The sequence below is a fragment of the Mytilus californianus genome, unplaced genomic scaffold (assembly GCF_021869535.1).
Source record: "Mytilus californianus isolate M0D057914Y unplaced genomic scaffold, xbMytCali1.0.p SCAF_14, whole genome shotgun sequence".
Lineage (NCBI taxonomy): Eukaryota > Metazoa > Mollusca > Bivalvia > Mytilida > Mytilidae > Mytilus > Mytilus californianus.
The window spans coordinates 265,525-337,613 of record NW_026262626.1 but is presented as its reverse complement, the minus strand read 5'-3'; the positions used below and the strand labels follow the sequence as shown (position 1 = coordinate 337,613).

At 32.8% G+C, this 72,089-nt stretch overlaps 2 long non-coding RNA genes across 3 annotated transcripts; both read right to left on the bottom strand.

The window, feature by feature from the left end:
• Positions 1 to 1,120: 1,120 nt before the first annotated feature.
• On the bottom strand, positions 1,121 to 12,097 carry LOC127723974 (uncharacterized). The gene is made up of 5 exons (XR_007992290.1): positions 11,973 to 12,097; positions 8,346 to 8,480; positions 6,833 to 7,067; positions 5,030 to 5,173; positions 1,121 to 2,889 (listed from the first exon to the last, which is right to left on the bottom strand). It is a non-coding gene; the product is annotated as an uncharacterized LOC127723974 (long non-coding RNA).
• Positions 12,098 to 28,296: 16,199 nt separating this feature from the next.
• Positions 28,297 to 50,202, bottom strand: LOC127723972 (uncharacterized). Of its 2 annotated transcripts, XR_007992288.1 has the most exons (5): positions 50,060 to 50,202; positions 45,962 to 46,055; positions 36,815 to 37,031; positions 30,710 to 30,853; positions 28,297 to 28,738 (listed from the first exon to the last, which is right to left on the bottom strand). It is a non-coding gene; the product is annotated as an uncharacterized LOC127723972 (long non-coding RNA). The 2 variants fall into 2 exon arrangements; XR_007992287.1 differs by lacking the exon at positions 45,962 to 46,055 and having other exon boundaries at positions 50,060 to 50,199.
• Between the last annotated feature and the right edge of the window lie 21,887 nt (positions 50,203 to 72,089).

Below are 72,089 nucleotides of genomic sequence, written 5' to 3'. Positions count from 1 at the left end.
ACAAGAATAGAATTCACGACAAAAATTTCTTTTCTGCTGATCTTGTATTGCTGATCATTTTGTTCATTTAGTTTCTCTCTATCTTCTTTAGCTTTTGCTAAAATCACAAAAGAGGGTAAAAAAAATTCTCATTTAAGGGCAACCACTCCTATGAAGAATGACAGTCTACAAACTATATCAGCAAATTTTGACGTGTTTGTGGGTCTTGCCTTGATGATTATTTTTGTTATTTAAAGTTTCTATCTATCTATTATGGTTTTTAAGATACAAGACGAAAACGCAAAAAAATGGTAAAGATCTTCATCAAAGGGCACTAACTCTAATTAAAAGTCAACTGACGTTTTCGACCATGCATCCCTATTCATAGATCTTGTCTTGCTGATCAATCTTGCAACTTATTCTCTATCTATTATAGTTTTCAAGATAAAAAGTAAAAATGAAAAAAATGGTAAAATTTGTCATTTAAGAGCAATTACTCCTATAAGAGTTCGCCTGACAGTTTTGACGTCAATGAACAATTAGTAGAGAGCAACATTCTGAACATTTTCACCCTGTCAGATTTTCTCTATTTATATCGGTTTTCAAATTATTAGACAAAACTTGCATTTTATCCCTATGTTCGATTTTTAGCATATCTGTCATCTTGGTTGGTAGGCGGGGTCATCGGACACATTTTTGAAACTAGACATCCAAATAATGATTGTGCCCAAATTTGGTTAATTTGGTCCAGTAGTTTCAGAGGAGAAGATTTTTGTGAAAGTTAACGGACGAGGACGAAGTTTGTGCAATATCAAAGATGATAGCATTAAGTTAAAGTATGCAATTTCCAGTCCCCAATGGTCTTGCTGAGTTTTAAGAGTTACTCATTGTTAGTGTTCTTCATTAATTCTCATCAGCACTTATGCTACAGCTACATAACAGTATGTTTTTATTATGACAAATTACCTTTATCACTTTTTTTATTCATATATTCAACTTCAAGGTTTCATTTTATATTTATTGAAATGTACATTGCTGTTTTATATCAAATCAATATATTGTAACGTGTTCTCCAACCGATGAGAACCTTTCTTCCCAACTAGATCAACCACAAAACTAGACAAACACAAACAGGAACCAATCACTGACCAAAATAATTTAATAGGAAAACCAAACGCTCATAATAATTACAAATACATTAAACATAAACTTTCAACAACACTTGGCACACAGAGCCTACTATTAATATAAGTCTCGTTTCTCTGTTGACGCAAAGTCTCCTTTTTGTGTAGTAAGACAGGTTACTTGTATTTTTATATATTATTCAATAAAGCATCATATTCTGTACTTATGGCGATGTTCTGAATTTAAACACAAAACTCAATCAAAATTAAACAGCTTTTTTTTACGATACTGGCATTATAACAAGTGCAACATGAGTTAACAGTTGTGAGAAGTATAGGTTCTAAAATTTCCGTCTATAATAAACGAAGTATCAATAATACTTAGATCGACAAAAAAGCGACACACAGGTCCATCGGCAACTTTCCATAATACATGTATTAAATTAAGTAATATGTAAATGAATAAATCACAATCCTTTATAATCCTCTTTCTAGATTATTAAAATAGGTTAAAGGTAACCCAACAATACAAACGGACACTTATGCAGTCTTTACGCACATTTACCCTATTCAACGTTAAAATTTATATTACTACTACAATGAAAACATGGATTTTAAAGAAAAAAGAAAACTAATAGAAATTTTGACTCCTTTGAAAACTGAAAACTAGAACAAATATATTCCTTCAGAAGAACTGCTATCAATAACTAAACTGCGTTTATAACGGAATATTCAGGAACTTCAACCTCCTAAACTGTAACTTAAAATAAAATCATATAAAAAAATATTTATTAGCTGAGAACTGGAGATCGGGACAAGCTGGAACTAAAGAAAATACTATTTGTTTTACGCTTTTGTTTACATCGCGCGCATTAAATTCCTAAAAAGATTAAAATGTATGACCAAATACGGAAACTTCCTTATAATGCAAATATATTTGACGTTAATGTGAAAGTAAATGACGTAATTCTAACCCCATTACCGCAAAAAGTTGCGATACGTCGGTGCAAAAATAGTTTATATGAAGCAATTTCTCTGATATAAATCAAACTCTATTCTACATACATTTTGTATACAACAATTTAAATCTATTACTATTCTTGAAAACATACACAAATATAATTTTAATGCAGTCTAAAATTTCTACGATTTCTTTCACATGTTTCAAAACAATACCCTAAACGTCCGGTAAAAGTACAGGTGAAAGTAGCCCTTGTTCCAATGCTGCCGCTAAGAAAAACCACATTTCCTCTAATACTGGATTATACAATATTAAACTGATTACTTATATAATAGGTAACTATATAATAATATACACACATTTAATACTATAATACATAGTCCAATTGGCAAAAATAGAGATGAATATTGTCAATACACTTCAATAAACATACGAAGTCTTCATTATACATAAATTATTCACAATGTTACATAAATATTTGTCCCCAAAAAATAAACAATACTAACAAAGTTTTTGGCACTACTATCATTCAATATCGCCACAATATTTATGACACATGTGTAGAAAAACAACTTAATTACTCAATCGGCCAATTTGCATTCGTATTTCAGAAATTAATATTGTTAATTGAATTGGCATCAACACGATTTCGAGTATTCTTTTTTGGCTTTATGAGTTCAATAACTAGGAGGATGTCGACCAAAGCAGCAAGACACATTCCTGATATGCATAATGCAAATGAATACCCATAAAAAAATTCTCCCCCTGTTGTGATGTCATCTACATTCTTCACAAATAAGACAGTTCCTATGAGAATAAACACCACTGAAAGAGACAAATAATTCATATTAAATTTCTTCGCCATTTTTTTTCCCAAATTAATCTGTTTTTTCTTAATAGAAAATGAAAGGATATGGAGTAAATGTACATGGGACAAAATCACACACAATATAGAAAACATAGAAAAATATCAATGAACAGGGCTTTTACTCCTGTTCTTCATCTTCACAGTTGATGTAGGGTCTTAACTCTACATCAAATTACTCAAAACATTTTCAAAATTATTTAAATTCCATAAAGATATTAGATGCGTTTAACTACTCTAAAATGAGTAGCATATATTTTATGGTGCATATTCTTATTTGAGCAATATATTGTATACATTTTTCATCGAATTCTTTTCGTATCTTTCTTGACATGTATATCTGAACATAAAATTTCCCTGACATTATCATATACTGAGAGTTTGCGACATAACAATGGGCGAAAAAAAAAGCAGGCGTGTCATTTAGGAAAATAAAACGCCTTGAAATTGAAAATGTCTCTTAAATGTACATTTCAAACTTGATAACAAATATACTTGTATAAACGTGTGTGTTAGGTTTTTATTGTAAAATTTTCAAATGCAAAACACAAAATTTTAATACAATTTTTTCATATAATTTATATATATATATTCGCCTAAAAAGTGTACAAAATCATACCAATATAAAAAAAGACATATATTTACTTATTGTTTCTTAAAAGAGTTTGTATAGTCGTTGACAATGCTATCAAATTGAGGAAATATATAAACATATAGGCGAGTTATCACAATTCAAGAGATTTCTTTAGAACCTAAAGCAAAACGACATTTCGAGATAGAAATGTAATGAACATAATATAAACAGATAGTCGGTATTCCAATGGATATTATATGTAAAACCCTACTATATAAAAGGAGATGTAGTATGCAACAATCCACGAAAGATCAAATAAGTGGATGTAAGCAATTATAGGCAACCGTACGGCCTTCGATAGTGAAAACAACCCCTCCCGTATAGTCGACTAAAAAAGGTCTGATTGTTATCATACTCAGAGAAAGCAGCTTCATACAAAAACCTTCTCAAAAACAAAACAAAAATGCATTATGCAAAGTTCTTTTTATTTTAATTTCAGAAATATTGACGATATCCAGTCACTCAATAACCCACATTTAAGTGAGTGCTGCATCTCATTCGTTTCAGTGACCTTTAGGTTAGGCATACTATCGATTCCCCGATATTTACAAAGATAGGCAATTTCAAACGTATTCAATTCATCTTTCCAATTGTCAAATTCCCGTTTCTCAGCAGTATAATAACCACTGCTTCATCGTATGGTGTTAGAATATCTTGATTTGTACGTTACGCTCGTGACGTTCACATTAAACGAACTTCATTAACATTAACATTGGTCCTTACATCGACTGAAATCGACACTCCAAAATTATTGAGTTCACCTTCATGAATTGGTTGACTGATACGATGTGTCTGTGTCTCAACTCACTAGTAACACGTTTTCGAGTTCTTAGACTTTTTTAAATCAGAATAGTTGTCTGATCGGTCATTGTACCGATTTTATTTTAATGTCAATTGTAACATTTCTACACAATGTGGATTCTCGATCAGTTCAAGGAAAAATTTCTTCTCAAGACTGGTATTTCACAAAAAAGCCCATCCGAAAATGAAATTTATGTTTAATTGCTCCGAAAATGAAATTTATGTTTAATTGCTCCGAATATCAATCGATATGATTAATATTTTTTTAAAAAATGCTATGATTGCCGACAGGGTAAATTTCCATTTTCAAATCCAGTATTCTGTCGATATCAAGACATAAGCAAAAAACAGTTCCATTTGATAGAGAGCGAAATAGATCACGTTTCTCCGTGAGGGGTTAACATGCCTGTACGTTTTGCAAAATACATCAACATAGAGCGTAACAATTAAATGTATTTAGTACATGTACCCTCGCGATGGTGTAATACGAACTTATTCCGTCTGTTAAAAGAAAATACATAATATAAAAATACACTATTTATCAACCAATCAAAATCCCCGTTGCTCAGATAACAAAAACTTTGAACTTCAGTTTGTATTGGTGTATGCTCTGTAAGCATTTACATTTAATACATGAGTGTTTTCAAAACACAACTAAAACTTACCAGCAGAGAAAGTAACTAAGATAGCAGTAATTCGTAAAACTTTGTTTTCAGGGAACTTGAACAATCTCAACCCAACACAAGCTATCGATGCTAGGAGAGCAATGAATCCAAATGCACTCATGGCTAGACATATTCTATACCAATCTGAAAGGATAAGCATGAAATAAAAATAAAAATGAGAAATTTCTTAATAGGAATATAGTTATGAAATAGTAATTACTTGTTTATCAATTGATATAATAGTACAGGCTTATACATTCAATGGTAAATTAATGCAACATTCATTTTTCAGTGTTCAAATCTCGTAAATCGATTCAGAAGTTAAGTTCTTTGTAAAAATATGCTTATTGTTTTGGGCGAGTAAGAACTATAACTCTAGGAAGGTTAATCTAAATATCACCAAAATCAAAAGGTATCTTGTTTTGTTAGGAAGTAGTGAAATAATACTGTAGTTATTATGAAGTATAAACCTTTACGACAAACTGGATGATTTCAGCTTCCAAATTGTAAACTTTCAATATTTATGTATCAACAATTCAGCAGCGCCTGCTCATGGAGTACATAGTTCAGTACATACGATATTCAAGAACTTGCATTTTCCTATCATGAGTTTCTTGATAGAGGCCGTCAAGGTCGTTAAACCCACCCATCATTATCGCAGACTGAAATTTATCTTTTATTTTCACAGGATCCATGTTCATTTATTGCAAGAATTCTTTTACGTGCGTACAGCACGATAATTCCTTAACACAATCGTAACCACGCTTCAATTTTCGTTTGATATCTGCTGCTTTTCCACAAGTAACGCACGTTTTGCACCAGTGACCAGTATTACAATTTTACACAGTTTTAAAAGTTCATTGAGCTGTTACTTTATTTACAATTTTTAGCAAGACTAAACTGTTTACTAAATGAAATCAACAAATGTCAACATTATCTATATCAATTTTATTATTTAACCAAAAAATGTTTTTAATTACAAACTATTTTAAATGTCGGTATAATTGTAAATTTTTTTTTATCGAAAATATAAGATGCATCGATTTAAATTATGTAAACAATGAATAATTTCTGTTCCTTCTACGTCCGTGTCTATATTTAAATAATGAGTACAATATAGGGAAACAGAAAAAAGAGAAAAGGTAAATAAACAGGAACACATTGATTCTACGCATATAATGATGACAAATTTAAACAGAAACTTAAGTGATCATTTCAACTCACAAATTTGTTTCAATATATTCATTTTCTATTGATTTGTTTTTTAAAAACATCTTTTACTTCTAGGCTCGCGCCAATGAGCGCAATTACGACCTTCTCATTCTCTTTCCCGTTTTTAATTTTTCGCTAGTATTTGTTAAAGAACACACGTTACTTACATTCCACGAGTTTTCATATCATTCGTCTCTTTTTATACTACTATAAGTCTTTCGGCACATGTGTATATTTAGGTAACATATTGATATATGATATACAGTCATTGATTAATAATTATAATTTTGTTCCAAATGGATAGGATATTTTTCTGTTAAGCGTACTTAATCGACTGTGGCTTAATTCTTAATTATGAAGTTTGTATTGAAAATATGATTATAACTATGTAATTGTTATGGTACAGGGGATATTTCATCTGTTTCCCTTGGCAAGAGTGGTGATTTTAAACAGACTTCCTTAATAATTATGATCTCCTGATCTGTAAAGGTACATTCTAATAGATAGGTGAAAGATACTTCGCACGAAAAATTGGAAATACTAATATTGATGTTGTTAACAAAGGGAAGTTGTATTAGAGTTACATATTACCATGTTCTGCATACGATTCTGTGTTGTAACAATCTTTATAATAAGTGTTAGATTCACAGCGTGTCCATAACCCGCTGTTGATTTTCCGATCAGAATACTCAATCTTGAAATAGAACGTAGTTGCATTTCCAAAAATGTGTAACAGAAAGGCTATGGTTATCATCAAAAGAGCTGGTGGTAATCCCCCATCTAATTCATTCTCCATCTCTAGTGAAGAAACTTCTAAGATATAAACCTAAGACATAAAACCGTAATTGTTTTAATTAATTGTAGTTATTTTTTCTGGGAATACTTATATATTATAATTTTTATTTAATATGTTTCTATCTTAAAATTATATAAATGTAAGGATGTGGTATGATTGACAAAGAGACAAATAGACCAAAATGACAAGGATGGGAACATTTTTAAAAAGAACATCGTACGGCCTTCAATAATTAGCCAAAAAATCCATGCTTTATAGCTAGCTAAAAAGTGCCAAACTTTGACACAACTTTTGACAGCGTCAAACGCCCTGATTTATACTATGACAATGGACGAAAAATAAATATGGCATACAGCTAACAACCACAAAGACTGAACTACAGTATACCGACATGGGTTAATGTACATATAGAATATGGCGGGTTTTGATCCGCCTCTCAGCATGTAACAATGAGTTGCTAAATAACAAATATATATAAAAAAACACACACAAAATACCGATCTTAAAGTATTCGCTATTTCTGAAAACTAGTTCAAACCCCAATTTCAACTTCAGAAATCAAATCCTGCGACGGATTTAGTGTTAAAACGTCAAAGTTGTTTTATAAAATCATGATCATTTGCAATGCCAAACAATTAGTATCGACAGGATGTAGGATCATAACTTATAATATATGGTAAACAATGCATGTTGAGTTATTTATTAAACTATCATCGTTGAACTAAATTGTTAGTACATATAAAGACAATTTTTTAAGATCTTTCGACAATGCTAAATTGATATCTTTACAGAATAAGTTTATTAAAAGTACAAATAAGTGTATAAGGATCGTATTTTGAATTATGAGCTCTATTAACAATATCATAGTAAAAATAAGAATGTGCTATCCAATTTGTTATAAGAGGTCTACAGCAAAATGTTCAAAGAAAATATTTGTATTTATGAAATAATTCAGTAATCATTTGTGAAATTCCTGACTTAATAATCTTAATTTTTTCACTGCTGCTTTTTCTTTCATGGCCTGCACGTTATATAAATGCATCTGGTCGTTTTGAAAATGTTGAATATCACAATAAATACTACTCAAATAACGAGGTCCAATTTGTTAGCCGGCATGACGTAAAAACGACGAATCAAAGAATTCAGCTTTATATATAACTCTTATGAGACAATGATGTTCTTTAAAAATTACATCCTTCCATGATCTTTTGTTTCCACAAAATTAATATTACCAATAATTAACAGTTCCGGGTCTAATCCGATACCTATACCAAAAGTATATGTCACATGAAGTTTCCGGTATATTACCTTCTGTAAATCCCTCTTCTATCAGGAGAACCAGGAATTCTTCCCAGTGGTTGCTTTATGTCAATGTTACACTATAGTACACTATTTAACCAATCTGCTTTCTTCCACATCAATGCCACTATTAATTTTTTTTAACTAGTAAAAAAAATAGTTTATAGTAAGTTTATTGTAGTAAGAAAAACAGGACGGGTTCAAATAGAAAGATTTTGAAAGCAGAGAGAACTGTGCACCTTACAATCAGCATGACCTTATCAGATGACAGTACGAATACTAAAATTCCAGATTAAAAATAAGGTAAAGTAAAGAGGGATACTTTTATTTGGTCATGGATCCTCGATCTCGCGGTTGTGTTCTAGTACAGTTTAAATTAAAACCATCATAATTTTTTTAACATGTCATATAAAGGCTAGAACTTTTCATTGATCAGATATTTATCGAGATTATTGTTTTGATATTTTGACAAACAGCCAGTATTCAATTGGGTCCCATTAGTCGACTTGTGTGTTTTTATGAAGAATAATTCAACCAAACCTTTTCAAAGACAAAGTGTAAAGTGACTTGCCAAATTCTTTACTTTAATTAATTGATGGATTGGTGTTAAATGTCACTTTCAGTAATATTGGCCATTTCGTGGCGGTCAGTATTTATTGATAGAGGAAGACAGAGTGCCAGGAGAGAACCACCGACATTCGGCAGGAAAACTTAGAATCCTAGAATCCTAGTGAATTACGATTGGAGTCGAATGCACTTGCCACGTGCGGGATTCAAACTCACAACCTCAGTGTTAACAGGCTACTGATACAGTGGTTGGACAACTTATACCAATCGGCCACCGAGACCCCTCTTTACTTTAACTTTAAGATACAAAATCATAACTATGTTTCACAATTTTGATTTGTTCTCAATGCCCTCTCAACTTTTCTTATTAAAGCGTCACTGGTGAGTCTTGTGTAGATGAAACGCGCGTCTGGCGTACTAAATTATAGCCTTATTTAATTTTTTATGTTGTGTTTTGTAAACTGCTGTATTTCTCTTGTTCGTTTTTTGTTTTTTGTCATTGCATTTTCAGTTCGATTTCGATTTTGAGTTTCACTTTCACTTTTGTAGTTTCTGTCTCTCTTGCATTTACTATATCCCAGTGAAGCTGAAATTGAGGATACTGCCAAAACTTTATGTTCTCTTTCTTAAAATTGATAACGACGGACAAAAATGGTCGACTTCAAACGAGGTTTTATGACAAACGTGACGATTTCAGTTTTTCGATTGTCGACCTTTATTTTCAAGACGTTATTTGCCCCTATTGATTGACGTTTTTTCTATCTCATGTTGATACGTTATTCACGTGCAAGTTCACAAAATACGAAGTTCATTAATAGGAGTGCGCAACTAAGACAAAAAACACCCTATGCAGAGTTTGAGGAATAATGTCTCAACTCAACACAAGACTACAAGTTTTACAGTTACCGTCACGACTGATAAAACGGAAAAACATATTTTTGTGGTCTTAGATATTAAAATACTAGAATGGTCGTCTTGTCTGCAATATTTACCGATTGTGTCTTTGCACTATATGAGAGTTTTGACAGAGTTTGGATTCACGTATCTGTCGAAGCACTCGATCTTGTCTTAGTTGGAACTTGTGCGATTCTCTTAGTGTTTATCTTGATTTGTATATTATCAATAGAACTATGATTTGTTTACATCGATTATCTACTGTTCCCTTTTATTAAAATATATCTTATTTGTTGGTTTTAGTTTTCTGGTAGATTTATTAAGTTATTGTTTTCAATTTCACTTCTTTAATGTCGAATTCTTTAGCCATTGAAAATAATTATTACTGCAGATAATTATGTGTACTATCTCATTATACCAGAACTATCAACATAAATATTAACCCGAATAATTCAGTCCCTCCCCGTGATCGACTCTCCCACTCGCGAGGGCCTGAACTCTTTATACGATAAAAACGCGTCACGGATCCAGGATTTTGATTGGTGCTCTCTGTGAGAGAGAGCCAATCAGCTAATAGCTAAATGTTATCGAGATTGGTAAATCCCGAGCTAATTCCGAATAATTTTTTGACGATTTTTCATTGACTAGGCCTTCAGGCGTTAATGTAGCCATCGTAGAGCAGTGGAATATAACGACTGAATTATTCGGGTAACATAAATATGGTATAATTCATGAATATGAGCAAAGGAAACTGATCACGCCTGAAGATTTACTTTAAGTATTTCACTAGTAACCCAATTTTAATCTGACACGATCATTTTGATTTTAACAAATCTGAACAATAATTATGTAGTCATGTACGGTCTTTCTCAGTTAATTTTCAAACATACCCATTGCGGAAATTCAGTTCTGTTTAGATAATTCGCTTGCAGTCAATTCAGTACTGGTCAGTAGCTTTTAAAACAATTTAGCAGGATGCTGCTGTGAATATTGAACAGGCAAAACAACTACAGAAAAGTCTGAACATAGACCGCACAGATCTTAATTGACTACAAGCGAACTTTAAGAACTGTACTGAATTTACCGCAGTGGATAGATCTAAAAATAGAGTGGAAATGACTAAATAATTATTGTCCAGTCTTTAGGAGCTGTTCAGATCAAAATGACCGTTTCAGATATAAAACAAATAGTATTTGCTTTCTAACTCACATGAATCCAATCTAATTAAAAGTATATTTCCGTTCTCGCTCATTTCTTTGTTTGGTCACTGCTCTGAAGCCTGTATTTCAATGATTGTCGTTGGTTCATGTCTGTTATATTTTTTTTTTTGAAATTATATTGTCATGAATTATGCCGTTAGTTTTCTCGATTGAATTGTTTCAGATTCTTGATGTCCGGGACTTTTATAGCTGTAAGCTTGTTTCCATTGAATGTATTATTTATAATGATTTAAAGATACCAGGATTGATTGTACGCAAAACGCGCGTTTTGTCTAGAAAAAAAACTAATCAGTGACGCTCGAGTTTAAAAGGCAAAATAAAGAAAGAAGTTGAAGAGCGTGGAGGACCTAAATTAATCTTAGGGTAGAAAACCCTAAGTAATTTTAAATAACGACGGAATGGTCAACCGGAAATTATTTTTACTCCAAGATGTTTTTTCTGGTAATGAAAATTGAAATTACAAAGACTTGGTACATATAAGACTGTGAAATTTTATTATGGAAATCGCAGATGTCACATTTTGAGTCAAATCTTCGCATTTAATAGTTATAGAATAACTCATCAGATAATTCAAATACAGAAAAATATTCAACGAGTGACCGAGCAACACAATTCACGAATGCGCGAAGAACATGAGTTAATATCAGTGTTGAATGGTCACGAGTTAAATATTTTTTGATGTTTTAATTCTTGGATTAGTTAATCTTCTTATTACATTGACCATGGACTTTTAAATAGAAATAAAGGAAAAAAATGAAGGAACTATATCTGTTTCTACGTATTTTCAATTGTAATGATGCAACGTCATCGACAACGTCTTCACAATACCCATTGTTGTATGAATTTATCAGATTTATTTCACATTTGAAATTGTCGGGGTTTTTTTTACTAGGAAATCACGAGAACTCATTGCAGCCACTGTAATAATAAATATCAAAATTGTCAAATTGCTTACCTTAGGATTGCACTTTCCAACTTTGTTAATAAAGATATTCCGAAAGGTTTAAAAACCTCACATTTCCCTATGTGTGTCCATTTATCATAATTATAAATAAATAAAATAGAAAAATAAAAGTCAACGTTAATTTCCCTTTCAATAATTTCTTTGTTTATGATTATTTGTTCGAAGTAATTTAATATCTAGTATTTATGAACACACAATTCGATCACAAAAGCTTATTATTAAAACATTTGAACTGAAGATTAAAACTATGGTAACATTATACCGTGCTTTTATTTTAAAGAAAATGTTGTATAGGACAACACCAACGACATAATTTAAAGATGTACGTGAGCACCAATGGACATCACAAGGTTCCTACGATATTGTGGCTTCTTAAACTAAACATAAAAACTTATAAATTTCAATATATTTCATGCATAAAATGCATACAGTACAAGTTCAAGTTTAGATATTTCTGTTCTACTACAATGTCATTATAAATAAAAGATATGGGTAATGATCAACGATACAGTAACCTAACGGCAAAATATTCAAAATAGACCTAGAGGGCAACATACAGTCTTCATTGATAAACAGGTGTTTACACAATATGTTAAACACAATACATCCCCGAGTTTATATAAGAATTGTGAATGAATTAAACAGAAACATATCTCCAATTATGAACAAGATCCTTAAGATATACAATAAGAGAACCACATTCAAGACTCTAGGCTTTTGAAAGGGACATGCATATGAAGCGGCGTTTCACTAGTTTTGATTTAGATCTCAACCCCGCATTCCATCTCCCCTTTCAATTTCAATGATTGGAATAACACAACGTACATGATAGACTTCTGTATGTGCCTGTCGCAAATCAGGAGCCTGTAATTCAGTGGTTGCTGTGAAACATATTTGTTTTTCGTTCATTATTTTGTACATAAATTAGGCCGTTAGTTTTCTCGGTTGAATTGTTTTACATTTGTCATTTCGGGGCCTTTTATAGCTGACTATGCGGTATGGGCTTTGAAGGCTGTATGGTGACCTATAGTTGTTAATTTCTGTGTCATTTGGTCTCTTGTGGAGAGTTGTCTCATTGGCAATCATACCACATCTTCTTTTTTATATTCATATATTTCTGTAACTGTGTACAGACTGTATGTATTCCTATATGTACCAATTGCGTCCCTTTAATTAATAGCAGACTTGTACCTGTATTGCTTTGAATCATTATTATTGCTTCAAGAAATCAATACAATAACTTCTCTTATTATACTAACGACATTTACATAGGGGGACTGATTTTAAATAAATATTATTATAACATCATTTTGCAGTATTACAGGGCGCTTCTATATAAAAGTTATAGATAAAAGAGACGATATTTTCGTTTCCGGTTGGTAGTTGTCCCTTTTTAAAGGTGATGCACCTTTAGTCCCTTCTTTTACTGTGTGTATTTCCCAACGCATTCTCTATACCTGTGTCTGTATTGAGGTTTCAAATTTCGATGAACGTAGTCTATGTTTAACTGATAAGTTATTACAACAGGGATCTTGTTTCCACAGATTACTCAAAATTTTATTTAATTATTTCACAGATACAATGATTTTGCTGTACCTGTAGAATTATTGTTCCATAAGGGATATCATATCAAAATGTTAAGATGATATTGTTTATAGGACACGTTAACTAATCGGTCCTTTAGATAACAAAATTAAGAATGGAAATGGGGAATGTGTCAAAGAGATAACAACCTGACCAAAGAGCAGATAACCGCACAAGGCCACAAATAGGTCTTCAACACAGCGAGAAAATCCCGCACCCGGAGGCGGGCTTCAGCTGGCCCCTAAACAAAAATGTGTACTATTTCAGTGAAAACGGACGTCACACTAACCTCCGAAAGATATAAATGAACTAAAATTTTTAAAAAACAAGACTAACAAGGCAATTTATTTTTAAAGGTAACCAATTTAATATGTAGTTAGATCTTTGATTTTTGTTTTAGCGGTAATAACATTGATTTTGTTTTGATAAATAAAAACATAACTAAACATGAGAGTAATGAAAACCTTATTGTTCTATATCCTATCGATACAAAGGACTAATGTGTCGGCATTGCACAAATGATGCTTTTCGCACACAGTTTATGCCGTAAATAATTTAATGATCTTCTGATTAAACTTATTCTGAAAGGTTATAAATTCAACACTGCAATAAGATCTTTGATTTGTGTCTTTATCGGTAGTAACATTTAGTTTGTTATTAGTAAATTAAAGCATAAACAAATATTTTTTGTATACAGATATGAGCACTTACGATCCTACATCCTATCGATACTTATATGTTGTCATTCCACAACATCATTTTTTCAGGCTGTTTATGACGTCTTTACACTAAATGTTTCGAATGATAACTGATTGATAATTTAGTCTGGGAGAATAGATTTCGTTGTAATCGGCTTTGAATATAAGCTTTCAATACTTGTAAATACTCTTATATCGGAACGTTGTGTATTTTGGTTTTATACTATTTTTTTTTTTTTTTGGTGCTTCGTTCCAATCTGATGATTCAAGCTATTTCAAACTAATCTTTAAATTTTTTTTCTTATGTTGAACTGTTTCATCACAGTCCAAGTTTAGGGAAAGGGTTGAGCGTCAACAAACATTTTAATCCGGCCACATATTGTGTGTACTTTTCCCAAGTCAGGTCCCTGTTATCTAGTTGTCGTTGGTTGCTGACTATTATGATTTATATCGTTAATTTGCTCATTTATTTTATCGCTGGGCAATTCTTTAGATAGGAAAACATCTATTTGTTAGGAAGTGAAATATTCAGAGTCGAAGATTTATAACTATCAACTGAATTGAAAGGACCATAAAAAGCCCCTAATTTCTCTTAAACGTGCTGAGTTTTTTAGAAGTAAGGGAACTAGTAAAAATGATATGACGATTAGTAGAGGAACGCCTACTTGAAGCGGAGATGAAAAGAATTTTGACGGGATTTTTGTTTAGTTAAGGTATATAATATACATATATATCATGTATACATTTTACTATAACTACGTTGTACAGCAGATACATGTCGCATGTCAACATTCTCAAACATCATGTTCCTTGGATACTTTCTCACGTATTTTATCAAAGTAGCAGTCACCTCGAGACCACACAACTATAGGAACAGAATATAAACAAACAAAGTCATAAACTATACGACTTGTACATGTTGTGATTAAAAGTTATAGAGTTAAAACACAGCTGCATCATACATTATTTTAACGGTCATTCAGACAGTCTGTGAGTGTTCATGAAAACAATTAAGATAGAATTATTTAAAAACCCTGATCATAGCAAATTAAAACACAGCTGCATCATACATTATTTTAACGGTCATTCACACAGTCTGCGAGTGTTCATGAAAAGATAGAATTGTTTAACAACCCTGCCCATAGCAAATTAAAACACACCTGCATCATACTTTAATTTTTACGGTCAATCAGACAGTCTGTTAGGGTTCATGCAAACAATTAAGATAGAATTATTTAACAACCCTGACCAAAGAAAATTATTGTTGACAATTTATTGATAACAGAACTGAGATAAGAAATAATTAGCAAAGATCTTCTTTTATTAAAAAAAGAATAAAAATTGATTACATTATGGTATTTATATAGATTTGTTGTGCTTGAGTACATATTATATTTAGGATGGGTGCATGTGGCACTTAGAGGAATTTATGATGCTCTAGTACAAATGGTGCTTTGATCAGCAGTGCATGGTGCATATGACATTTAGATGAATTTATGATGCTCTAGTACAAATAATAATTTGATGAGCAGTGCATGGTGCATATGGCACTAAGTTGAATTTGTGATGCTCTAGTACAAATGGTGCTTTGATTAGCAGTGCATGGTGCATAGTGTTGTGCAGTGCAAACACAGAAGTTAAATCTCTGATTTTACTGTCACTTTTCTCTGGTTGTTTTGATCGCTTTTTTGGCATGCAGATTACTTATTTCATGATGTGGATCAATAAATCAACTGTGGTGCTATTACATGTAGTCTAATTAACTTGTGTATGTATGTTTAACAGTTATAATTCATGTACAATAGGTGCATTTCCCCATATTATTCTCCTGACATCGTTTTATTTCTTTACTTTGCGCCATTTTCCTCCTGCTAAAACTAGGGGGCGTTGCAGTCGTTGCTATATAAACAACATCTGGTGCAGAATCTGGGCCTTCTTTCGCCATAACCTTGGAGTGGAGCATACGTCTCCTCTGATATTAGAGAGCACCAAATGACTCAGAGACAAGTAATGAACCAAACAGAGTTGGTATGGAACTTGTAATTTATTAAGCAACACATTTCACCCAAAATTCGGGGAACATACATTTAATTTAATATAATTCACGACTTGCAAGCGCAAGCGGTCTTTTACCAGATTTCTCAAAATCTCGGAAGTAGCACCAAAAATAGATGGTGCAATAATTTATTCATAGTTGTAATTTGATTTGAGTTTCCTTAAATCATTAAACTCAAATCAAAGAAAGAGTATTCTAATATTGGAATTACATTTCCTTTGGAAGCTTTTTATAGGGACCAAATATTAGGGAAGTTCACCAAATCTCCATCACCAAATCACCAAAATACCAAATTAGGATATTCACCAAATAATATTTATATAAAATTGAGAATGGAAATGGGGAATGTGTCAAAGAGACAACAACCCGACCATAGAACAGACAACAGCAGAAGGTCACCAACAGGTCTTCAATGCAGCGAGAAATTCCCGCACCCGAAGGCGTCCTTTAGCTGGCCCCTAAACAAATATATATACTAGTTCAGTGATAATGAACGCCATACTAAACTCCAAATTGTACACAAGAAACTAAAATTAAAAATAATACAAGACTGACAAAGGCTAGAGGCTCCTGACTTGGGACAGGCGCAAAAATGCGGCGGGGTTAAACATGTTTATGAGATCTCAACCCCCCCCCCCCCCCTATACCTCTAGCCAATGTAGAAAAGTAAATGCATAACAATACGCACATTAAAATTCAGTTCAAGAGAAGTCCGAGTCTGATGTCAGAAGATGTAACCAAAGAAAATAAACAAAATGACAATAATACATAAATAACAACAGACTACTAGCAGTTAACTGACATGCCAGCTCCAGACTTCAATTAAACTGATTGAAAGATTATGTCTTCATCATATGAATATCAGGCACAATCCTTCCCGTTAGGGGTTTAGTATCATACCATCATAACATATATGAGAAGAACATAACCCGTGTCATGCCAACAACTGGTTTTTAAATAAATGTGTTTAGTGCCGATGCAAAGACCCTATAAGTGAATCAATATTAACGCCAAAATATGCAATCTTTAATGACCTGACAACAGTATCGTAACTATATCCCTTCTTAATAAGTCTATTTAAAGGTTTTGTTAGCTTCAGAGGTGAATACTGACATTTTTGTGCTTTATAAAGAATATTTCCATAAAAAATTGGATGTGAAATACCTGAACGTATAAGAAGTCTGCATGTTGAGCTATATTTACGAATGATGTCCTTATACCGATGATAAAATTTAGTAAATGTTTTGACTAGTTTGTGATATCGAAAACCCTGGTGTAATAATTTTACAGTAATACATAAATTTCTCTCGTTAAAATCTAAAACATTGTTACATACACGAGCGAATCGTACAAGTTGAGATATATAAACACCGTAAGATGGTGACAAGGGAACGTCACCATCTAAAAATGGATAATTAACGATAGGAAATGAAAAATCATCTCTTTTATCATATATTTTAGTATTAAGCTTTCCGTTAATGATATAGATATCAAGATCGAGGAAAGGGCAGTGGTCATTGTTAGTATTAGCTTTATTTAAAGTAAGTTCAACAGGATAAATTTCTTTAGTATACATACTGAAGTCGTCATTATTGAGAGCCAAAATATCATCCAAATATCTAAAAGTATTATTAAATTTGTGTATCAGATGTTGTTTCGATGGGTCTTTGCTGATTTTTGTCATAAATTGTAACTCATAGCAATACAAAAAAAGGTCCGCAATAAGTGGTGCACAGTTAGTCCCCATTGGAATTCCGATAACCTGACGATATACGGAATCCCCAAAGCGAACAAAAATGTTATCTAGTAAAAATTCAAGGGCATACATAGTATCAAAGCATGTCCAATTGACATAGTTTTTTTGTTTATTGCTACTAAAAAATGACCTAAAAGAGTTTGAACATATATATTCACATTCTGACTTTTTAAATGCCCATTTAATTAGGTGTGTGAATTTTTTCTTAATGAGAATGTGAGGCAATGTGGTATATAGGGTAGAAAAATCAAAACTTTGAACAGATTCAAAATCACCAATATATGCATGCAATTTATCAAGTACTTCCAACGAGTTCTTGACACTCCAAAAGTAATTAATTCCACTATTTTCGAAGGCCTTATTTGAACAATTTATTATCAGGTTTTTGATTGTACCAAGTGTACTGGTAAGAAGAATAGACAATTTAGTAGTGGAACAATAGCTTGAAGACGAAATGAATCTATATTTGTAAGGTGTTTTGTGTAGCTTATTGTTATTGTTATAATATGATATTCATTTCATTGGAATAATTTATTCTATTGTTGATATTTATTGCCTGACTGTATTTATTAAAATTTATTTATTTGAGAATCATCTCCATTGTGTTTTAGCCTTTGCCCACATTCTAAATTGTATCGAGCGCCCAACCAGGTTCGCTACACTGGTGTCAGAAGTGGGATTTAAAATAAATACTGTAAATCAGAAGAGAAATATGGGAATGAGAATTTGTCATTAGAAAATGAAAGTAAAAATACGTCTGACAATTTAAAATATAATGTGAATGATACAGTTGTAAATACTGTTACTAGGTCTGGAAAAACAACTGATAAACCTCTGCCCAAATTAAGCAGCCAAACTCAGGGTGATTGCTCCAAAGATAGTGATTTTCAAATTGAGAGTTTAAGGGAAAAACAATTGTCAGATATAAATTTAAAAGTTTTGATAGATTGGAAAGAAAAGGGAGGAGATAAACCAGTCTGGGAACAAGTTTCACCTAACAGTGAATCAGTCAAGTTTTTTATGACTCACTGGGACTCGTTGTTTATTAGAGATGGGATTTTATACAGAAAATGGGAGTCAAATAAAACTCCAGGTTTTGAATGGTTGATTGTCTTGCATAAAGAAATCACATATTTTGTAATGGAACAATTACATAATAGTGTAACATGGGGACATCTTATGTTTAAGAAAACCTTATCAAAGTTTAGGGAGAGATTTACTTGGTATAATCAGAGAAAGGATGTAGAGCAATGGTGTAAATGCTGCAATATGTGCATCAAGGAAGCCACTAAGTAAGAAACCAAAAGCTCCTCTCCAGCAATATAACGTTGGAGCACCTTTTTTAAAGAATTGGAATTGATATATTGGGCCCTTTACCAAAGTCAACAAGAGAAAATAAATTTTTATTGGTAATAGGGGATTATTTTACAAAGTGGATGGAAGCAATACCCATCCAAGATATGGAAGCTACTACGGTAGAAAATAAATTAATAGGAAGAATTGTTACTATTTTCGGAGTACCAATGGAAATACACTCTGATAGAGGTTTAAATTTCGAATCTAATGTGTTCGCAGAAATGTGTAAGATTCTTGGTATAAATAAAACAAGATCTACACCACTTCGACCCCCAAGTAATGGGATGGTTGAAAGAGGGAACAGAACTATTGAAAATATGCTTTCTGCTTTTGTGTCCAAAAATCAAAAAGATTGGGACGATTATATATTATTATTAATGATGGCTTATAGGTCATCTGAACATCAGACAACTGAAATATCACCATATGAAATGGTATTTGGTAGACAAATAACCCTACCTGTTGATAGGGCAATGGGGGTTCCAAGTTCAAATTATGAACTTCCCACTTATAAAACAGATTATGCTTATAAACTGTCTGGTAGAATTAACAAAATACATGAATTTGCTCGAGATCGGATAAAAATGTCTAGTGACAATATGAAAAGAACCTATGACAGAAGTTCTCAATTAAAAATTTATAAAGAGAATGATCTGGTTTGGTTGTACAACCCAGTACGGAAAAAGGGTACCAGCCCTAAATTAAAATGTGCTTGGACTGGTCCTTTTAACATCATAAAGAAAATAAATGACGTAATTTACAAAATTCAGAAAAACAAAAAGGTTAAACCAAAAGTAGTACATTATGACAAGCTCAAACCTTATATATCCAAAAGGATATTATAAATCCTTATATAAAAAAAAATCGATGAAGTTGTCGATTATCTGTATTATATATATAAAAAAAAAATTAAAAAAATAAATAAATAATTGGTACTTGTACTAATAGTTAAATTTTAAAATTACAGATGAATTTATACAAGTGTGGGTTCTGCCATAACTTCAAATACAACACAATCTTTATGTTGGAAAGGCACATGCTGGACCAGCATAGTGGGTTTGGATTTCAATGCCAAGAATGTAACAAAGTATTCATGAGGAGAGATTACCAACACCGGGAGTGTAAGAACGGTGAAGCAGGGGGTAAAAAGTTAAAACTAGTTGACCGACAAACTCATTCATTTGGAGAGAAGGAGGAAACTAAATATAAACAGTTCAAGACAGAGATGAGACAAATGATCGTACAAATTTAAGAGAGAAAACCAACTCCTACTGATGGAAATCATGATTTTCATAGATTTAATAAATCAAAACCAGAGTACAATAAAAGAGGAAATGAGTATGTAAATGGAAACTACACCATTCCAAAGAAAGCTAGACAATAGTTGCAAACAAAGAAAATATTTCCTTGCCTATTGGGAACATTATTTCTCCAATTAGGAGCTTAAGCTCAACTGAGAAACAAGAGAGAAGGAAAATTTTGGCTCCAAAAGAATTGATTGTGCCACCAAATCCAGCTTTATACCCCCTGTATTAATACCACCACCACAATCAGTATCAACATCAGTATTTAATGAGACAACCATTACAAATGAGAATGTAGTAATTAATGATAACTTCAGTGAAGAAAATACTGAAATAATTTAAATAGTCGTGTTATCAGATTTTGCCCCAGACAAGAGTAGTACAATTTACAACTTACAGAGACAGAAGAATATATTATAGAACTTCCAAACATTCCAAATGAAATGCCACCACCTAGTTATAGTCCTACCCCTACCCATATTTTACTTTTAAGAGGACTGAATGAAGCCTAGGGTAAAAGAATCATTTTAAATATGGGTGGAACAAAATTTGAATCCTGTGTACAAACCCTTCAAAATGATCCGTCATCCTTACTATCAAGAATGTTGGCACCCGATTCACCATATCAACCTTACATACAAGAACCACACCCGTCATATTTTTTTAGACAGAGACCCTCGACATTTTGTCCATATATTAAATTACTGGAGGTTCAACTGCTCCTCTGAGCTTTCCACATTTCCTCGAAACATTATTCATTTAATAGAGCTGCAGAAAGAAGCTACATTTTACAAATTGGAACACTTATGTACATTACTTGAAAACAGATGCCTAGAAATTCTCCAGGGAACAGTAGATAGAGATATTATATAGTTGTGTTGTACATGTATTTATATTGAATACAAATGTTTGCGTATGGATGTAATATGAACATTTTTGATGAACTATATTGGATGAATGATGAACTTTACTTATTTGACCGTATATGGATGTGATATGAACATTTTAGATGAACAATATTGGATGAATTATGAACTTTACTTATTTGACCGCATATGGATGTGATATGAACATTTTAAATAAACAATATCGGATGAATGATGAACTTTCCTTATTTGACCGTATCTGGATGTGATATGAACATTTTAGATGAACAATATTGGATGAATGATGAACTTTACTTATTTGACCGTATATGGATGTGATATGAACATTTTTGATGAACAATATTAGATGAATGATGAACTTTACTTATTTGACCGTATATGGATGTGATATGAACATTTTAGATGAACAATATTGGATGAATGATGAACTTTACTTATTTGACTGTATATGGATGTGATACGAACATTGTGGATTGAAATTCTGAACACAACTGACATTCAACATATTTGCTATGAACACTTTATTTTTTGTGAATGAACATTGTTATTTAAGTGTTTAAGACTAATTGTGATATTCCATATTGTTATTAATGTTAATAATTGTGTTTTTTTTCCTTTAGGACAACAATACAGGTATACATGTATCTTCATGCCAAATGGAACATTGTATTTCAAGACAAATATTTTTTAGTGGGGAGGGTGCAGTGTTGTCCCGTGCAAGCACTTTTCTCTGGTTGTTTTGATCGCTATTTTTGGAATGCAGATTACTTATTTCATGATGTTGATCAATAAATCAACTGTGGTGCTATTACATGTAGTCTAATTAACTTGTTTATGTATGTTTAACAGTTATAATTCATGTACAATAGGTGCATTTCCCCATATTATTCTCCTGATAACGTATTATTTCTTTACTTTGCGCCATTTTCCTCGTGCTTAATCTAGGGGGCGTTGCAATCGTTGCTATTACACAACATCTGGTGCAGAATCTGGGCCTCCTTTCACCATAACCTTGGAGTGGCGTATACGTCTCCTCTGATATTTGAGAGCACCAAATGACTCAGAGACAAGTATTGAACCAAACAGAGTTGGTATGGAACTTGTAATTTATCAAGCAACACATTTCACCCAAAATTCGGGGAACATACATTTAATTTAATATAATTCTCGACTTGCGCAAGCGGTCTTTTACTAGATTTCTCCAAATCGCGGAAGTAGCACCAAAAATAGATGGTGCAATAATTTATTCATAGTTGTAATTTGATTTGAGTTTCCTTAAATCATTAAACTCAAATCGAAGAAAGAGTATTTCAATATTGGAACTACATTTCCTTAGGAAGCTTTTTATAGGGACCAAATATTTGGGAAGTTCACCAAATCTCCATCATCATATCACCAAAATACCAAATTAGGATATTCACCAAATAATAATTATATTTATTGTTATTGTTATAATATGATATTCATCTCATTGGAATAATTTACTCAATGTTGATATTTATTGCCTGACTGTATTTATTAAAAGTTATTTATTTGAGAATCATCTCCATTGTGTTTTAGCCTTAACCCAAATTCTAAATTGTATCGAGCGCCCAACCAGGTTCGTTACAATATGGCACTTAGATGAATTTATGATGCTCTAGTACAAATGGTGTTTTGATGAGCAGTGCATGGTGCATATGGCACTTAAATGAATTGATGATGTTCTAGTACAAATGGTGTTTTGATGAGCAGTACATGGTGCATATGGTACTTAGATGAATTTATGATGCTCTAGTATAAATGGTGTTTTGATGAGCAGTGTATGGCGCTTATGTCATTTAGATAAATTCATGATGCTCTAGTACAAATGGTGCTTTGATGAGCAGTGCATGGTGCACATGACATTTAGGTTAATTTATGATGCTCTAGTACAAATGGTGCTTTGATGAGCAGTGCATGGTGCATATGACATTTAGATGAATTTATGATGCTCTAGTACAAATGGTGCTTTGATGAGCAGTGCATGATGCATATGGCACTTAGATGAATTGATGATGCTCTAGTACAAATATTGCTTTGATGAGCAGCGCATGGTGCATATGGCACTTAGGTGAATTTATGATGCTCTAGTATAAATGGTGCTTTGAGGAGCAGTGCATGGTGCATATAGCATTTAGATAAATTTATGATGATCTAGTGTAAATGGTAATTTGATGAGCAGTGCATGGTGCACATGGCACTTAGATGAATTTATGATGCTCTAGTGCAAATGGTGCTTTGATGAGCAGTGCATGGTGCATATGACATTAAGATGAATGTATGCTGCTCTAGTACACATGGTGCTTTGATGAGCAGTGCATGGTGCATATGGCACTTAGATGAATTTATGATGCTCTAGTACAAATGATGCTTTGAGGAGCAGTGCATGGTGCATATGGCATTTAGATAAATTTATGATGATCTAGTCTAAATGGTGTTTTGATGAGCAGTGAATGGTGCATATGGCACTTAGATAAATTTATGATGCTCTAGTGCAAATGGTGCTTTGATGAGCAGTGCATGGTGCATATGACATTAAGATGAATTTATGCTGCTCTAGTACAAATGGTGCTTTAATGAGCAGTGCATGGTGCATATGGCACTTAGATGAATTGATAATGCTCTAGTGCAAATGGTACTTTGATGAGCAGTGCGTGGTGTATATGGCACTTCGTCGAATTTATGATGCTCTAGTGCAAATAGTGCTTTAATGAGCAGTGCATGGTGCATATGACATTAAGATTAATTGATGATGCTCTAGTGCAAATGGTGCTTTGATGAGCAGTGCATGGCTCATATGACATTTAGATGAATTTATGATGCTCTAGTACAAATGGTAATTTGATGAGAAGTGCATTGTGCATATAGCACTTAAATGAATTTATGATGCTCTAGTACAAATGGTGCTTTGATGAGCAAAGCATGGTGCTTATGTCATTTAGATGAATTTATGATGCTCTAGGTCAAATGATGCTTTGATGAGCAGTGTTTATGGTACTTATTTAGATTTGTTGTGCTTGAGTACATATTGTATTTATGATAAGTGCACATTTTATGTTCTCTTTAAGCATTAACCTCATCAGATGACTTTGCAATTACCTAAAAGAAGTACTCGCAAAAGAAAAAGGACTCGGAGGCTGGGTTAGATAATGGGAACATAGGCAATACTGATCTTGGATGGATGTACCTTACATTGACATTCCTTTACCAAACTCAAAACACTGATTCTTCAAATTTAAATGTTCCAAATACTGATAGTGAAAGTAATGATGATCAATGAGGATATAAACTGTTGTAACACCAATCATCACACAAACTGTTGTTACAATTCTCAGAAGTACTGGTGTAATTTAAGGCAAGGATGTAAATACATCAGATCTAACTTTAATACCAGCACTGACAAACCGGTCGCAGAGTGGTAATTCAATGTTGCCACCAACGCAAAGTAACACTTCATTTGATGCAACAGATATGACGGCACCATCTCAGTCACACACTTCAAATATGAACAGAGGCTATCAACAGTGTTCGGCGCCAATTGAAGGAATTCCAAATTAAGTGGTTAACCATTTACTTCAGAATAATTCAAACACAGATTCATTTTCAACAGATTTAGGTCAAGGTTTATCTCGTCCACTGGCTTTAGGTGTAGACCATAACTTAAAGCTGGTATTTCGTCAAATAAATTTACTTAAATCCAAATCTAGAGTGGTCAAATATGTTCCAGTAGAGAAGAGTGATTTTTTAACATTTATTAATAAGGCAAAAATTGAGACCTTGGCACAGTGGAAAGGGGCCTTTTAAATTAATGGGGAAATTTATTTTGAAAAGTATTCTAATGAATCACCGAAGCTTATGAAATATACGGTTACCATTGTAAATTCAAATTTTTTTGTCTGATGTTTTCCGCAAATGTATTATATTGTATTAATTAGTAAATGCATATTTTTGTATGTGGTGTATTATAGATACATGTATGTAGAAAAGGAATATTTTTGATGTCATTGTATTTGACTTTATCTTTTAGACATGGGGTCATGTGCTTCTGTCTGTGGATCAAGGCTAATGGTACATTGTACAAGGTTGTTTGAGGAAATCCAAAAACATTTATGTATCGTATCAATTTTATAAAGAAGTAATTTGGATTAAAGTACGATGAATATGTGAAAGTATAATTTTGTAGATGACTAAAAATGAAATGGGGACATAGACCTCTTTCATTCAATCTTTGATACATGGATAATTGAATATTGTAATATTTTGTAGTTTATATGGTTGTTGTTAGGGCTGGTTGCCAATGGGACATAGGTCTCTTTCAACCATAATGAGAGAGGGTATATACATGTAGATATAAGTGTCATAAGGTGTTGGTTGCCATGGGGACATGGGCCTCTGACAATCCTTAGACGTTTATATAAGCAACCATAATCCGAGAGGATATATATATGTATATATAAATGTCACCAACTAAGGTTGTAATGGTGCAGTGGAATAAGCGTTTTTATTTTGTTCTTTGTAACTAAGTTGAAATATAAACAAGATATACAATCATTTTCTATCACAATTTCAAAACATTATTTTCGAGGATAACTTAACTTATAATAAAAACGAAGTATTTACGTTTGAATTTTTACACTTATTAAACCCGATTCTCAGAGAGATTATAAAACCAACAGTATTGAATCATTCCCATATGTCATTACAAACAATTAGGGTTTGAACTCTATACTGTCATCAAATTTTGGAATCCCATTAAGTTTAATGATTAACTTTACGCACTGTAATAAACTATGTAAGAAATACTAATATCTTTCACGAAATTAAGCAGACGAAACTGAAACGTATCAACATAGTTATATTGACATAAAAAGAATAAAAACGATTATTAAAAAAAAAATAACAAAAAAAATAACATATATTTATATAAAATTGGTAAATATAGGTATATTATGTATTTTTGGCGTTAGTTGCCATGGAGACATAGCCTTCTGGCAGCCATGTTAAAATCTGTAAATACATGTACATGTTATAATCATAGAATCCAGAATGAAAGCTCTTAGATATATGTAGATAATTTAGATTGGTGAATTTCTTTTTGGTAGTTGGGCCTAAGCGTTTTCTGGAAATTTTTGTCACTGGCTTGGATGGGGAATATTGTTACAAGGAAGGTTTTGTGTAACAATATGGTGGCGAATGTAACCCCATCTTTGATGGAATGGGTCAATAAGGTTTTATCATTATAAACATATATGTTGTTTATTAATATGATTCATTGATTTAATTATACCATGTTTATCATTTTGTTGATTCTTCGTCATTTTAATAATAGATGACAGTTTTCAATTCATACATATTGTTCGTTTGTCATTCCTTCATCCCATCAAACAGAGCAAGCCAGTGTTGACAAAAATATTTTTTTTAATTTGTTTTATTATAAACTAGGGCGGTAGTTTTCTCGTTGGAATTATTTCACATTTTTCATGTCGGGCCTTTTATGGCAGACTATGCGGTATGGGTTTTTCATATTGTTGAAACCGTACGGTTGTCTATAATTGCTTATAGCCACTTCGTTTTAACTATGATGGATAGTTGTATCGTTGCCAATCATACCACATCTCCTCATCTTTATATAAGCTTACATTCATCTTATATGAATATGTTTAGGTAACCATAACCAGTTTGTTCGGCATATTTGGATGGTTATACACGTGTATCAACTAAGAGTTAATATCAAAGGAAAGAATTGTGTTTAAGGGTTGATTGTTTTCATTTTTGTCAGGACAAATGTGTATTCGTCTGGTTTATTCACAATTCTATATTATAATGTTATAATACAGTGACAACTTAAGATTTAAAGAATAAAATAACATTCTGTTTTGACGTCGTTTTTAAAGTCAGATGAAATGAATTTCTTATAATTTTAATGTGATCAGAATTATTGAACCAATGCATGCATATATATATTAAACTAAGTCCCGTATGAATGTCTTTTTTATATTTATTACGAATCTATAACGTATTATCGACAAATAATATTTCATTCAGTGATTGTTGATCGCAAGCTGATTAACTTTCGAGTTTGTTGCCGAAGCTTACCGGATCGTCACGTTGATAAACAATCAACACAGAGCAAGTGGGGCAAGTGACAAATAAATGGATGATAGAGCCATCCTATATTTTTATTTTCAATGCGTTCCCATTTGTTAATTAAACTTTTCTTTAACAGTTGTTAAATGATTTGTTGTATTAAAATTGTGCTTTAAAAATCAGTTATTACTATTCACTTTCCAGTGCACGTTTGTTAATAATCATTCATCACGGATTTCCCCTCTCACTTGCGCTGTGCGGTGGCCGCAGTTCTAACTAGAGGTTTCGTATTCGTAGTTGAGGTCAATGCATACAGGAAAATATTGTTGAATGAGTGTACGGGAAGACAATAATTCATTAGCAGTACATGAAGATTTTGATTATATAAAGGATTTTCTTTTACAAGAAAGTTCACGTTTACTTGTTTTATAGTAAAAGTTAGCCATTCAAGTATATAAAACATATGTAACTTTTTTTTAATTTGAAGTTTCATATGACTTTAAGTCAGTATTTGTATTCGAACATAGATATATTTCCATGGTTGACACAAATGTAAACGAACAAAGTTAATATGAAAAATTCTTTATAAGTTATCTCATTACTTTCATTGGTGCTAGTTTTTTCTCAAACGAAAACTATACAGATACAAAGATAGAAATTTGAAGTTACCAGTGTATAAATTATACGTTTTTTATGTGAGATCTGTATTCGCTAAAAAGAAGCATTAAAGCATTAAAGAAGCACTGTCAATTTCACAATTCTCTTGCTAAGTCTAAATATTTTCTAATAGTCTTCTGTTCTTATCTTATTTTTTCTCAACACCAACGCGACTTTGAATGTTCTTTTTTGTCATTACGAGGTCAAAAATCAGGATGATGCCTACCAAAGCAGCAAAACACATCCCAAGTATGCATAATGCAAATGAGAAACCATAATCGAACAATTCTCCATCTGTAATGTCATCTTTATTTTTTACATATAGAACCAGTCCTGTTAGAATAAACGCCACTGAAAGAGACAAATGAATCAGATAAGATTTTACAGTCTTTTGATAGAGAAAAAAGTCATCACTTGTGCTTATTTTTGGTTTGTTTTTTAATTGTTACGTCTTTCAACGTCAAATGTAATAAATATCTGTGAATATTAAATTAACAATTTATTTTGCCTTTTCGGTAATTTGTTCACATATTTTACAAATGTTAAACTACATTTTACTACAGATGGTGACGTTTTTTATAAAACATATGTTAAAGTATTCATCGTACGTTTGTAGGTAGCTAATATTTCCACCTAGACTATCCGACAAAATGATTGGAGCAAGAATAATGTTAAGACTTTCAATAAGGAAAATAACTAAAGTATTAAAGTAAACTATCCTAATTTGAGAATTGCCAAAGTGACAACTTCAATATAACATATCTCAACTGCTTTCCTTTTGAAAGTGAAATCCTTGTGTAGTCATTGGCTCAGCAAGGTATGCAACTGAAGAAAAATATACATGTGTTGGAGTTGTTAGGGTTAAAAGCAAATAAAAACCAAACTGTATGACAAGCAAAATAGTCATCACGGACGATATTTTCAAATCCAATGAGCTGCACATATATACCATCATGCATGCAAACCATTACACAGCTTCATTGTTGATACAATCCTTGAGAAAAAGGACATAAGAAAAACATCATCAGGAAAAAAATAGTTTCGACTAATTTTATGCGCTGGATACATTGCACGTATAAAAATTAAAAGTATAATCTGCTCCTAAAAAAATTGATTTTGGTCGCGATTGTGGACTATCATATTGTAGCCAAATACTTAGTAGTAATTCAGCACATTGTAATTCTGTACTTAATGATATAAAGGTCATACTGCATTGTATGTAGAAATCTCAATATTGAACCATAGAGATAAAGTCAAAATATCATGAACAATGTAAGACGTACAACTCACAAGGATTCCAAAGACAACATCATATAGAAAACATTTAATTCATTGTTACTTCAAACAACTTACCTTAGTACGGAAATATTACATTGTTTATTACTGGTGTGATTTAATTGATACTTATTGATATATTTTGTTCAGTCTAAATTATGTATCTCCCATGCATCAGTATAAAAACCAAGGTTGAATTTCGGTCAGATTAAGTGTAGTTTAGATTGGTTGTAGCAATTTTTTGTAGCTTTCATACTTTCAAACGTTATATTTATTGTTTTTTTTTACTGATGAACGCTATTTTACTACCACGTGTTGTACCATGAGGAAAAGTTACGGACGTCTTTACTACTACTACCACTTATCTTGTACTTCCAGCATTTCACTGAACATGGGAATGTGATATTGTAAGTTGGGCATGGCGTCCAGATTGGCTCACTTTCCTATTTATCTATAAAATGATACACTTTAAATCTATTGTAACAAATCATTGAGGCCTTTGAACTTTTGAGAAGAACAGTTAATGGTTTTTTTTACCATCCTCCTCGAAAAGGAAAAAGAACCAAACTATTTTTCCAAAACAATTGTTCTAGTCTTTATCCGTTTACATGATTACAGAATTATGCGTTGTGTCCTTGACATCGCTATCATACTTCCCATTGATACCACACAATATGTACTGATATTGATGAACTTTTATTTTGTTCGAGGGTACCATCAAACCATTACCAATGTATACATGCTTGTTTGACACCTTTTAATTGTATAAATATGCATTTGTACTATAATAATGTCATTGCACTAAATCTAAGTTCTCTTTTGACAGTTTTGACTGTTGACTGTTCTGCTTTGGTTTTGTTGACCCGAACGGTGTGCTTTTTTTGTTTATTAGAATTTTTATTTTCTAGTGGATAAGAAGTTTGTCTTCTAAAATTCGGCATTTTCAGAGGATCTTGGATGCAATTTAGGGTCTTAAATTCACTTAAAAATTGATGGGAAGTGTTCGGCAATCAAGTATAGTGGATTCAAAACATAGCTCATACTTACCAGTCGAAAAAGTAGCCACGATAGAACAAATTCGTAATATTTTATTTTCAGGTAGCTTAAACAATCTCAATGCAACACAAACTGTCGATGATAAGATAGAAATAAATCCAAGTATTATCATACCTCTACAAATTTTAAACCAATCTGAAAGTACAAGTTTTAAGCAAAAAATACATAAATTTGTGTTCATTTTTTTTTAGACCAGTAAGCTTCATTTACAAAATTACAAAAACAACTGGTGCAAACTGTAAAACGTATTAATCCTTTAAATCGTGCCTCCCGTTTCTTTACTGACATTTTCATAATAAATACAGAGCCTTTTTCATAATCAATTGTTTTCTTTTAATTACTTTGTCATAAATCAGGCCGTTAGTTTTTACGTTTAACAGGTCCATGATGGAAAATCATCCTTTAATTAGGATGTTAAATCCATCCACAAGAAACATTTCACATTTTGTTCAACAGTGTTTTGTCCACACAACACAGATAAATTCTTTTTCGGATATTTTACAGAGTTTTCCGTCATTGTTTCGGAATTACGCTACGACTTGTTTTGATCACGTGACTTTTGTACAGCAACAACAAATATGGCGTTATGGTCGCATGATGCTACGATGATAGATGGTTTGTATATTCGACTAATTTCATTGAAATAATAAATCCAGATAGATTCCAAGCCATTTAAATGCTCCTTTATAGACATATTTTGTGTAGATATTAATTTAATACCGAAGACAATTAATTGAACACTGTGATCGGCCCCGATCGGCAGCCCATTTTGTGTTTTTTTCCCCCAGTCTCCAATCAGTGGATGGTAATTCCGTCCATTTCATTCGTTATCTAATGGATGGAAAACCTTCCATTGCACCATTTCTATCATAGACGGTAAATCCATCTACACGAAGATAATATGATGCAGGTGTCAGATTTACTTAAGGTTTCATACAGAATAAACAGATAAAATGATAGACTAACAATAACATGTCTAGCATGTCTAGGGGAGGCATCAATCTTTTGTTTGTACATTGGGGTTTATTTAGGGGTATTTTGAGGGGGCTTAAGAAGGGAGGGGTTTACTATAGAACCATATGGGATTTTATTTTTTTAAATATTCAAATGACTGATAACTTGAAAACAGTAAGTGATATGATTTGGTAATAGACACACATGCACACTGTCTTCAGGACAATAAAACAAATCAAATAAAAGAGAGTATGAGTCCCTGGGGGTCATCACCACCCCCCTTTACAATTTGATATTGTGCCTTTTCAACGGCTAAGATCCCCACCCCTAAAATATATTCTTGTATGGGACAAAAAAACAAATCAAATCAAATAAAGGCCAAGTTCCTGGGGATCACCCCCCTTTTTTGCTCACCTGGCCCATAGGGCCAAGTGAGCTTTTCTCATCACTTGGCGTCTGTCGTCGTCCGTAGTCGTTAACTTTTACAAAGTCTTCTCCTCTGAAACTACTGGGCCAAATTTAACCAAACTTGGCCACAAACATCATTGGGGTATCTAGTTTAAAAAATTAGTCCGGTGACCCGGCCAACCAACAAAGATGGCCACCGTGGCTAAAAATAGAACATAAGGGTAAAATGTAGATTTTGGCTTATTTCTCTGAAACCAAAGCATTAAGAGCAAATCTGACATGGGGTTTAATTGTTTATCAGGTCAAGATCTATCTGCCCTGAAATTTTGAGATGAATCTGACAACCCGTTGTTGGGTTGCTGCCCCTGAATTAGGAATTTTTTAGGAAATTTTGCCGTTTTTTTTTTTTTGGTTACTATCTTGAATATTATTACAGATAAAGATAAACTGTAAACAGCAATACTGTTCAGCAAAGTAAGATCTACAAATAGGTCAACATGACCAAAATGGTCAGTTGACCCCTCTAGCAGGGTTTAAGCTAGGATTTTGAGGGCTTTAGTCACTTTTGGGCAGGATGAAAATCAACCTTATTTGGGTAGCAGCAAGGGACCTAAGATGTATATTACTATCTATACATCTTTGTCAGACTTTGAAGGACTTATAGGCATACTAGGCAGTTACTGCATGATTTGACTGATGTGGCACTTTAATACGAAGATTAGGATATACAATCTAGAAATCTAGTTCACAATTTCACTTCAGTTAGTTTCAGGGTACATTCCTAATCAGCAAAAGATGGGATCCATTTTTTTAAACCAGGAATCACAGCATAAATGAACTTGTAACTGCATTATTCATACTCATTATCCTTGTTATCCTTAAAAACATTTTAAAGCGATATTTAGAATTAATTCTATAAAGTTGGAACCAAGGATTTGTACAACTCCTTATTGGAACAATGCTAATTACTTTAAATTGTAAATTTATCATGAATAGATCACGTTTACTTTCAATTTCCAAATTAAATGAAAACGGGAAGTGACAAGTGGATAATCAATTCAGAATGAATCCGGACTCATCTACGGATTGGTTCGTGTTTAAAAAAGGCAGGAAATTATAATTTTTTTAATTAAATTTGCTAAATAAGAACTATATTCATGATATTTGTCTCTCTCGTTTAGTTTGATACTTAATTATTTCGTATTTTACGTTTTAGTGTCTTTAAATTCATTAGAAAACTTTTTGCGCATGCGCAGTTCATCGTAAAGGAAGCACCTGTTTCTCGTGAAAACATTTCTATGAATAAAGTTCTATCTTTTTAATCGAAATTGTCGAAAGTTTTTGATTAAAAGTTATATCAAATATGACGAAAATACGTTCATTTAACGAAACTACGACAAGCGGACTGCAAATTGTGATCGTTTGAGAAATATTGAAATAAAATTCGAACTGTCCGAGGGAAAACTCAAAACTACGAAACTATGACAAACGAACAGCAAATTGTGCTCATTTGATAAATATTGAAATTGAAATGCCTTCTAGGAGTTATTGCCATTTATAGTCAATTTTTAACAATTTTTCATAAATTTTTGCAATCTTTTACAAAAATCTTCTCCTCTGAAACTACTGAGACAAATTTAACCAAACTTGTCCACAATCATCATTAGGGTATCTACAAAAAATGTTGTTTCAAAAATGTGTCCGATGACCCCGCCTGCAAACCAAGATGGCCGACATGGCTAAATATAGTACATAGGGTAAAATACAGTTTTTGGCTCATAGCTCTGAAACCAAAGCATTTAGAACAAATCTGACAAAGATAAAATTGTTCACTAGGTCAAAATCTATCCACCTTGAAATTTTCAGACCAATCAGGCAACCCGTTGTTGGGTTGCTGCCCCTGAATTGGTAATTTTGAGAAAATTTTGCAGCTTTTTGTTATTATCTTAAATATTATGATAGATAGAGATAAACTGTAAACAGCAATAATGTTCAGCAAAGTAAGACCTACAAATAAGTCAACATGATCAAAATTGTCAATTGACCCCTTAACATGCCTTAAGGAGTTATTGGCTTTTATAGTCAATTTTAAACAATTTTCATTTTTACCATATATTTTTCTCTGTAACTACTGGGCCAACTTCCTTATAAATAGAATACAATGAGACAATTGTCAGCAAGAATGTTCAGTAAAGTAAGATCTACAAACACATCACCATCACCATCACCAAAACACAATTTTGTCATGAATCCATCTGTGTCCTTTGTTTAGTATGCACATAGACCAAGGTGAGCTACACATGCTCTTTAGAGCCTCTAGTTTGGAGAACTTGTAAACGGTCTATATACATGTATATAGATATCCCCGACCCTAAACCATATATATTCCTGTTCGTCATGTCAAGAAGATTTGAATGATGTACATTTGTACAGCGTCATTCTCTAGCGTCACTTATGCATGTCACTTTATTTACTAGACCAAACCAATTTGTACTGGACTTTGCCCAATGTCTTTATGAAATACTAATATTTAATGTGATCCTTATCTTATGTTTGAGAAAAAAAAATAATTCTACCCTCCCATTTATCCTGGATCAGCACTCAAAACAGGGCTTATTAAGAAATAAATATTATGAGCTTGCAACTTTGAAAATCTGGACCAATCGCCCAAGTCACTTTTGCTCCTATTCTCTTTAGCCCCCTTCACATTCACACCCTGGCTCCGTTCTCTACCAATTAAAAAGGTTTTGTGCTTAATAAGTTTTTAATCATACTTAAATTAGTGTATTGCTATGAAAAAATGTTAATTATTTTAAAATAAAGTTACATTCTAAAAACGTAAGCTGGTTTTCTTTTGTGAATGATTTTAAAGATCAAAATGGATTGTCATGATAATTAAAGACTACATCATTCGTCTCCAAGACTTGTAAAAGAGAGACAGAAGATTCCAAAAGTCTATCAAACTCGTCATAAGCTGTAAAAATAATTATTTTTTTATAGTTCACCTGGCCCAAAGGGCCAAGTGAGCTTTTCTCATCACTTGGCGTCCGTCGTCGTTAACTTTTACAAATATCTTCTCTGAAACTGTTAATAGTTTTATTCAGTTTTGTGTCCCGACCAAGTATATAGACGTGACCTATAGTGTTATCCTTGTCACAAGGTAACAGTCCGGAGGAAGACATGCCACCCTACCCGTACACATTATTGAGAACTCCAAGTCGACCAGTTTTGCTATTACTCCTTAATGTCGCGTGCTTAGCGAAGAATTAGCAAATACCAATTCTAAAGTCTTTGGTTTGACCTGGCCGGGGCTCGAACCCATGACCTCCCGCACTAGGAGTGAACACGATACCACGCGTATGAGACCACCGATGCGGCTATATTCTAAATGAAAATCAAGCAGGTTTAAGGAGGAACTATTCTACGACTAAACACATTTTTATCATAAATATACATTCTTCATTCGAATTAATGAAACTTAGAAAGAAAAGTTACATTGTGCTTTTATCGACTTCAAAAAAGCGTTGACTCTTTACAGTGAAAGTTAATTCTGTCCAATTTATTACAGAATTATGTAAATGGAAAACTTTTTCATGTATTTCAAAATACGTATGAATATGTCAAACTTCAGGCTGAAAAATCTATCTGTTCCTTTGTGGAGTGGAGGTACGGCAAGTGGACAACCTTTCACCTGCTTTGTTTTCTATTTTTCTGAATGAACTTCAAATTTTTTAAAAAACAAAAGATCTCAACTGACTTAGAATCAATATCACAAGATATAGAAAAAGAACTATAAGTATTTTTGAAATTAATTTACAATTATATGCGGAGGATACAGTTTTATTAGCAAAAAATAAGCTCTGATATAATGTACATATTTAACGCCTTTTATGAATATTGTGTAAAAGTGAAGACAATCACAAACAAATCCAAAGTTCTGATTTTTTCAAGTTGCAGAATGCCAGCGAAAATTTCAAGTTTACTTTTAATTGATATTGAAATGGAAAAATGAATACAAATCTTTATGTATTTTATTTTATAGAAGTGATACGTTTATTATCAATTAAAAAATATCGCAAGGAACAAGAAAAAAAAACTATGTAAAGTGTATTAAAAAATTGTAGACAAAACAATTTGTCAATTGAGAGTTATCTCGACTTATCTAATGAAATGGTTTTACCAATCCTTTTATATGGATCAGAATTTGGGAGTTTGAAAATATAGTAAAAAAGAATTTCGTGGCAACATTGTCCTATTGAAGGCATTTTGCTGCAAAAATTGCTAATTTTACATGTTTTGTAAATTTTGGCATCGAAGGACGTTGATAACCAACAATATTTTTTTTGTATCTGAAAGGCATTCCAAAGCTTCCAACGTAACTTTTGTGCTGGTTAAGAATGTCTTTCATAACATGTTTTCGATAAAATACTCAACAATTGCTAAACACTGTTAAAATGCGGTTTAGGGCTACAATGTATCTCCGTGTTGTTTATAATTTGACGAGCTGGCCAATTGAGAACCTTAATGTTCTCATATTGAGCCATGATACTGTGAATTATAGTAAATACTGAAGAATGTTTTTTTAAATGGCTCAAGTGTGAAATAAATTCTGGTAAAATTGGCCCTACCTCTATAATTTATGTCAATGTTTTTTTTGTTTTTTGTTGTTTTTTTTTTTCGTGTATCGATAAATTGTAGAAACCTATAAGGAAGATGAATAATAGAAAAACAAACCTTTATCCGCATAATTTTCTATGTCCATACATACTGTTATATTATCATATGAAACACATCGTTTCCATAACCCGCTGTGTATGTGGACTTCCTTTTTCTCAATCTTAATGAAGGAATGAGTCGAAAAACCAATTACATAAAGCAGAGAAGCTATGGATAGTGTCAAGAAAGAGGCTGATAATCTCGGCTCCCCCATCAGTTTAAAGGAAACCCTAACCTGAAAAGCAATATTTCATACAGTATAGAATCTTCATTATATAATATAACTATTCAATCTTATAATAACCTTAAATCATTTATGTACGAACTTATCGTAAAATGATTTGTGCCAGGCAGTACACCTATCCGGAACAATTGCAAGGTGCTTTAATGATGTTTGGTTCTCATATTTTCCAAAATATTGTATAACCTTTATGGCTTTTCCTTGTCTATGCATATATGCTCTGTATTTGTCATTTCATATATTACCAATGTCTTTTTATTTTGTATATAACAAGCATATGTATACCTTTAAGTATTACTTCAATCCTATACATTTCATAAGACAAACAAAGAGCTTTCTTTTTCTCGCCAACAAATTTTGACCGGGACATATTTTTTAAAAAGCTTACATACTTTTATTCTATTGTTTTCCAATGTACAATTCCTGAAATAATATATTTCTATTAACGATGTAAGCACTCAATCAAGATATCATTATGCTCCTGGATCAACATTTTTACTTTACATAAACACTAAATAATGTAATAGTTATGCAAGAAATCATAATGAACGAAAATGATTAAATTTACAATAGTAAAAGAGAAACTATAAAACAAAAGAGCGTTTATTAACGTTAACGTTACATCGGTTAGCTTTGTTTCAATGAATACATGAACATGGAAGGACTGAAGCAACAAACGCCCTATAAGAGATGATTGTTTAAATAAAATTTATTCAGGGTAAAGGAATGAAATATACGTGGGCGTACGTCATTGCTGAGACAAACTGCCTTCTATTTTCTTGATATACTTTAATGTAATTTATGGCTGCTTTTGGTGCTTTAACTTGAATGCTGTCTGTCATGTTGCAAAATTTCACAAATATGTAAATAAGAAGAAACATATCGGCTATGAGGCTATCCCTCAAATATAAAATTACCAAATGAAAGACTACTAGCGGTCTACATACGGTCTTTAGCAAATGACAAGTGGATATACAATATGACAAGTCCCAAACAACCCCCGAGTCTAGAAAACGTATGATAGATTTCTAAGAAAACGTCAAAGATCTACAATCACCATAACATTTTGATATCATCCTTTTTTTGTTGTTAATAAAGCTTTTAGGGAGAGTAAAGTTTAAGACTTATGAATTATGCCACTTTTTGGTATTTTTGCAAATTCATTAAATATGGAAATAATTTGAATTCCGTTACCATGGCAACTATAATTTGCTGGTCTCCATTTTAATTTTTTAAGTTCACCAATTCTATATATATCATAACACACAATCATAGTTTGATAAGCTGTTTGGAAAAGTTTACTTTTACTTCAATAAAATAGACAATATGACCATTTTATGAAAAGCCTTTAATTACACAAATTGCCATGGTTTCCAAGCAAATTTCATATATAATCTAAATTTTTAAACTAAGAATATATTGGGAAATAGATGAAACATTGTGTAATAAACTATGAATAAATACATAAGATAGCTACTGTTACACACATGTTCACAATTTCATTTCCAAATCTTGCTATATTGGATCTTATTTAAACTGAAATGAGTTCATTACTGTTTTTTTTTTATGAGTTGTTACCTTGGCAACAACAGTAAAATTTATAAACAATAAAATGTTGAAAATTTACTTTTACATGATACTGGTAATATGTGCAACATTTCAGGTGGACCTGAAAACATTGACTTATCACTCATTGCCTGATTGTAAGGTGGACTGTTCTTAGAAATAAGAAACATTTATATTTTTTTTAATTTAATTATACCTTTTGAACCGGGTGGTTTATACTGATGGGGATTGCCGTCAATCACTTTTTTGTATCATCTACTGCTTCTGAAGCGTTTAGCAGAAGTTTATGAAATCTTACTCACGTGATACTTTTACATTTTTTATTTAATTTCTTTATTCGATTGATTTTTGTTGATACTTTGACATTACATGGACTTTATCATGTCTGCATACTACAGTATACTTTCTCAAAACGTTAAGTATGTAATACCATTTTAAACCTTCTACTTCTAATTTTATTATTTGAATGAAAGAAATTTCTGGATTTCTCTTACCAAATCAAACACTATCCAATTGTTGTATATATCTGTGGATACCAATTTTGTATTTGAATCTCCGCCGAAATCCCTTACTAGAATTAGAACTCTTAATCTTAACACGAGCCATATGAGCTTTTGTCTCTCTTGGAGTCGTCTGTGGTTGTCGTCGTCGTCCTCATCGTAAGATTTCAAACAAAAATCTCTAACCAACTAGACATATTCCAAATACACTTGAAACTTTATTATTGATTATCCATTCAATCAAGCAACCTGACTATCATGGCTATAAAATAGCATAAAGGTATTAAGTGCATGTATTGTATACTATATCAAAAATAAAAAGATAAGAAGATATGGTACATTAGCAAACGAGACAACTTTCCACCAGAGAGCAAATGACATAGACGTTAGCAGCTATAGGTCACATATTGCCTTCAACAAAACCCACACCATAAAGTAAGCTATATACGATCCCGAAATGACAAATATAAAACAATTCAAACAAGAAAGCTAACGGTCTGATTTATCTACAAAACAGTAAACGAAAAACAAATGTGATAAACAGCAACAAACGACAACGAATGAATTACAGGATCCTGACTTGGGACAGGCACATAAATAATGTGCCGGAGGTTAAACATGTTTTCGTCAAACCCTCTCCCTAACCTATGACTGTGGTGCAAAAGCACAAAATAAGAACAAGTTATAAAAATCAGTTGAAAATGGCTTAACTCACCAGATAGATACAGCGCACACATTCAAATAACAAAAACACCAAAGTCACGAAGTACAGATATAAGAGTACTTGCAATTACTGCGTTAATGAAAATGGTGACAGACAAGCAGAATTATGAACCACAAACGACTATGTAATAAAAGGGACAATTTTTCTACATAATAACATTCACAAATTGACATGGTTATCTCCTAATCAACGAGACAAGAACCAATTAGATCCCATCGTGATAAATAGAATGTGGAGACGATCCCTGATGAATCAAAGTCTTGAAAGTTAAAGTCAAATGGGAGCTGATGTTGGAAATGATCATCACTTGGTAGCAGCCGACATTAAACTCAAACTCAGAGCAAATGGAAAGAACACAAGATCTTAGAAAAAGTTTGACATAGGAAAGTTAAATGAGGTTAAAGAAAGAAAGGAATATTCAACCTTGATTAGAAATAGATACCACCTTTTGCAAATCTTAAATGATGAAGAAGAAACAGAAACAATGATGTCCTAAACAAAACCTGAAACATGAAGATTGGATCACACCTGGAACATGGGAAAATATTCTCATTATTAGAAGAAATACAAAGAAAAAGTAAGTGAGGCAAAATCACAACGCCTTAAGTTAAGATACTAACATGAATACAACCAAATAGTACGTAACGACAAAAGAACTTACATGGGTAGTCTTGCTTATAAGGCTGTAGAAACAGCTAGCAAACGGGATGAAGGCAACCTCTATAAAATCTTCAAAATTATTGGTGGCAAAACACAGCACCGTATAATAGTTCTGTAAAAAACAGCTAGGAAATTGAACAAGAGAAAAGATAGAAAAAAAATTCCAGGAGCTACTAAATATAACAACTCCTACAGAATTCCCTATTACAGCAGAGAATAACCATAAACTAGAAATCAACATAGAATCACATGAAAAACATGAGATGATATCTTTTATTAAAAGTTTAAAAAATGAAAAATCCCTTTGAAATGATAATCTGAGTACCGAACTCATTAAAATAGACCCGGACTTATATGCAATCCTGCTCTATATCATCTTTAAAGACATCTGGAAGAAAGCTCAGATAAAATACCGCTTGAATAATTGCACTATACTAAAATGACCACAAAAGTAGCATTAAATGATTGTTACAACTGGCTTGGCATTATACTACTTTCCATCCCAAGTAGGAAAATGGCAAACATTATCATCAGACGAATTGCAGACTCAATTGATGAACTCCTTTGTAAAGAACAAGCAGGTTCTCATCCTAGAGGGGTTGCATGGATCAATTCTTCCTGCATTGCCTTTTTCCATAGAAAACGTAATATTGTGTGTACTTTCCATCATTTGCCGAGTGACGACGAATTGCCATTCAATAATGTTACGAAGAGACGTGAAAATAACTGGAAGTAGTTACTTAATTTTTCTTATTACATGGATTGCAGTGAATTACCAGGATTTCCAAGTGAAATACAAACATGTGAAATTAACTCGATAATTTCACTCTTATGACGTCATATAACAATATGTGTTGTCAAGACGTTGTCAAGGACGTTGCATCAAAACAAATTGTGAATGCGTAGAAAAAGATATAGTTCCTTACATTTTCTACTTTATTTCCATTAAAAGGCCCATTGTCAATGTAATAAAAAGAATAACTAATTAAAGAATTCAAATATCGAAAAAAATTTAAACTCGTGACCGAACAACACTGATAATCAACTCATGCACTACGCACATTCGTGAATTAATGTGTTGTTCGGTCACTCGTTGAATATTTTTCTATATTTGAATTCTTCGATTAGTTATTCTATAATTATCGCACCTCCGATAAATTATGACGTTATGATTGGTTTAACGCCGTCACGTGGTGACCCTATGAATCCGTCTGGGGTCAGTAGATTTTATATGGGGTTCAGGACGTCACCTTTACTATTAATGATGACGTCATCTATTGATGTATGCTGTATTTCATTGTTTATTTTTCTACAAAACGCGACAGGAAAAGTCCCTTGTGCGATAAATTCGTTATACGGTTCACTACTGACCCCTACGAACCATAGAGGGTTAGTAAAATTCATAGGAGATTCGGCCTTCGGCCTCAACCTCTATGAGATTTACTAACCCTCTATGGATCCGAAGACGGTCAGTAGCAAACCATATAACTTATAGTATTTGCTTGCTGAGCACCAATTCGGAAAATATGGAGTTTTTATTTATTTAATGCTTTCGTCATACTATAAAAATTGTTTTTTACTATAAGCATATATGAATATATTTCTATTAATTATATTCATAAATTTCACGGAAAGATAAGGATCACCATCTATTTCTCTTTCTGTGATTTTTTCTTTTATTGCTATTTGTTTTACCATTTTGAATTTTTAGTTATAAACAAGGTATTAAATAAAACTGGAAATCAACATCAAGTTTAGAAAACCTCCATTTCTTCTTACTGCTTAATTTCATGATGTTTGTTAGATTATTTTTTAATTTGATGTAAATATCATTTTTTTTCCTTTTAGTTGATTTTTTTCAAATTCAACCTATTTATTATGATTTAAAGACATATTGTGCATTATAACTTACCTTAAGAAATAAAACACTTGATAGTATGACTTAACCTTTTCATGTTATGTAAACATGAATACTTTGGAACTAAGTTTATTCCATGCATGCATGGACGAAGGCAACTTATGTGAACTTTCCATTTCTATGTAGCAACATTCCAGCAGCGCCTGCATACGGAGTATATATCTCCCAATTGAAACGATATTCCCGGGCTTGTGTTTCCTATCATGATTTCCTTGATAGAGGATTGCTGCTCACAAGGAAGCTATTAAGCCAAGAGTTCCAAATGGTGAAGTTGAAATCATCCCTTCGTAAATTTTACGGACGCCATCACGAGTTGGTTGACCGTTAAGGAATAACCGTTTCACAGATGATATCGGATATGTTCCTAATGTCGTAACTACAATACCCTTCCCTTTTCACGAATGTGACTTACCGAATTAGACTTTTTACCGGATTTGTAATAACATAAGCAACACGACGGGTGCCACATGTGGAGCAGGATCTGCTTACCCTTCCGGAGCACCTGAGATCATCCCCAGTTTTTGGTGGGGTTCGTGTTGCTTAGTCTTTAGTTTTCTATGTTGTGTCATCTGTACTATTATTTGTCTGTTTGTCTTTTTATTTTTTGCCATGGAGTTGTCAGTTTGTTTTCGATCTATGAGTTTGACTGTCCCTCTGGTATCTTTCGTCCCTCTTTTATGTTAACGTAGTCCATGCATGCATGGACTAACACAATAGACTTAGTCCATGCATGCACGGACGAAGGCAACTAACGTTAACGTAGTCCATGCATGCATGGACTAACACAATAGACTTAGTCCATGCATGCATGAGCTAAACTAACTTTGTACAGAAATTTGAAATTATTCAATTATTCAAGCAGACTTAGTCCGTGCAAGTATGGACTAAGTTAACATTAGTTGCCTTCGTCCATGCATGCATGGAATAAGCTTAGTTCCACAGTTTTCATGTTTAAATAACAAGAAAAGGTTTAGTCATACTATCAAGTGTTTGCAATTTATTTCTTACGGTAAGTTATAATGCACAATATGTCGTTCAAGCATAATAAATAGGTTAAATATGAAAAAATCAACTAAGAAGAAAAAAATGAAAGTAACATCAAATTAAAAAAATAATCTAACTAACATCATGAAATTAAGCGGAAAGGAGAAATGGAGGTTTTCTAAACTTGATGTTGATTTCCAGTTTTATTTAATACCTTGTTTATAATGAATTCACATTTACAAAATGTAGTTCCTTCATACTTTTAAAGAATGTACAATGAAGAATAAAAGTACTATAACGCTCTTGCCTACTATTTCTACTGAAACAAATAATAATAGAGCATATTTGTATAGAAATAATACCCGGAATTTTTTGTATTGCTATTTATTTTTCATGTAATACAAATTGTAAACATAAGGAATTGTTACAAATTTCACTGTTAATGCTTCTGGTAGAACATTCCAAAGCAATACACTCTGGAAATTGAAGATGGCTTGCCATACTTTGAGTCAGAGTAAGATTTAATAGTAGGAACAATATCGAACTTTCAAAATGTCAAAATGGTCAAATAGCCTAACTTACGATGGCAGTTTCCAACTATTTTTGAAAAGATATTCCGAACGTTAAAAATCTTTGCATTTCCCTATTTGTGTCCATTTATTATATTTATATATATAATGGAAAAATTATCATGTCAACTTTAATTTCCCTTTCAGTGATTGCTTTGTTTAATGGTATTTGTTTGATGTAATTGAATATCTTGTATTTTTTTATAAACACACACTTAGGTCACTCATACTAACTAATTAAACACTTGCACTGAAGTTTAAAACTATAGGTGCTATAAAACGTTTCATATAAAATACCATAGGGGTATTCACCGAATATTGCTAGGCTTAGAGGGAAATTCCCTTTTGATTACATAATTGGTGGATATTTTTTATTTTAATTGAAAGTAAGAACTAGTGAGTTAGCTTTCATTTAAAACAGGTTGTACGATCAAGATGATTTTAAAAAGAATAGACGTACTTGTTTTTAAGGGGAGACACCACTGTTAACTTCCCGGGGTTTTATTTTGTAGTAAACATTGAAAACTTATGTGTAGCAACTTCAGCAAGCGAATGTTTTTTGAAAGCGATAAGAGTTCAATGATAAGTTAATATTGACAATAAAACACATCCTAACAGAAGGCTCTTAAAATTTACTCGAGGATCCTAATTTCCCTTTTTGTTTGGAAGTTTTATTATGTCAATATTACCTTACCATTGAACTTTTACTATAAATAAAAATAAACATTTGATTGACTCTCTGAAGGCGCTTTCTACCTGAATACAAAACAGAGTTATCGTTGTTTGACGTAAAACAAAATGTATGTTTCTGTTTGATAAGAGTATATCGTAATGTTGTATACAGAGTAGAGAAACCATAACTGTAAGGCCGCTTAATCAAGACCATTTAGGATTTTCGCACCCAGAAATAGATTTTATCGCTTTGTTCTTAAATTTTGTTAACGATATTTTTTGTGATAATTTTTCATATCATGCTACTTGACTGAGAATGGGTTTTCCTCTCAGTTGAGTAGAGAAAGAACACGATGACGTCATAAGCCATTAATGAGATTGCTGACGAGAAACTCCCTCTCGTGTGAAAAGCTATCGATCATCTATAGATAACCTATTAACATAAGCTTTGGCACTATAGTTGATAACTAGTGCCTGAATGTTTGCAAGTTGTGTGTATCTTAAGCATTTACTGAGTCATGTGAGTGTAGATATAATTCGAAAATCATTATATGTTTATGGGCATTTTAAAACGTCATGCATATAGGAAATCTAACGATATTCAGTAGCATTATTTGCTTCAGTTGTTGTTGAAGCGTGCACGTTTCAGATATTTTCTCTAAGTTGAACTTGTAGATAATACACAAAACAGATACCAGGAATGACCAATAAATACAAGTTATGAATGTACGTAATTTTGTGATCTCACTTAAAAGCATTTCTGTACTTTACAGTACTTACGTCAACGTTGTGGGCTGCTTTGTCATAGATAACATTCATAAAACGCTGTTCGAGAGTACGTTTTTAAATTGCTGCGAGTATCTTAATTTAGACCAAAGATTTCACCTCTCGGGTAAATAGATACCATTACTAGGTATAAAAATATTACTAAAAACATCATGATAATGTCAACTAAGAAAAACTTAACATTTATGTAACATATATAAAGGGCAACGGGATAATAAACCTTTGGAGGAATTAGTTTTGTCGTGTTATCTGATATTTGATTAGTACATTTGTATGCACGTTAATGATTGAAATTAAAATTTTAATTGATAGAATATTTTGAATTTCAATTACGTGTCTTATTGACTAAGGTGTGATGATGACCCATTTCCGCCTTTCGAGAACAATTGCTTTACCAGCTTTATCCAGCATCCATGTTAGAAATCCGACTATTCCTCAACTTCACGTTCCGCTTTACAGAAGATGTGCTCTGAATAAGTTAGAAAAGTTTGGTGACTTTGTTGAATGTATTAATTCAATCTAACTGTTAATAAAATTAGTGATACCTCAGCTATGGTTAAGTCGACCTCATAAATTGACTGTGGTGTAGAGTTGTCTCATTGGCAATCATACAACATCTTCTTATTTCTATATTTACACCTAGAAATTGACAATGAGGGTAAGTTTAGAACACAACTTAACGACAAAAGAGACTTAGTACTGGCATTTCCTTATGTAGAAAAAAAAGGAATTAAACCTGGTTTTATAGCTATCTAAACCTGCCACTTGTGTGTGACAGTCGCGTAAAATTCCATTATATTGAAAACAATGTTCGAGCAAAACAAATAGAATATGATAAATAAGCAGCGGATTTTTTTTCATATTATTCAAATAAGGTTTCACAAAAAGGTAAGGCCTATTTCAAATAATTTATTTCATACTAGATCCATTATAAAAAAAAGTCAATCTGTACTTAAAAAAGGTCTACTATTACAGCTCCATTCATGTACATACTGTGCGCATTGATCAAAATTATAGCTTGTTTATATATATATAACCAAATTAAAATGCCTAAAAATACATTACTAGTCAAAATTGCAACTTTGTATGATTTTGCGAATTTTAACATAAATCCAAAAATTATAAGATATTAAGGACATTTTAATCGAAACCAAAATTATATATGTGATAAAGATTAAGAAGTTTTTATTAGATTACGGAATTTCAACGTAGAGAGGACACCGCATTTGTGATCAAAACAGTCCATGATTTAAATAACAAACACATAAAACAAATTTTTATACATTAGATTCTTGCAAGTCCTATGAAAATACATATGAGCTTTCATGTACCTTTCAACACCCATGGATTGAAGGTCTTAATGTGAATTTGAAATTAGGAATAGCAGCTAAAGCGCTGTTGGCTTGTTTTTGGTTTTATTAATTGAAGCCATTGTGGATTTATACACCATGGCTTACAGTCATAAAACTGTAGTATGACTATCGTACCAAGACTCAAACATCAACCAATCAAAATATTGGAATTGGTGTTAAAAACAGTCAGACCACATCTTTTCCAAAATGATAATTTTGTCTTTTACAGTTTAAAAACAAAACTACCGAATTTCAATTGCTATAAAAAGAATTGTCATCATATGTTTTAACCGCTGTTTATTAATAAAATAGAATTCTTTAACATTCTTGGGTGTTTATCTCATGCGTGTTAAGGACTAAACAAGTTAGGCAATACGTTAATCCAATATGTTACATGAAGTCTGTGAACCTTAGATGAGAAAACAATAAGGCCATTTATGCAGTACGTTAATATAGAACTTTTATAAACAGTAGTGCAAAGGTTATATGACCAATTCCAATGGGAATTTATATGAATTTATACATTTTACACAGGCGTAGGGATGCCTCATAATTACAGGTCATACTGCCGGTCGGGAGTAGTCTCTGTGTTACCCTTTTTTTTTTTATTCAAGTCAACTAATTTTATGTATGGTTGTAAATCTCTCGTATATATAGCTACTGCAAAAGTCGAAAAGATTTGGCTTTTAGGATTAAGAGCAAAAGAAACTTTAACAATTAAAATGAAATGGTAAGAATATTCATTTATTTCATTCATTGTGTTGCCGTCGTTTAAGGTGGTAAGAACGAACTGAGGAAGTATGGACATTGTAAATACCTTTACATTCTTAATATTTGGCAAGTTTGCTTCAATTTCCTAAGATGCAAGTGTAATTATTAATCGGATTCAATGTGTGCCATGCAGACAGACAGCTAGTATCCTGATCAACATTTCTGTGGATTTTAACTTTTAAGTTTTTATACAGGAAAATAAAAATTTGGCATTACGGTTTAAAACATTTATTAAATTGATTGCAATGAATTACTGTGATTTCCCAGTCAAATAAAAACCGATAATTTCACACATGAAATTGAACCAACACTGATAATTAACTCTTTCCCTAGGCACATTCGTCAATTAATGCGTTCCTCGGTCACTCGTTGAATATTTTTCTATATTTGAATTCTTCGATAAGTTATTCTATAAATATCGTTCGAAATGAAAGACATTGGGAATTATCATCGCTGCTTCATCATTCCTTCCAAGTTTTACCCAATGTGGTTAGGCTTTGGGTCTATTAATATCTAAGAATAAGCAATAACTCAACATTTGACATAATAACATTAAACAATGAAACAAGCAATGTAACAGGATAAGAACATCAGAGTATTACTGTAGTAGATTCATATGAATCTGAGAATGTATTGATTACTTGTCATGTTCCCTCAAAATAACTTTTCTTTTCGGACTTCATGATTAGTTTGCTAGGATATGCGCAATGTGATTTACGTTTTGTTTTTAAATAACACACAGTCAGCTTCTCTAGGACTGGTGTTACGCTACTTAAATTCAAAGTCACTGTGATACTTGTTTATTCTATATTTCTATACTATGAACTGTGAAGTATTCGGTATTCACGAGATTAGCTTCGGGCTAACCCAGGAAGTTCTTCACGAAAAACACAAGTTGCAGACATCACATTTCTATCGATATACATACATTACTCTAACAGACTTTTAAAGATCGAGAGGCGAAATGACAATCTGAATTAAAATAGACCTGGACTTATCTGAAATCCTGCTCTATAACATTTTTAAAGGCATCTGGAGGAAAGCTCAGATAAAATACCGCTTGAATAATAGCACTATACTAAAATTGCCAAAACCAGTAGCACTAAACGATTGTAACAACTGACGTGCCATTATACTACCTTTCATACCAAGTAAGATAATGGCAAACGATATCATCAGACGGATTTCAGACTCAATTGATGACATTCTTTGTAAAGAACAAGCAGGTTCTTACCCTAGAGGGTTGCATGGATCAATTCTTCCTGCATTGCCTTTTATCATTGAAAACGTAATGTTGTGTCTATTTTCCGTTATTTGTCGAGTAACGACGAATTGCCATGCAATAATGTTACGAACAGACGTGATAATAGCTGCAAGCAGTTAGTTAATTTTTCATATTGGCTTGCAGGGCACCAATTCGGAAAATATAGAGTTTTTATAAATTTAATGCTTTTATCATACTGTAAAAATAGTTTTTACTTTAAGCATATATGATTAATACTTCTATTAATTATATTCATAAATTTTATGGAAAGATAAGGTTATCCACTTTATTTCTCTTTCATTGATTTCTTCGTTTATTGTTATTTGTTCTACAATTTTAAATATCTAGTTTTTATGAATTAACATTTACAAAATATAGTTCCTTCATACTTTTAAAGAATGTACACTGAAGAATAAAAGTACTATAACGCTCTTGCCTACTATTTCTTATTAATTATATTCATAAATTTCACGGAAAGATAAGGATCACCATCTATTTCTCTTTCTCTGATTTCTTCTTTTATAGCTATTTTTTTTACAATTTTGAATATTTAGTTATAATGAATTCACATTTACAAAGTGTAGTTCCTTCATACTTTTAAAAAAAATGTACACTAAAGAAAAAATTATTATAACGCTCTTGCATACTATTTCTACTGACACAAATTATAATATATAGATATAAGAAGATTATTGTTATTTGTTCTACAATTAGAGCACATTTGTATAGAATGAATACCCGGAATGTTTTGTATTTTTCATGTAATACAAATTGAATACGTCAGGAATTGTTACAAACATGTTTAATCCCGCCGCATTTTTGCTCCTGTCCCAAGTCCCGAGCCTCTGGCCTTTGTTAGTCTTGTATGATTTTTAATTTTAGTTTCTTTTATATATTTCGGAGTTTAGTATGACGTCCATTATTACTGAACTAGTACATATTTTTATTTAGGGGCCAGCTGAAGCACGCCTCCGGTTGCGGGATTTTCTCGCTGTATTGAAGACCCATTGGTGACCTTTGCCTGTTTTCTGCTCTTTGGTCGGTTGTTGCGGGTTGTTGTCTCTTTGACACATTCCCCATTTCCATTTTCAATTTTATTCACTGTGAATGCTTCTGATGAAGCATACAGGCATTTCAAAGCAATACACCCTGGAAATTAAAGATGACTTGCCATACTTTGAGTCAGATCTACGATATAATAGTAGGGATAAAATCGAACTTTCAAAATGTCAAAATGGTCAAATAGCCTAACTTACGATTGCAGTTTCCAACAATGGTTTAAAAGATCTTCCGACGTGTTAGAAAACCTTCCACTTCCCTGTTTGTATCCATTTATTTTATTTATATATTATAATGGAAAAATAATCATGTCAGTTGTACTTTCCCTTTCAGTGATTGCTTTGTTTTATGGTTTTTGTCCGAAGTAATTGAATATCTTGTATCTTTTTATGAACACAATTAGGTCACTCATACTAACTAATTAAACAACTGCAGTAAGGTGCTAAAAACGGTTTCGTATAAAATAATATAGGGGGTATTCACCGAATATTGATAGGCTTAGAGGGAAATCCCCTTTTATCTACAAAATTGGTGAGAAATTTTTTTTTCATTGAAAGTAAGAACTTGTTAGTTAGCTTTCATTTAAAACAGGTTGTACGATCAAAATGATTTTAAAAAAATAGATCTACTTGTTTGAGGGGGAGACACAACTGTTAATTTCCCGGATTTTTTTTGTAGTAAACATTGAAAACTTATGTGAAGCAACTTCAGCAAGCGAATGTTTTCTGAAAGAGATAAAAGTTCTACGATAAGTTAATATTGACACTAAAATACATTCTCACAGAAGGCTTTTAAAATTTCCTCAGGGATCCTAATATCCATTTTTTTTTTAAGTTTTATAATGTCAATATTACCTTACCATTGAACTTTTACTATAAATAAAAATAAACATTTTATTGATTCTCTGAAGGGGCTTTGTACCTGCATACAAAACAGCGTTATCGTTGTTTGACGTAAACACAATGTATGTTTCTGTTTGATAGGAGTACATCGTAATGTTGTATACAGAGTAGAGAAACCATAACTGTAAAGAGAAAAGTGACCTCTCTGAAGACAATAACTATCAAAACCAAGACATTTACAAATAGACACGACTCTGGAGTAGTGCCTAGATTGGCAGAAGTTATAAAATACAGATAATGCATTTTTGTAAATATTGTATAGGAACATTGTTTAGCAAAACAAATCTTGCATATTGCAGATTAACAAAGCAAATAAACACGTATTAACAATTGATATTTCAATATTGAATTTCAGTGTGCAATATATGCATAATAAAACGAACATGACTAAATGACAGTTGATCGGAACTGAAATACACATAGTTAATTTTCCGGCATTTGATGTCTTATCCTGAGACGAGAAAAGTCTGTAATTCTTTATCTCATTTAAGCCAATAGCTGTTGCTTTATCTCAGCCGCATCATATAGCAACCAAACAAAATCTATATGTGATAAGTAATTATTTCAAGATGGCGTGTATATCGACTGAAACTAATAGCTCCACACCGTGATGCGAAGCAAAAACATCACGATATTGTCAACTAAGAAATACTGAACATTTATGTAACATGTACATGATGTATAAAGGGCAAGGGGATAATAAACCTTTGAAGGAATTATTTTTGTCATCATATTTAATGTTTGATTAATACATTTATGTTCACGTTAATAATTGCAATCAAAACTTTAATTGATAGAATTTTCTTTTACGTGTCTTATTGACTAAGAATGATATTGTCAACTAAGAAATACTGAACATGTATGTAACATGTATAAACGGCAAGGGGATAATAAACCTTTGGAGGAACTATTTTTGTCGTCATATCTAATGTTTGATTATTACGTTTATGTTCACGTTTAAAATGCCTTTAAAAATCACTATGTATCATCACCTGTCCTAAGTCAGGAACCTTATGTTCAGTGGTTGTCGTTTGTTGATGTGGTTCATAAGTGTTTCTCGTTTCTCGTTTTTTATATAGATTAAACCGTTGGTTTTCCTGTTTAAACGGTTCAGCACTAATCATTTTTGGGACCCTTTATAGCTTGCTGTTCGTAGTGAGCCAAAGCTCCGTGTTGAAGGCCGTACTTTGATCTATAATGATTTACTTTTACAAATTGTGACTTGGATGGAGAGTTGTCTCATTGGCACTCATACCACATCTTCTTATATCTATACGATGTGAATAGATGATGACCCATTTCCGCGTTTCTAAGAACAATAATTATTGTTTTACCAGCGTTATCCAGCATCCATGTTAGAAATCCCACTATTCTTCAACTTCACGTTCTGCTTTACAGAAGATGTGTCTCACTAAGTATTAAAAGTTTGGTGACTTTGTTGAATGTATTTATCCAAACTTTTAATAAAATTAGTGATACCTCATATACGGTTTAGACGGCCTCATAAATTGACTGTGGTGTAGAGTTGTCTCATTGACAATCAAACCACATCTTCTTATTTTTACGTTTACATCTAGAAATTGACAATGAGGGTCAGTTTAGACCACAACTTAACGACAAAAGGAACGATTTCAGCTTCCCAATCTTTTGCTTTCCATTTCTGTATAGCAACATTCCAGCAGCACCTATATTTCTCCCGGTTGATAAGATATTCCGTAGCTTGTGTTTCCTATCATAATGTCCTAGATAGAGAGTTGCTTCTTACAAGGAAGACATACTATATATTGCACCAAGGTATCCAAATGGTAAAGTTGCAGCCTTCCCTTCTATAGTTTTACGGACGCCATCCCGAGTTTGTTGACCGTGATGGACTATTTGTGTCACAGATGACCACGGAAATGCGAAGTGTCTTAAACTCAATCTCGTCCTCTTATCCTGGATTGTGAGACCACCGAATGAAACTTATCACCAAAACTATAAAACTGAGAATGGAAACGGGGAATGCATCAAAGAGACAACAACCCGACCAAAGAGCAGAATACAGTCCACGGCCACCAATGGGTCTTCAACACAGCGAAAAAATCCCGCACCCGGAGGTGGGCTTCAACTGGTCCCTAAATAATCATGTATACTAGTTCAGCGAAAATGGACGTCACACTTAACTTCCAAAGATATAAATGAACCAAAATTTAAAGAAAAAAACATACAAGACTAACAAAGGCCAGATGTTCCTGAAATGGGACAGCCGAAAAATGCGACAGGGTTAAACATGTTTTGTGAGATCTCAACCCTCCCCCTATACTTCTAGCCAATGTTGAATAAACAAACACACAGCAATACGCACAGTAACATTCAGTTTATAAGAATTCGGAGTCCGATGTTACAATAGGTAACAGAAGAAACTAAGCAAAATGACAATAATCAACATAAATTAACAAAGGACTACTAGCAGTTACTGACATGCCAGCCCCAGACCACAATTAAACTGATTGAAAGATTATGTCTTCATCATATGAAAACCAAGAACAATCCCTCCCGTTAGGGGGTTTAGTATCATACATCATAAAATATACGAGAAGAACATAACCCGTATAATGCCAACAACTGGGTTAAGAATAAATGTGTTTTTATATATACTTAATAGTAAATACATGTATATTGTATGTGTAATACGACCAATGGCAATCGTGCTGTATCAGCCTGTCATCATATTTATTAACCGCTGTTTGTTAATAAAATAGAATGCTTTAACATTCTTGGGTATATATGCACGTTAAGGACTAACCAAGTTAGGCAATACGTTAATTCAATGTGTTCTATGAAGTCTGTGGACGTTAGATGAGAAAACAATAAGGCCATTCAGTAGGTTAAAATGTAACTTTTATATACAGTAGTGCAAAGGTTATATGACCAATTCCAATAGGAATTTGTCTGAATTTATACATTTTACACAAGCGTAGAGATACTTCATACCTACAGGCCATACTGCCGGACAGGAGAAGTCTCTGTGTTACCCAATTTTTTTTTATTCGGGTCAACTATTTTTATGTATGGTTGTAAATGTCTTGTATGAATAGCTACTGCAAAAGTCGAAAAAATTTGGCTTTTAGGATTCAGAGCAAAAGAAATTTTAACAATTAAAATGAAAAGGTAAGAATATTCATTTATTTCATTCATTGTGTTGTCGTCGTTTAAGGTAGTAAGAACAAACTGAGGAAGTATGGACATTGTAAATACCTTAACATTTATAATATTTGGCAAGTTTGCTTCAATTTCCTAAGATGCAAGTATGATTATTAATTTAATTCAATGTGTGCCATGCAGACAGACAGCTAGTATCCTAATCAACATTTCTGTGGATTTTAAAAGTTTTAACTTTTAAGTTTTTATACAGGAAAATAAAAATTTGGCATTACGATTTAAAACATTTATTAAATTGATTGCAATGAATTACTGTGATTTCCCAGTCAAATAAAAACCGATAATTTAACAAATGAAATTGAACCAACACTGATAATTAACTCATTCGCTACGCACATTCGTCAATTAATGCGTTGCTCGGTCACTCGTTGAATATTTTTCTATATTTGAATTTCTTCGATTAGTTATTCTATAAATATAGCTCGAAATGAAAGACATTGGGAATTATCATCACTAATACATCATTCCTTATAAGTTTTACCCAATGTGGTAAGATTTTGGTCTAACTATTAATATCTAGGAATAAGCAATAACTCAACATTTGACATAATAACATTAAACAATGAAACAAGCAATGTAACAGCCTAAGAACATCAGAGTATTAGTAGATTCATATGAATCTGAGAATGTATTGATTACTTGTCATGTTCCCTCAAAATAACTTTTCTTTTCGGACTTCATGATCAGTTTGTTAGGATATGCGTAATGTGATTTACGATTTTTTTTTTAAATAACACACAGTCAGCTTCCCTAGGACTGGCGTAACGCTACTTAAATTCACAGTCACTGTGATACCTGTTTAATTATATATTTCTATAATATGAACTGTGAAGTATTCGGTATTCACGAGATTAGCTTCGAGCTAACCAATGAAGGTCTTCACGAAAAACACATGTTGCAGACATCACATTTTCTGTCGATATACATACATTACTCTAACAAACTTTAAAAAATCGAGAGGCGAAATGACAATCTAAATTAAAATAGACCCGGACTTATCTGCCATCTTGCTCTATAACATTAAATATGCATCTGGAGGAAAGCTCAGATAAAATACCACTTGAATAATGGCACTATACTAAAATTACCAAAAAACGTAACACTAAATGATTGTAACAACTGGCGTGTCATTATACTACCTTTCATTCCAAGTGAGATAATAGCAAACAATATCATCAGACGAATTGCAGACTCAATTGATAACCTTCTTTGTAAAGAACAAGCAGGTTCTCACCCTAGAGGGTTGCATTGATCAATTCTTCCTGCATTGCCCTATATCATTGAAAACGTAATGTTGTGTCTATTTTCCGTTATTTGCCAAGTAACGACGAATTGCCATGCAATAATGTTACGAACAGACGTGATAATAGCCGCAAGCAGTTAGTTAATTTTTCATATTGGCTTGCTGCGCACCAATTCGGAAAATATGGAGTTTTTATAAATTGGATTCTTTTATCATACTGTAAAAATAGTTTTTTAATATAAGCATATATGATAAATATTTCTATTACTTATATTCATAAATTTTATGGAAAGATATGGTTCTACACTTTATTTCTCTTTCAGTGATTTCTTCGTTTATTGTTATTTGTTCTACAATTTTGAATATCTAGTTTTTATGAATTAACATTTACAAAGTGTAGTTCCTTCATACTTTTAAAAAAAATGTACACCGAAGAAAAAAAGTACTATAACGCTCTTGCCTACTATTTCTACTGACACAAATGATAATAGAGCACATTTGTATAGAATGAATACCCGGACTTTTTTGTATTTTTCATGTAATACAAATTGAAAACATCAGGAATTGTTACAAACATGTTTAACCCCGCCGCATTTTTGCTCCTGTCCCAAGTCCCGAGCCTCTGGCCTTTGTTAGTCTTGTATGATTTTTAAGTTTAGTTTCTTTTATATATTTCGGAGTTTAGCATAACGTCCATTATTACTGAACTAGTACATATTTTTGTTTAGGGGCCAGCTGAAGCACGCCTCCGGGTGCGGGATTTTCTCGCTGTATTGAAGACCCATTGGTGACCTTCGGCTGTTTTCTGTTCTTTGGTCGGGTTGTTGTCTCTTTGACACATTCCCCATTTCCATTTTCAATTTTATTCACTGTGAATGCTTCTGATGGAACATACAGGCATTTCAAAGCAATACACTCTGGAAATTGAAGATGACTTGCCATACTTTGAGTCAGATCTACGATTTAATAGTAGGGATAAAATTGAACTTTCAAAATGGCAAAATGGTCAAATAGCCTAACTTACGATTGCAGTTTCCTACTATTGTTTAATAGATCTTCCGACATGTTAGAAAACTTTCTATTTCCCTATTTGTATCCATTTATTTTATTCATATATATAATGGAAAAATAATCATGTCAACTTTAATTTCCCTTTCAGTGATTGCTTTGTTTAATGGTATTTGTTCGAAGTAATTGAATATCTTGTATTTTTTATGAACACACACTTAGGTCACTCATACTAACTAATTAAACAATTGCACTGAAGTTTAAAACTATAGGGTGCTATAAAAGGTTTCGTATAAAATACTATTGGGGGTATTCACCGAATATTGCTAGGCTTAGAGGGAAATTCCCTTTTATTTACATAATTGGTGAGAAATATTTTTTTAATTGAAAGTAAGAACTAGTTAGTTAGCGTTCATTTTTAAAAAGGTTGTACAATCAAAATAATTTTAAAAAAAATATAGGTGTACTTGTTTTAAGGGGAGACACCACTGTTAACTTCGCGGGTTTTTTTGGGTTTTTTTTTAGTTAACATTGAAAACTTATGTATAGCAACTTCAGCAAGCGATTTTTTTCTGAAAGAGATAAACGTTCAATGATAAGTTAATATTGACACTAAAAGACATCTTCACAGAAGGTTCTTAAAATTTCCTCGTGGATCCTAATATCCATTTTTGTTTGGAAGTTTTATAATGTCAATGTTACCTTACCATTGAACTTTTACTATAAATAAAAATAAACATTTTATTGACTCTCTAAATGTGCTTTGTACCTGCACACAAAACAGCATTATCGTTGTTTGACGTAAAACACAATGTATGTTTCTGTTTGATGGGAGTATATCGTAATGTTGTATACAGAGTAGAGAAACCATAACTGTAAAGGAGAAAAGTGACCTCCAAAGAAGTCCGCTCATTCAAGACTATTTGAGATTATCACACCCAGAAATATTTTTTATCGCTATTTTCATAAATTTTGTTATGTGATATTTTTGTGATAATTTTTCATATCATGCTACTCGACTGAAAATCGTTTTTTTTTTTTTTCTCAGTCGAGTAGAGAGAGAACACTATAAGCCCTTAATGAGATTACTGACGAGAAACTACCTCTTGTGTGAAGAGATATCGATCATCTATAAATAACCTATTAACATTAGCTTTGGCCTAATATTAAATAACTAGTGTCTGAATGTTTGCAAGAGAATTGGTCATAAATTAGAGACACTTTTTGTATGTATATTAAGCATTTGCTGAGTCATGTGAGTGTAGATATAATTCGAAAATCAACAGATTTTTATAGGCATTTTAAAACGCCATGCATATAGGAAATATAACGGTATTCAGTAGCATTATTTACTTCAGTAGTTGTTGAAGAGTGCACGTTTCATATATTTTATCTAAGTTGTACTTGTAGATAATACACAAGGATACCAGGAACTACCAACAAATACAAGTTATGAATGTACGTAATTTTGTGATCTCACTTTAAAATAATTCAGTACAGTACTTACGTCAACGTGGTGGGCTGCTTTGTCATAGAATATAATCATAAAACGCTGATCGAGAGTATGTTTTTAAATTGCTGCGAGCATCTAAATTTAGACCAAAGATTTCACCTCTCGGGTAAATAGATACCATTACCACTGTGTATCCCCAGATATAGGTACCCTTGGCCTGGTTCTGTGTTCATTGTCTAAGAAAAACAACATTACTGTACAAATAACAGCGTATAGCTACCTGGGTACCTGTATGTAGGTATATGTACAGTAATGTAGTTTTTCTTAGACAATGAACAGAGAACCAGGCCAAGGGTACCTATATCCGTTGGTGATAAAAACATCATGAAATTGTCAACTAAGAAATTTATGTTACATGTATAAAGGGCAAGGGGACAATAAACCTTTTGAGGAATTATTTTTGTCGTCATATCTAATGTTTGATTAATACATTTATGTTCACGTTAATGATTGCAATCAAATTTTAATTGATAGAATATTTGAAATTTCAATTATGTGTCTTAATGACTAAAATGTGAATAGATGATGACCCATTTCCGCGTTTCCGAGAACAATTCTTTTACAACCGTTATCCAGCATCCATGTTAGAAATTCAACTATTCTTCAACTTCACGTTCTGTTTTACAGAAGATGTGCTCTCAATAAGTATTAAATGTTTGGTGACTTTGTTGAATGTATTTTTCCAAACTTTTAATAAAATTAGTGATCCTCAGATATGGTTAAGTTGGCCTCATAAATTGACTGTAGTGTAGAGTTGTCTCATTGGCAATCATACAACATCTTCTTAATTTTATATTCACATCTAGAAATTGACAACAAGTGTCAGTTACGATCACAACTTAAGGGCATACGATACAGTAGCAGGGGCAGATAATAACGTTTTCAAAACTTTTCGTGTTGTTTTCGCGACGTTGTTAATCAGAATGTTGTAATTTCGGGATGTTTCTAATAAGAACGATTACATTTCGCGACGTCGCTTTAGATGTAGTCACATTTGCGGAAATCCACTGACGTCATAATCCCGATAGCGCAAATTTGAAAAAAGTACCTGCAATGAAAATCGGCCAAATCACGAAAATTGTTATATTTATTCATTAATAAGGAAGTCAACAATATTAACTTCGAATGGGAAAAAAATCAAATCCACATTCTTAATTTTGTATGTCTGTTATTTCATATAGGAAATGAATAAGAGATATGAAAAACATAAGACGTCGATGAGAGAGAAACCCAACTACACAAAAGAAAACAATAAGTAATTTATATAGTAACTTCACCATTTGGCTAACTCTAAATCGTAATTAGAATTTTACGGATAAATTTAACAGAGATTTTCAACAAAATGACAAAAAAAACGTAATAAATAATGACAGCGCATCTTACTGTTCCTGACTTTGAAATGGTACATTAAAGAGTTTAACGGCATTTTTAGAATTTAACCCGTGGAATATATAAGTGTATGAAGAAGAATTGTCAGTTAAAATGACTCAGTTATAAGCCACGTATTATAGACTAAAAACAAAAACGCACCCGTTGATGTGCTAAGCATATCCTCTATGTACATATTGAGAGAGAAAAATCGGCACACAGGAATTATATAGTATTTGACAGACCAGAGTTGCAACTCATTGATGTTAAGTTACTGACCAATACGAAGTCTTTTTTGTAAAGTAGTTTCTCAGATAAGAAACAAAATATTTGTGGGACCGGACAAACAATGTGGTTGCACTCACTCCTAGATTGAAGGTATAATACAGACTAGTAATTCAATAATTATATGTACCGTAAACAAAAAAATACCCGGCTGAAGACAAGCTTAGGTAACTTATCTATTGATACAGAATCATTAAATTTCATGCTCTAATATCGACTGCTGTATGAAATGTTATACTACACTGTAATGGACTAAGCTGACCCGATTTAATATGGGTATGATTTTGTGTTCATGTAATGCCTATAGAGTAGGTCGTTAGTTTTCTTGTTTGAATTATTTCACATTTTCATGTCGGGGCTTTTCAAAGCTGACTATACGGTGTGGCTTTTTCTTTTTCTTTTTTTTTTTTTTTTTTTTTGTGTTGAAGGCCGCGTAGGGTGACCTTTAATAGCGTTTATCTTCGTAATTTGAACTATGGTTGATTGTTGTCTCTTTTGCACTCATACCAAATGTCCTTAATTTTAGATCATCCCCCTTACTTTATAATGGTTGCACATTTTGTCATGTAGGGGCCTTTTGAATATTTAAAACTATGTTCAAGCTGTGTTGTCTACATGAATTGTATGACTAATGTCGGACAGAGATGCAAGTTAATTTTTTTATTATATATATCTGTTTTGTTTCCGAACATTTCTTTTCTAAAAGTAATTTACTAGAATACTTTTTCTATCCAAGTTTCGCACCAATTCATAAAGGTTTGGCAAATATGATGCTATTTTACGAGGAGCCAGCTTTATTCATTTTTGTGATTAATATCATTGGTTTAAAAAAAAAAACATCTTGGCTCTACCACTCAAATTGACAACGTAGTAGTGAACGGCGGGAAAGATTTCACGACGTTGTTGCGAATAAAACTTATTCCAACGTAGTTTGGCGCCTTATTGGCAAACGTCCCGTTTGCCAATAAAAATTAAGGTTTATTGCTTCTATTGAAAAACAAGCACATGGACCCCGAGTTTATTCTTTTGCAGTCGATCAAGTTCTGTTTCAAGAACATTCCGCCAAAATTTTAAGAAAAAATCAACGATAGAATTTTTTCTGCACTTCTGTGTAGACGCAAAAATATTTGCAACTTCTTTATTTCACTTGTATTAAAAGAATTTAGGATATAATTATTTATTTCAACCGTTAACTTGTTACAGCATGCTGATGCCATGGATCAAGGGAACATTTTACAAAAAACCCGGTTAAATTATGACTGTTCGTTCAAAAGTATTGGTACTTTCCTTAAAAGTCCTTATTTATGAAATTTCAGGGTTTTTCCTTGAAATATGCAAATATTTAAATTTCGAACCAAATTATCTCAAAAAGTAAGTCATGAAGGTATATTTTTCTTTGCATATTTCAAAAGTACACGTCGAAATTGACCTTCTACATAAAATGTCAATAAAAAATTAACGAGTGATCTCTACTGTATCGTATGCCCTTAACGACAAAAAACATGATTATTCAGCTTCCCAATTGTGTGCTTTCCATTTCTGTATAGCAACATTCCAGCAGCACCTGCATATGGAGTATACTTCTCCTAGTTGATAATATATATATTCCGTAGCTTGTGTTTCCCATCATGATGTCCTTGATAGAGAGTTGCTTCTTACAAGGAAGGCATACTATATTTTGCACCAAGGTATCCAAATGGTAAAGTTGCAGCCTTCCCTTCTATAGTTTTACGGATGCCATCCCGAGTTTGTTGTGTCACAGATGACCACGGAAATGCGAAGCGTCTTAACCTCAATCTCGTCCTCTTATCATAGATTGTGAGACCACCGAATGAACTTAACTTATTACCGAAATTATAAAATTGAGAATGGAAACAGGGAATGTCAAAGAGACAACAACCCGACCAAAGAGCAGAATACAGCCCAAGGCCACCAATGGGTCTTCAACACAGCGAAAAAATCCCGCATCCGGAGGTGGGCTTCAGCTGGCTCATAAATATTATTGTATACTAGTTCAGCGAAAATGAACGTCACACTAAACTTCCAAACATATAAATGAACCAAAATTAAGAGATAAAAACATACAAGACTAACAAAGGCCAGAGGTTCCTAATGACTTGGGACAGGCGCAAGAATGCAACAGAGTTAAACATGTTTTTTGAATCTCAACCCTCCCCCTATACTTCTAGCTAGAGTGGAATAAACAAATGCACAGCAATACGCGCAGTAAAATTCAGTTTAAAAGAAGTTCTAGTCCGATGTTACAATAGGTAACAGAAGAAACAAAGCAAAATGACAATAATCAACATAAATTAACAAAGGACTACTAGCAGTTACTGACATGCCAGGCCCAGACCTCAACTAAACTGATTGAAAGGTTATGTCTTCTTCAAATGAAAACCAAGAACAATCTCTCCCGTTAGGGGGTTTAATATCATACCATCATAAAATATACGAGAGGAACATAACCCGTATAATGCCAACAACTGGTTTAAGAATATATGTGTTTATTATATATACTTTCGTGTTTATTTGACCTGTTGATACAATTTGTATTGTATTTTTGTTATTTAATGTTTACTTATTCAGTGTTATATCTACTCTCATTATTTTCAATATATACCACCTTTGATAAGTGTTTAGTATGACGATATATTTTCACTTTTGTTCTCGTACTAGGAACAACTTAATTATTTATTTTGTAAAAATTATTTCCGTACTAGATGTATACCTTACAACAAAATTATTTGTATTTACCTGTGTACGCTATTTTATTTGGCGACATGTTGTCCAAGGTTATGGTTGTCTTTTTGATATTATTTACATCTAACCCCCTTGTTTTATAAATTTTGTATTTACATTGTGTCATAGATCAAATTTATTCCTTCAGTGTATGTTCACTTGTTTTTGTTAATATGTCTTTTGATTGAGTTAAGCCATTTCAATTGATATTTTATAGTGTGTCTTTCCATGTTGTGATTTTACACTATTGTTTCAGGTAGGGTGAAGGTTGGCGCATATTAAAACGTTTAAACCCGCTGCATTTATTTGCACCTGTCCTAAGTCAGGAACCTGATGTTCAGTGGTTGTCGTTTGTTTATGTGGTTCATAAGTGTTCTCGTTTTTTATATAGATTAGACCGTTAGTTTTCCTGTTTGAATGGTTTTACACTAGTCATTTTTGGGGCCCTTTATAGCTTGCTGTTCGTAGTGAGCCAAGACTCCGTGTTGAAGGCCTTACTTTGACCTATAATGGTTTACTTTTACAAATTGTGACTTGGGTGGAGAGTTGTCCCATTGGCATTCATACCACGTCTTCTTAAATAAATATTTACAAAATAGTTATTGAAAAACCGGTCATTATCGTGATATATGGACTGCCCAAAGGACAGTGGTATTGACAAAGACAGCGATAATGACCTCGCCTACGGCTCAGTCATTATCGCTGTTTTCGTCAATACCACTGTCCTACGGGCAGTCCATGTATCACGATAATGACCAGTTCTTCAATAACTATTATGGTTATTTCATTGAGGAACCATGTTTTTAAAAATTCTCATAAATTCAAATTGTTCAAAACAAACTCGAGTTATTGTACGATTTCTATAAGAAAGAGTGAAGACCAGTCATAGTGATAACTATAAGTCACTACCATTCATCTAAATAAAATTTTTCAGTATATGAAAACAAAATAAAGTTTTCTATAATTTTATAATTAACAAAAACATATAGTGAACAATTCAACAGCTTCAATATAAAATTAATATCAGGAAAATGTTTTATTAAGGTAGATTTATGGTATACCGCCATCTTGAATTGTACAATCGCAGTTCAAAATCGGTCTAGTTCTGCAAATTTGGAGACAGATTAGCAATTAAATGGTTAGACTGTTTATTTATATAATAAAAATTTGGTGATTAATTGTATTATTCAAAATATTTAAATAAATATGATTTTTTCTTATTTTCAAAATCATTTTTTCAAATGACCCATTTTGAGGGGAGATAACTTTTTTAGTAAAAAATTTATACTGGACTAATAGAGAAATTTTTAATTTTTACTTGTAGCAAGAAAACAAGTTCGGTGACACCATTTTTTCTTTTTATTTTCTTAAAACATATAATAAAACCTATCTTCTCACAATTTATTTCAAAATTCTATCACATAGAATTTTTTTTATGCACACAAATGTTTTTTTTCATGAACAATCTAACCAAATTTAGGCAATTTTCAACGACTTATAGCTTAAAAAATAGCACGGTGACCCATACTTTTTATTATATTTTTAAAAAAAGCATAGTAAAATCGTCATTTTGGCAAATTATAAGAAAATTCTGTCTCAAAAAGTATAAACTTATGATCTACCTTAAGGGGACATCTCTCTAAACAGAGAAACCACGCCCCATCGGTCATTAACATGTAAAAGTATGTTAACGACCGGTTTTCCGGTCCGTTTTTTTCTGTTAAAGACCGAAAAAAATTATTACTGAAGAATAAAGAATGTCATGTGGCCCCTTGTTATCCAATAAGAGAAGCTAATTCTTAACCGATATGAAATAACTATAAGTAGTAAATACATGTATATTGTATGTGTAATACGACCAATGGCAATCGTGCTGTATCAGCCTGTCATCATATTTATTAACCGCTGTTTGTTAATGAAATATAATTATCTAACATTCTTGCGTGTATATCTCATATATAGATATAAGAAGATGTGGTGTGAGTGCCAATGAGACAACTCTGCATCCAAGTCACAATTTGCTCACACCGAACAGCAAGCTATAAAGGGTCCTAAAAATGACTAGTTTAAAACCATTCAAACAGGAAAACCAACGATCTAATCTATATAAAAAACGTGAAACGAGAAACACTTATGAACCACATCAACAAACAAAACCACTGAACATCAGGTTCCTGACTTAGGACAGGTGCAAACAAATGCAACAGGTTTAAACGTTTTAATAGGCGCCAACCTTCACGCATGCACGTAAAGGACTGAACAAGTTAGGCAATACGTTAATTCAATATGTTATATGAAGTCTGTGGACGTTAAATGAGAAAACAATTAGGCCATTTAGTAGGTTAAAATATCACTTTTGTATACAGTAGTGCAAAGGTTATATGACCAATTCCAATAGGAATTTGTCTGAAGATATACATTTTACACAGGCGTAGGGATGCCAGCAAAATGGGACTAAAGATAAACACATTCAAAACAAAAGTAATGCGGATGAACACCACAAATAACAATCCGGTGAAGTTAAACAAGAAAGATCTAGAGAATGTCAATACCTTCACTTACCTTGAAGGAAAAGTTACAACAAAAGGTGGCTGTGACAATGACATGGACAACAGGTTCAAGAAAGCTAAAGGCCAATTCAGCAGGTTAAGAAAAATGTGGAGATCATCAGTACTATCATTTAAAACAAAGGTCAGGTTATTTAACAGCTTAGTCATATCAGTCCTATTGTATGGATGTGAAACCTGGTAAACAACTGAACAAGACAAAAAGAAATTGAACACCTTCCAAAATAAATGTCTGAGACAGATACTGAAAATAAGATGGCCCAATACTATATCAAACGAAAACCTCCACATCAGAGCTAGAACAAAGAAGCTAAGTGGTGACATAATAGAACGGCGTTGGAGATGGATTGGCCATGTACTAAGGATGGATACCAACAGTATATGTTCAGTTGCGCTGACATGGAAACCAGAGAGAAAAAGGAAAGTTGGACGTCCCAAAACCAACTGGACATGCTGGAGACGGACTGTAGAGACAGAACGAACATCGCTCGGATGGAACAGTTGGGCTACAGCAAGAACAGCAGCAAAAGACCGTGTGAAATGAAAAAAATGTATCAGGGCCTCAAATGCCGACCGGCATGAAGAGGATAGGTGAGGTGAGGTGAGGGATGCCTCATACCTACAGGCCACACTGCCGGACAGAAGAAGTCTCTGTGTTACCCATTTTTTTATTCAAGTCAACTATTTGTATGTATCGTTGTAAATCTCTCGTATGTATAGCTACTACAAAAGTTAAAAAGATTTGGCTTTTAGGATTTAGGGCAAAAAAAATTGTAAACAATTAAAATGAAAAGGTAGGAATATCAATTTATCGTGTGTTGTCGTCGTTTAAGTCGGGTGAGAACGAACTTAAGAACTAGGGACATTATAAATATCTAACATTCATAATATTTGGCAAGTTTGCTTCAATTTCCTAAGATGAAAGTGTGATTATTAATCGGATTCAATGTGTACACAAACAGTATCATGATCAACATTCCTGTGGATTTTAAAACTTTTGACTTTTAAGTTTTATACAGGAATATAAAAATTTGTCATTACGATTTAAAACATATATCGTTCGAAATGAAAGAACTTTGGAATTATCATCACTGCTACATCATTCCTTCCAAGTTTTATCCAATTTGATAAGGTTTTTTGTCTAGGAACAAGCAAGAAATCAACATTTAGAGAGGTTTAGCTAGCTATAAAACCAAGTTTAATCCACCATTTTCTACATAAGAAAAATCCTGTACCAAGTCAGGAATATGACAGTTGTTATCCATTCGTTTGATGTGTTTGAGCTTTTGAATTTGCCATTTACTAAGGGACTTTCCGTTTAGAATTTTCCTCGGAGTTCGGTATTTTTGTAATTTTACTTTTTTTGACACATTAACATTAAACAATGAAACAAGCAATGCAACAGCATAAGAACATCAGAGTGAGATTAGTAGATTCATATGAATCTGAGAATGTATTGGCTGATTGTTTTTGTTATATATTTTGTTGATATTCGGAATCCTCTGGTTTTGTCGATGTAGTGCCATTAACAAACTTTGCCCAATAACCCCTACTTTTCTTTTCATAATATTATTACATATCTATACTATTAAATGAGAAGACCTCATTTTGTGTGTCGCTTCTCTTCCTTCCACAATAAATTAATCATCATGCCTTTGTATCCTATAGGCACCTTCATAGTCGCATTTGTCATCCTCGCTTATGATTATTCCGTTTGGATTATTTTGGGAGGAAAACGAAAATAAAGGCGTCCGGATATTGTTTCCGTCATCGGACGGACTTTTAAGTCATAGACAAGACTTCCGTTTAGGACTGTTCAAAGAGATTTTCATAGCTACTTGGGGACAGGACAATTATTTTCGCTTTTTCTGTATACTATGAACATACATATACTATACTTAAAATGTATTTGCTATTTACTATCAATTCCAAGTTTACTAAATGTAGTGGCGATAGGAGATGTACATGTTATCTGGATGTGGATATGTAGATATAGAAAAATATCAGCCCGCGAGCCAGAATATGAAGCTAAATGTCGAGTGAGCGTAGCGAACGAGCCATTTAGCTTCATATTCTGTCGAGGGGGCTGATATTTTTCAATATCTATACAATCCACATTCAGATAACATTTTTATCATCTTTCAAAGCAATGTTTTTTTATCAAAATTTCATTTTTCAATAATTTCGCGGGAATTGTTATTACCAGAGTGTCTCTGTTATTACTAGGCAACACACGTCATCAAATATTAAACCGCGGATACACCTTGTGGCCAAAATACGCAGGGTAAAATATTCCTATTAACTAGAGGAAGAAAAATGTTTCGTGTACATGATAATGCATATATGAGAGTATAATATTTGAAGATGATACAAAAAAAAAGAAATATTAAAGATTATATTGAAAGATCGTAGTATTTCATATCACCAGAAGAAGAAAATTTCTACTCGCTGACTGCTGAACAGCATACGCTTCATAAAAAAATTCCAGAAACGCATCAAAATGCTGTTTGTTTTCAAGACTAAAAGTACACATATATATTTAAGTAGTCGTAATTCGTAAAGGAGAAGTTAATTTGAGAAAGACAGATGTTGGTAAATTTTGATCCTGATCGATAGCAGGGGGTAAAATATCGGCATAAAGGGACAACCCGTGGTAAAATCACGATATATTCAAGCCCCCATGAATTATTTCGATTCTAATAGGACAAATACGGCAATTGTTTTGGATCGAAGCGCTCTAGATGAAGGCATTATTTGCCGTTCCCATAAATAAACGCACTATTAAATTGACGTAAAAGACCGGAGCAAACTGAATAAATGACATGCTTAAACTATTTCCAATAAAATATTTAAATAGGTTTGGATGAATGTAAATGATAATTGTACTTATATGTCTTATATGTATACAAAAAATGGCTTGTATAACACATTTTTGCATCGTTTGTTTACGTTTCCTTGTTGTGATGATTTTCGGTTTCACAAGCGTGTATTTTCCCGTAAAATGCTTATATTCTTACGTCATCGTTCTATGACGTCGGGTAGCTCATTCATAAAAAAACATATGACGCGGGAGTACGATTGGAACCGCCCAAACAATATATTCATATTTTACCACGGGTGTGTACTCAAAGCGTTTGAAGAACGTCATGTTAGAATTGTCCTTCTTGTATGTAAATACCTCGACATCTCGCACCTTGTACCCACCATTTGTACGTGAAAAGACAAGTAAGGTATCTAGGATAGGTGTTATTTTTGTAACGACTACCCCACCAAATTGCATTGGGACGGTATTCTGGTTCAGGTTCTAGTGTACCATTTCCTATAAGTGCTTTGCCAAATGTTATCATTGAGGAAAACATATTTGGTTCAAACAGGAACATATATATTGATATACTGTTCCCAGGTTCAAACATGTCAAAATTTTCCGTCAGATATTTTCTTCTGTATTGACAAATAACAGAACCAGATCACCTGGATTTTTGAAATATTATACAAAATTGCTTCGCTGCATTCTGTTTGTCCATGTACATTGATATATCATTCTTTTGATGACTTGGAGTTAAAATGACAAGGTACATCATGTTTATGATTCTTGAAAAAAATTATGCTTTCAGTGTATTCAACTAGGTAGCTCAGGGGTCAGAGCATCTCTTTATGAGAAGGTCTTAGGTTCAAATCCTAACTTAGTTACACTGAAACAGTAAATACTATAAATGGAATCTTAACATGTTTTATATGTATTAATCATTTAATATTTTGCTCTCTTCAGTCTATTTCATGTGAATTATCAATGTACATATACAGATATAGCCAATATATATGATTTACACCATTTTTCACAACAAAAACATTATACATTGTGACTTTTTGTGGAATTTTTCAGGATACCAATTTAATATGCAGTGAACATGATAATAAAATTGTTGTATGTGTGCTTTTTTTTTATGAAACAATTATTTTTCTTTGGTTTACAAGCAATTTGAGAAAACTTGGTATATGTAATTTAGGCTCAAATAATTTGGCAGTAGTGATACATGTATGTACATGCACTCAGTTTGACTTTGACTTTCATTTGCTGAATTTCCCCCGAATGGAAGTAAAAAATGTCTGTTTGATTGGTCTTCAAAAGCATTATCTTTGTCAGTAGCCATTTTGTATGTTTGTTTTGTTTTGTTTTGTTTTAGCAGACGAAATAATATTTTAGACTTGTCAGAAAGAGGGTTGTTGTTTTGTGGTAGATTTTTTCCCCTATTTTATTATTTAAAATGAAATGTTTAATCTAGAGTGTATAATATATGTGCATTTAATTAATCAATTTTTATTATAAGTTTTACTGTGAATTTTATGTTCACTATAAATGTTTTTAATCATTTAAACTGCCACCCCCGCATTGTTGACATTTGTATCGATAGATTGATCTCAATACAGGTCAGATCAATAGTTCAAATTAGGTCAAATAGTTCAGTTCTGAAAAAAAGTAGTCCCGGCAGAACTTATCAAGACTGCCATCGACACCATTTTATCAACATCTCGTTTCAGAATGTAAAGTAATTTTAGGAAAAAAGAAATGGTTCATTGTAAAATATGTACTGCAAGTGTAATTTATTTTATTAAAAGAATTTATTTGGTGACTTATCACCATTACAATACAAGGCAATATGTTGGGAGAATTTGTTGATAAGTCCTGCTCACTTGATAATGTCTCCTCACTTGCACGCGCTAACTGGATACGAGTTTTACAAATATGTTGAGGAAGCTGATATAGCGGTAGGGAAGGATGATAAATATAGAAATACAGCCGTTCAAGTCTACCATTTAATAACATATATAATGACTTCTGCCCACGCCGACGTCATTGACGTTCCGACGTAGACAAACAAAAGTACATTAACATAGGAACGTAGTTCGCGCTATTTTCACGACATTCTCCGGGCGCACAAAAGAAAATAAATACAATTATATAAAAAAAAATCAATTTTCCAGTTACCAATTAATTATTTTAAATGAAATAATTCTCAAAGTTGTCCATGGTAAGTTACGGTAGAAAGTGAAATTAACCTTAAACTGTCAATATTAGATTTCACTGAATTTAACTTTAACTTTCACAAATTATTGGCCATGTATCCACTTGTGAATTCTTTCATTTGCTCGGACTGATGCTTCTCTTTTTGATAAAGTACGACCTTTGTTTTCGTCAGATTTAACGTGATCGATAGAATCGTTAGTTCGTACAAAGTCAGTTTTTCCATTCACTTCAATTGAATAGAGTTTAACAATGGGTCGCGTTGTGTGTCCTTTGCTAGTTCTCACTACGGCAGATCTGACGTGTTCATCGTTTCCCGTCACTAGTTCCACGACGGTTGTTAGTTTTCATTTGCTTTTTGGTAACATGTCTTCATAAATATGCACGACATCACCAGTGTTGATTGCTCTGTCGTTGTTTCCTGTAGTCCGATGGAATTCTCGTAATGACGTGAGAGATTTTTCCAACGGTTCCAAAAATTGTCCAGTATGTTTCTCTGTAGTTGTGCACGTGTCAAGATCTCCGATTTTCCACTGCAAATATTAGCTGTATCTTGAACGTCTGTTTGCGGATACGGAGTTGTGGTTATTTTCCTTCCGTATAGCAGATGTGATGGTGTCAAAGGCTCTTCGTCTGTGATGTTTGAAGAAAGGTATGGCAGGGGTCGGTCATTGATAATCGCTTCAATTTCTGTGAGGATAGTTTGAAGTGTCTCCATAGTGACGTATGACCTACCAAGTGTCCTTCTCAAAAAAGTGTTTGTCAAACCAATAAGATGCACCCAAAAAACTCCATACCAAGTTGCGCGTCGTGGTATGAACGTCCATGTAGTCCAATGTTTTGCAAGTCTGTCTTTCAAAGTTGATGAACTTGTAAGTTTCTGTATTGTGTCGGCTGCTGCTAAGTATGTAGACGCATTATCCGAAATCATTGTGCGAGGGAGAGATTTACTGCTAGTAAATCTTCTAAATGACTGTATAAATGATTCTTCTGTAAGGTCAGGTACTACTTCAAGATGAACTGCACGTGTTGAAGCACACGTAAAAAGGCAGATAAATACTTTTCTCTCATTTCCATTTCTGTCCTTAACGTACAGGGGTCCCGCAAAGTCCACTCCAGTGACTGTAAAAGGCGGAGCTTCTGTCATTCTGATTTTCGGCAACGGCGGCGGATCAGGTGCTATGTATAGTTTACCGCTGACTTTTCGGCAAGTTATACATTTGTGTAAAACTTTCTTCACATACTGGCGAATGGACGGAATCCAATATGTTTGTCGTATCTGAGTTACGGTAGCTAGTACTCCAGAATGTTTTAATGTTTCGTGTACATCTAGAACAACCATTCGAGTAAGTAGATGGTCTTTAGGTAATAAATAAGGGAATCTAGCAGTCTCTGTCAATGGTGCATTGTGAATCCTCCCACCGTAACGAATAGTTCTAGTTGTATCAAGAAATAGTCTTAACTGTTTCACGAGCGACAATCTTTTGCTTGTCTGTGACTTTAAGTTTTCAATTTCCTCCGAGTATTGTCTCTGCTGACAGTTCATTATCTATAGTTCCATGGCATGTTGTAATTCACTAGTTGTAAGCTGGTCGGGTTTTCTCTGTGATTTTCGAATTTTACAGTTGGCTATAAATCTTAGAATAAAAGCGGTCACTCGGATAGTTTTGAATAAACTGCTGTACCAAGTAATGTCCATAATAATGTCAATTCCTGCTTCATTTTGACTGTTACTTTCTTCTTTTGTTGTTGGGTCGTCGTTGTTTTCGTGTTCTACGAAGGTTGATAATACGGTACTATCTGTAAGCGTTGACTTCCATGTCGGCCACATTTCCTCATCGGTTAGCCATTGGGGTCGGTGAAACCAAAGTGCGTTCTGTAAAAACTGTTCCGTAGTCAGTCCTCGAGTCAGTAAATCTGCTGGATCTCCATTCATCCTGTGCAGTCAAATTTCTGATCTCATTAATTCTGTTTTGTACAAATCGTTTTAACTTTCTTGACGTAATCAACCAGTGTAGAACAATTTGACTGTCTGACCAAAATACGACTTTGTTGCTAGGTAGGGTAGTCCTGATGTGGCTAGCGAGGCGAGCACCGATAAGTGCGGCCATTAGTTCTAGTTGTGGAAGAGTCAACTTCTTTAGTGGTGCTACACGATTCATCGCCATTACTACTGCTGAATGACTTCCATTACAAATATATGTTATAGCTCCATATGCGTCCATACTTGCATCGACAAAAACATGTAATTCATTGTGGTCCATGTTAAGTGACGAGCTTGTGAAATAGTGCCTTTTCATTTCTACAGTTGTTGTGATTTTTAAATCTTTAACAACTTTTATCCATAGATGTTGTAGTTCCGATGACGGTATAGG